This window comes from Amblyomma americanum, unplaced genomic scaffold (genome assembly GCF_052857255.1).
Source record: "Amblyomma americanum isolate KBUSLIRL-KWMA unplaced genomic scaffold, ASM5285725v1 scaffold_428, whole genome shotgun sequence".
Classification (NCBI taxonomy): Eukaryota; Metazoa; Arthropoda; class Arachnida; order Ixodida; family Ixodidae; genus Amblyomma; species Amblyomma americanum.
Genome location: NW_027526899.1, coordinates 1,459,777 through 1,531,865, shown reverse-complemented (window position 1 = coordinate 1,531,865; position 72,089 = coordinate 1,459,777). Strand labels below are relative to the sequence as shown.

General features: G+C 44.3%; 2 protein-coding genes across 2 annotated transcripts in view; both read right to left on the bottom strand.

Moving 5' to 3' along the window:
* Positions 1 to 25,759: 25,759 nt before the first annotated feature.
* LOC144112610 (uncharacterized) lies at positions 25,760 to 64,014 on the bottom strand. Its single transcript, XM_077645408.1, has 3 exons — positions 63,786 to 64,014; positions 37,613 to 37,948; positions 25,760 to 25,765 (listed from the first exon to the last, which is right to left on the bottom strand). The coding sequence occupies exons 1-3, from the start codon at positions 63,966 to 63,968 to the stop codon at positions 25,760 to 25,762; spliced, it is 525 nt and encodes a 174-aa protein (XP_077501534.1). The 5' UTR covers positions 63,969 to 64,014.
* Positions 64,015 to 71,469: 7,455 nt separating this feature from the next.
* Positions 71,470 to 72,089, bottom strand: part of LOC144112609 (uncharacterized) — a 14,674-nt gene continuing 14,054 nt past the window's right edge. The window contains exon 2 of the mRNA XM_077645407.1: positions 71,470 to 71,925. Within this exon, the coding sequence (XP_077501533.1) occupies positions 71,470 to 71,925 (456 nt within the window). The remainder of the gene's footprint in view (positions 71,926 to 72,089) is intronic.

Genomic DNA, 72,089 nt, shown 5'->3' with positions numbered 1-72,089 from the left:
TCTTTAATTGCCAATGGAAAACTTTAATAAATTAATTCCATATGACATGCGTCTTAGGATTCAGGCTTTTCTTATGTTCGAATGCGGCACTAAAGCTGCCAGAGATATATGGGATATATTAATTGACAGTTTGCGCGTCCAATATCTGTGTTTGTTAAACATACATCAGAACATAACATGCGAATCGAGTGTTCCCGCTTGGTGGACATGTACTAGATTATATATTAGGCATCTAGTGTCCACGCTTTGCGGACATGCTCTAGATATAAAAACATTCATATTATTGACGTCCTATCAACGTGCAGCACGTCCAAATGATGATCCTTATGATGTACATCTAATAGACGCTCCTTTCATCACATGACGTTTAGATCTTTCCGGCACGTCGAATGGATATTTGTGGTTTACTGGGTGGTGAGAACACACAGCTTTAATCGTAGCAAGCGCCAACAAGCCCAGCAACAAAGCACTGCATTATACATAACTTATATGAGAAACATACACTCACGTTAGTATACAAACTGTTACTATGAGCTCATGCTTATATATACTCCCTCATTAAGGGCATCCCACAATTGTTAGTGGGGAACAGTTAATAAACATAGTTTTCTCATTAAATTTCACCACTATTTTTGCAATTTACTGCAGAAAAACACAAACAAATTTAAGTGAAAAATTTTCTTAATTCAGAAATAACATTGGAACATAAACAACAGCAAAAAGTTGTCAATCGAACAACAAAAAGCTCTCTGTAGGAGCCAGTAGGTCCCACTTCAGAACCAGAAGCCCAGCAGGTACCAGATGAGGCTCCTTACAGGGACCATTTCAACCAGCAGCGCAAACCAGAAGGCTTCCTTCTGGGACCAGTAGACAGCACAAAGCCCGGAGGCTTCCTTCTGAAACCAGTAGACCCCAGCACAAAACCAGAAGGCATTCCTTCTGGGACCAGTAGATCAAAGCAAAAAACCAGTTGGTGCCCTACAGAGACCGTTTCAGCCAGCGGCAAACCGTAGAAAAAAAAAGCAGGTGCTCATAAAGGTTGCGTTCTGCACAGCTGCATACAGGACGGAGTCCTCGGGACAAAAGCGCTGGCATACGGTCTTTGCAGAAAAGGTGGCTCGAGCCACACACCTTCTTTATGATCGGCTGCTGATAAAAATGTGTTCTATATAACAAGCAAAAAACGGCTTGAAATTTGCAAGAAATAGAAAACAAAAAGTTGTATCCGTAGTCCACAAGTTTAAAACATTGCAAACCTTGCAGGGAGCAACATATATGCAAATGAAACTTAGAATCTATTCCAGTACTGGCGTAATTCTCTAAAAACGTCTGGAACGTGGTAGAATATGTTCTCTCACTGCTTCAATATCGCCGCTTTCTCCTTTCTTTCACTCTGTCCCTCCGCCCCAACCCGAGTTTTTCCCCTTCAGTCTCCTTTTTTCCCTCTCTCTGATTTCTGATCGTTCTACTTTTTCCTTATGCCCTGAAGCTCTTGCTGTCATTTCTCAGGAACCCTTGGCTTCAGCATTCATTCCCTCCCCTTCCTCTCACAATTCATCTAATCTCGCCCCCATTCTCTCTCTTTTCCTCTGATTCCTTCTTTTTTTGTTCTCCCGCATTTCACTCTGCCATGCTGCTTCATTGTTTCATCATATTCTTTTCGTTTTTCAGGTCAACGAAGCCAGTCGTGTCACGGTGCACTTGTTGCAGCTGGACACAAAGCCTCCACGTTCGCCACATCTACATCTCTCCACGCTCAATACCCCCGTATTCCTTTCTGTTGAGCCGGCCTTTTTATTTCAAGCCGCTGTAGCAGCCACCAAGCCTGGACAAGATTCACCCTCCCCATTCTATAACACCCTTCCCACCTTTTCCCCCTCACTGGGCCTTTTTCCTCGGAGGCAAGGCGATACTCCATGCCATTGACGAATGCTTTACCCACACGACGACAACTCCTCTAGTTGAAACGTTGGCAAGCACTCTGAGGCTTTCCCCTCCTTTGATGGAAGCCAACAGTCACCGGAAACAAGGAGCGTATGTTTTTTTTTTACATTGTGGTGTTCAGTAATTGGAGATAATAGGGTAATTATTTAAAGATAATTGTTTCGAAGCAGAAGGCCTTCTTCACTTTGTGAGTGCCAAGACACGTCTGTACACCCTCTCTGTACCATGTAAGCATAAATGCTGCCGCATTACGTTCCACCTTCGCGTTGTTGTCGATCTACTCAGCGACCTCACAGTTGCAGGTTAGCAGTGGACGTGGTTCCTCTAGGACTGCAGTCGACCACGTGGGCCTGCCTGCCGTGCCCGAGGGGTTAACCATCACGCAGGGACCTTCGGCTGCCCAGGAATCCAGGGAGAACCTGCGTGTGAGAGACGTACCTGATGAAGACGATTAGAGCGAAGCCGGCGAGACGAGGAGAACGGCGTCCGGCGGCCTGCAGTGTTGCCCCTAAGAGCGGCATTTACTTGACATCTGTTCCGCGCCGTGTTCCCTGCTCCATATAAAACCTGTCCACTTAACACTATATGAAAATGTTTCTTTCATGCTGTTTGGTATCAGCAGTGAAGTGGTGTAACATGTAAATTTAGTGCTCCCGTCACATATGTACAAAGAGCTACAATAACTCCCTCGCGGTTTTATTAACCTGTGTCTCTTAACCGTACTAGCCTTCCCCATGAGCCGGAATGCGATCGACCGAACAAACAGCTATGTCTTCGTGACCTCAATCACAGTCTGTTTACCGGTTACCTATAGTTGATTACCACGTAGTTATCTATATCTGCCAATGTACGAGAAAATGCGAAACACAAATTTTGTTCCTTCCCCCTTTAAAGGTGCAGTTGTGGAGTTTTGGAGGCCCGCTCAAGCCGATTTAATATAGCCTTTTCCTTGCCTCCTATTGGAAATGAATATTATTTATGTACAACATTTTCGAGTTAAAAACAATGAAGAATATCTACTTTAGCTGATTTTTCTTTCATTTCTACTGCACACGTGTATACGCTCTCATTATAGCCTGATATGTGCGGAGATAGGTGCTATTATGTCTAAATCACTGCAATCTTTTTCTTCGTGCAGTTAAGTGCAATGCGCCCATGCTTTTGAATAAAGCTATCCTTGTTGCATACGCTGCACTGAAGTTCAACAAGGCGGCTTGATTGTACTTCTGAGTTCACTCATACTTTTGCATTGACTAGAACGAAGTGTGCCCACTTTGTCGATGAGCTAGCCGTCCATGCTTCGCAATCATGCAGCTCGCGCATCCATCGGCTGACATGTATAACCGGTGGCTGTAGGATCCTTAACAATGCAACGTTCGCTGCATTGTGTGCAGGGAGCCGCCGCCAAGTCTGAGCTGATCCAGTTGTGCTTTATTTTCCCTCTTCCACAAGCTGAAAGAAAACACTACAGTCACCTCGCAGACGAAAACTCCTTTCAGTGATCGACAGCGTGCGTTTGCGTGACGCACTCTGCAGCTGGAAGACGTCAAGCTGAACGAAACAATTCCCAGCACGGTTTGAAGGGCGTGTTTGTAGTACTCATCTGCCAAAAGCACCTATTGGGGTTGGGAGAGTAAAGTCGTGGGTGCTCTAAACGCGCATTCAAAAGTGGCGCTGCGTGGCACGGAGAGTCAAAGTGCACGGCAGCAGCAAGACAGCGCGGCACAAACTTCAGTTTCGGTTTCGGTTATTTTTTTTTTTTAGCTAGCACGGATTGTTCATGCACTGCCAAAGGCTGACATCCGGGACATGCTGCCCAACTTCAGGTGGCTTCAGTTTCGGGCGCCCGATGCGGCATCCCAGTGGTTCTGCCGCCTCTAAAAAGGCACCTAGGCAAGGATAACGTGCGCAGCGCTCCAAGTGGAAATTACCTTTTTTTTACCTCAATTTTGATACACAGGCGGCATAGGCGTTTGACACCCTCTCATCTAGTTCACTTAACCCGCGCACCACACTCGACACGACCACCGACGACCACACGACGACCACACGACGACCACACGAGACCCTCTAAAAAACGCAACGGCTGCCACGCCGCTGCTAACACAAGAAGGCAAAAACAACATTCGATCATGCCGCTGCCGCCGCTGCTGAAGCGGCGCTGTAAGCGGTTTTGAGATTAATTAATTTTCTACAGGAAATATATCGAAAGAATAAAGTTGAAATACATGAGAAGGAATTAAGGGTACATCAACTGTCCAGGTACAAAAAAAACTAAGGCAAGGTTGTTCTCTATCACCGCTGCTGTTCATGCTTTATATGATAAGTATGGAGAGAAGGCTACAAGGAAGCAATCTAGGTTATGATCTGTGCCGGGTTCGAACCCGACCGCGGCGGCTGCGTTTTTATGGAGGAAAAACGCTAAGGCGCCCGTGTGCTGTGCGATGTCAGTGCACGTTAAAGATCCCCAGGTGGTCAAAATTATTCCGGAGCCCTCCACTACGGCACCTCTTCTTCCTTTCTTCTTTCACTCCCTCCTTTATCCCTTCCCTTACGGCGCGGTACAGGTGTCCAACGCAATATGAGACAGATACTGCACCATTTCCTTCCCCCCAAAACCAATTATTATTATTAGGTTATGATCTGTCATACACATTAGGCGGAAAGGTTGTTGAGCAACGACTACCGTGTTTCATGTATGCGGACGATATTGTACTGTTAGCAAATAACCAGGAAGATTTGCAAACTTTGGTGAACTTCTGTGGAGACGAAGGAGACAGTCTATAGGTTTCAGTTTTAGCGCAACTAGGTCAGGTGTGATGGTTTTCAACGGCACAACTGATCAGGAGCTTACAATACAGGGCCATGAAATACCCAGAGTGGCCGAATACAAATATCTCGGGGTATGGGCAAACAAAGGGCATATGTACACGGAAAAACACGAACAGTCTCTCATAGCAAAAGGGCGAAGAGATGCCGGGATAATGAAACATAGGGCCTTGTGGGGGTACAACAGGTATGAAGTCCTCAGAGGTATTTGGAAAAGAATAATGGTGCCGGGGCTTACTTTCGGGAATGCGATTCTATGCTTAAGAGCTGAAGTTCAGTTGCGATTAGAAGTAAATAAGAGAACTGTTGGAAGATTAGCACTAGGTGCCCACGGGAAAACCACAAACGAGGCAGTACAGGGGGATATGGACTTGGCAACGTTCAAAGCACGGGAAGTGTGATGTCTGAGCCCCGCGCGTTGCGGGCGAGCGCCAGAGAACGAACAGCCAACACAGAGTCCGGTGAACGACTGACTTTATTCCTGTTCGCGCGCTCCGCGAACTGTGCAGTTAAGCACAGCAATGGGGCGGTGCCGCCATCTGTTGGACTCTTGGCCAAATACGACACCCCTCCCCACCCACACAAAGAAGGTAACGTGAACAGGCCTCACGGCGAATAGCGTACATTGGGCCGTCTTGCTCTTGAGCTTCTTCGCAACGGTGGTGTTTGCGGCTCACACTTGGGAAGCTCTGGATCAACCGGCACACCCAGTGCTGAATTATCCCTTGGTGGAGCCTCGTGCTGTACAGATCCGTCCTCGCTGCCGGCATTCAGGTGTGATTGCATGGCAGAGGTCTGTTGGTCATCTGCACTCACATCACGTGTACCGACTTGATGTTTTGCTGCAGCCGGCGGAGACACTTCGGTTGCGGAGAAATCGTGTCGCAGATGTTCTTGATGTCGCCTCCAGGACCGACCATCAGGCAATGTGACATCGGCGATGTGGTCGCCCGATGTAGCAGTCACCATTGCAGGAAACCAGGGTGGACCATCTCGAAAGTTTCGTGCATATACAGAATCCCCTGGCTGCACAAGCGGCGTCCGATGGGCATGCTGCTCGTGCGCAACTTTCTGCTTTAGCTGCCTTGTAAGAACTGTGGACCTCATGTCAGGCCGCAGTAGGGTCAAAGCTGTCTTCAGCTTGCGCCCCATCATCAACTCAGCCGGGGAGCACCCAGTAGTCTCGTGCGGCGTTGACCTGTAGTTCAGCAGGACGCGGGCTAGCTGACAGTCGAAGCTTCCACCCACTGCTTTCTTCAGCTTTGCCTTGATAGTTTGCACTGCACGCTCCGCAGCACCATTTGATGCCGGGTGATACGGTGGCGTCAGCACATGCTTTATGCCATTGCGCTGAAGGAATTCCCTGAACGAGGCACTCACGAATGCTGGCCCATTATCCGACACAATCACGTCTGGCAAACCATGGGCAGCAAACATAGTCCGTAGGCATGGAATCGTGGCATCTGCTGATGGTGTGGTCACAGGAACAACTTCTATCCATTTTGAAAAAGCATCCGTCACGATCAGCAAGTAGCGATTCTTGAGAGGTCCAGCAAAGTCGATGTGAATTCGTGACCACGGCTTCTCGGGATACGGCCATGGCGTCATAGCTACTGGCCGCGCAGTTCTCTGGTTCTCCTGACACACACGGCATCCACGCACCGTATTCGTAATGTCTTCATCCAGGGTCGACCACCACACATGGCTTCGAGCAACGGCCTTCATTTTTGAAATTCCAGGGTGGCCTTCATGGAGTAGACGCAGCACTTGAGGTTGCAGTGTACTAGGAATAACCACTCGCGAACCCAGCAGGATGCAATTTTCTTGGACGCTCATTTGCGTTGTGCGATTGGCATATGGCTTTAGCACAGGATCCCGCAGCTCTGTTCCAGCCCACAGTGCCTCGCGAACCTTTGCTAACACAGGGTCTTTGGAAGTGGCTTCCGCCACAACAGACGCCACCAAAACCCTGGGGTAAACAGCCTCAAGCATGAATACTTCAGCTGGCCGCTCAACAGTGTGTTCCGAAGTAGGCAGCGGCAGCCGACTCAAGCAGTCAGCGCTGGCGATGCTGGCTCCGGGTCTGTACTTAAGCTTGTAGTTATAAGCGGCCAGCATCAGTGACCAGCGCAGCACTCGAGGAGAGCACGTCTCTGGCACGGGTTTGTCAGCGGAGAGCAGGCCTAGCAAAGGCTTGTGGTCGGTGACCGCCTCAAACTCTCTGCCCCAGACATATTGCCGAAACTTGGTCACTCCAAACACCAGGGCAAGTGCCTCTTTATCCAAGTGACTATAGTTGCGCTCAGCTGATGTGAGACTTCTTGATGCAAAAGCGATCGGACGCTCAGCGCCCGTGTCCTCACGGTGAGCCAGCACAGCCCCCACTCCATACGGTGATGCATCGCAAATCAGCACCAATGTTTTCCTAGGGTCGTAGTGTGCCAAAACCGCAGCAGACACCAGCAACTCCTTGCTTTCCCTAAACGCGCTCTGGCGCTCGCCCGCAACGCGCGGGGCTCAGACATCACAATGGCGACGAGGAACACGTGTTGAACTGTTTGAAGCGTTCCTGTACTTCGGAAATGCCAGGCGTCGGCAAGCTAGAGCCGTTCGACACGCAGACGAACTGGGACGAGTACCGAGAGAGAGCTGTTCAGTACTTTATTGCCAACGATGTGCCGGATGACAAGAAACGAGCTGTCTTGCTCACGTGTTGTGGCCCGGCCACATACACCTTGCTGCGGAATCTGCTGGCGCCCGTGAAGCCGTGCGAGGCAAGTTTGACTACCATTTTTGATGTCCTCGGGAGGCATTTCTCGCCACAGCCGTCGGAAGTTGTTGCCTCATTCAAGTTCAACTCCAGAACACGACAGGCGGGTGAAGCGGCTGCTGACTACTTCGCAGCCCTGAACAAGCTGGCCGATGAATGCGGGTTTGGCACCTTTCGTGAGAGAATGCTGCGCGACCGTATAGTGGCGGGAATTAACGATGAATCGATGCAGAGACGACTGTTGGAGCTGCCGGACTTGACGCTTGACATGGCGAAGAAAACGGTTATCGCGATGGAAGCGGCAAACAAGGATTCGCAAGTGCTTTCAACGGCGCCCGCGCCCTTTGTCGCGCCGACCAACGCTGTGTCACGTGACTCTACGAAGCCGAGGCGAGAAGAAACGGCCATTTTGTGCTTTCGCTGTGGTGGCGGGCATCTGGCGACGCAGTGCCGACATCTAAACAGTGTCTGCCACAACTGTGGGATTAAGGGCCATCTCTCTCGTGTGTGCAAGGGGAGAAAAAATGCGACAAACACCAGGAGAGCGAAAGATGTAGCAAATACCAGGAAAGCGGCGCCGCCGTCTGTGAACAAATCTGTGCATGTCGTGAACGATGCCAGGTGTGATGAAGCCAATGAGCGACCGGATGCGCTTCAGGTATACGAATTGTGGAGTCTGCAAGGCACTGCAGGAGTTACTCAGCCATACCGCGTGGAAGTCGCGGTGAACGGTACTTCGCTGCTAATGGAAGTTGACACGGGAGCAAGTGTATCCGTCGTATCTGGGGACACATTTCACCGAAAGTTTCCGTCGGCACGTCTGAAGCATTCAACTGTTGTGTTGAAGAGCTACTCAGGTGAACTGTCTCCTGTACTAGGAAGTTTGCCTGTGACTGTTCAGCTGGGGAACCGGAAGTGCGAGGAGGTGTTGTACGTTGTTTCTGGTGATTGCCCGTCCCTCATGGGGCGCGGTTGGATGAAGGGTCTTGGTTTGGAATTATGCAATGCGAGAGAGCTCAATGCTGTGTCGTCGCTTGAGGATGTAATGGCTGCGTACTCCACTGTTTTTGATGGCAAACTTGGAGCTCTCAAGGGCGTTGCTGCCAAGAAGACCATTCAAGACAATGCCAAGCCAAGGTTTTTCAAGCCTCGATCTGTACCGTTCGCGATGATCGATCGTGTTAACGAGGAGCTGCTCCGTATGGAACGCGCTGGAGTGCTGCAACCGGTAAGATCATCAGAATGGGCTGCACCCATTGTGCCTATTCTCAAGCGCAACGGACAGATTCGAATCTGTGGTGACTTCAAGGTCACGGTGAATCCTGTGACTGTGCCGGAGAACTATCCGATACCGCGTGTTGAGGATCTATTCGCCAGACTGAGTGGGGGTGAGAAGTTCTCCAAGCTCGACCTCAAGGATGCCTACTTGCAAGTGGAGCTGGACGAGGCGTCCTCGAAACTGCTGACCGTCAACACGCCAAGGGGGCTGTACCAATACACACGCCTGCCTTTCGGCGTAACCTCAGCACCGTCGATTTTCCAGAGGGAGATGGACAACTTGATGCGCGGTCTACCACACGTGGTCGTGTACTTCGATGACATCCTGGTGACTGGGCGCAATGATAAGGATCACCTTCAGAACTTGTGCCGAGTACTGCATCGCTTGAAGGAAGCCGGTCTGAAGCTGAAGCTTGACAAGTGCACCTTCATGGGTCCAAAAGTGGAATACCTGGGCCACGTTGTCACGTCGGCTGGTTTCCATCCTAACCCTGAAAAGACTGAGGCTGTGCTGAAGGCCCCCAAGCCTAGCGATGTGAAGTCACTGCAAAGTTATTTGGGACTGGTAAATTTCTACCGGCGATTCCTGCCAAATCTGTCTGCTGTTCTTCATCCACTGAATCAATTACTTGGAGCCAAGACACCGTGGATGTGGGGTGCTGACCAGGAACGCGCGAACAGGAATAAAGTCAGTCGTTCACCGGACTCTGTGTTGGCTGTTCGTTCTCTGGCGCTCGCCCGCAACGCGCGGGGCGCGGACATCACAGGAAGCTCAGAGTAAAGTACTATACGAAGAACGCCTGGGGAAATTGGACGATAACAGTTGGGCAGGTAATGTATTTAAATACCTGTACAGAAAGAGCGATGACACACAGTGGCGGAAACGAACTAGAAAGCTGACCAGTAAGTTTGCCAGGGACGAGGAAGGAGAAAGAAAGAGCATTAAACGGCAGGTTAAAAACGTCGAAGGTAAAAATTTGACAGATTCAATGGAAAAGAAGCATAGTGTAGAACTATATCGATGCTAGAAAAGGCAGATCAGGAAGGAAACGTTTTATGATAACTCAAGGGGCAGTGCCCTCCTCTTTGAAGTATAGGTCAGGGAGTCTTAGAACGTTCAGCTACAAAAAGAAATTTAACGAAGAAGATGACACATGTGCTGTGTGTGGTAAATCTGTAGAAACAACAGAACACCTCATTCTAAATTGTGATGGTATCCATCCAGTTGTCGATGCATGCACAGTCACTCTTCCAAGGCGGATTTAAAGTGGTGGCGAAGGCTGGGCCGAAAAGTGGTTTAGCGCGACTGCAGCACAACCAGAGGATGGGGGGCAAAACACTCATATAAAGAAATAATAGAGCTACAAAATTGGAATGTAATCTGCCAATAAAAAAGAAAAAATATATTAGTACCTTGTTTTATGAAAGAAGTAAGTCATTTTATTAAAACGTGGCAAATTTTGTATTTTTGCAACACTCTTGACCTGCCCCCTATTCATGAGTGTGCGGTGCATTACAGCGCGTCTTTGCAGGCCTTGTTTCGATACCCGGCTAACCCGGCCACAGTGGCGGGAGCTTACGAAGCGATTTCTTATCGCCAGCTGTCTGCGATGGCGCGCCTGGTAAAGCGTATAAATTTAGCTCGCCGGTCTCAAAATGCTCCTTTTCCGAAGTTTTCATCGTCCTTGCACGTCGCTTTTTTGTCACCGTTCGGTAAGATTTGCACCCCGCTGCACCGCTGCGGCAGTTTTCTCGGTTTTGTCGTTTCCTTCGGCGTGCGGCCAGTGCGAAGTCTTTTTCCGTCTTTGCACGCTTCGCGCTCTTCTTTTGAAGCGCTTAGCGCTTCATTTCAAGATGAGCTTGCGGCATGTGAAGAAACGATGCTCCGTGGTACACCAAGGGTACACTGCGACAGCGTGGATAGTACCATTGGTGTCACGCTACACCGATTCCCGCTGGACTTTCACAGGTGTGTCGTCTGCTCTAGGTATGCGCGATAGCTTCGATATGGTTTCGCCGGGCTGTTCGCGCGTGTTTCATAGCTGTAACCCGTTCGTGCGTACTTGGCTTCATGTTTTCGGGGATATTTATGTACTACACTGCAGGGCACACACTTTCAGTGCTGAGGTGTGCGAAAGAGGCCCACATTTTTCTAATTTATAGTGAGTTTCATGCAGCTGACTATCACCAACGTGAACTTCACACCGGGCTCTCAGGAGCAACCACGTGCACGCTACTGACCGGGAGGCCCATTTAGAACAAAGTTTGCTACCTGACGGCTCTGAGTACGACATTGTTTAGTTTTGCAAAACCATGAAGCCAATTTGAGGATCCCCTCGCAGCTGGGAGTATCGAAACTCAGCCTCGTGTATGTGCGCGGCTTTGAGGAGGCTTTAACTGGATTCGCTCGGCAGGAGTTATTGCCTGCCTTGGTATTGCTGTCCTACATATACATGACTGTCAGGGTAATTTTAAACGCACTTCACTCTCGTCACTCGTTGAGCTTAGAAAAGCAGCTAGCCGCGTGGCATGAGGATGAGCGTTACCGCACTCTGGGGCGCAGAGAGCTTGGCGCGAGCATTTACTACCATAGTTCAGATGTAATGCAAGTATAATTTACTGCAGTTAGCAGTGACAGGAATAATGACGCATTGGCGTTTCGAGTATGCGTATTCCTTTTGGTGCAGTTGTATCTAACGTGCATGTTGCATCACGTCCAGGTGCCGAGCGTGGGCGCAGTTCTGCCGCAACGTCAGCCTGGAGAAGGCGCCGTTGCAGCTATGAGAACTCAGGATTTGCTCGAGGCACTTCGAACCATCTGTGTATCTGCCGTCAGGAAGGCTGCGACACGATGGTTTGCCTACTCGAGCAAGCATTGCCGGTAATTTTTGTTATCAAACTTTTAAGGCATTCGCCGCTCTTGAAATGTCAGGTTTTGTGAAAAAATGAAATTTTTCCTTTTTGTCGTAACCGTAAACAGTCTAGCGTCTTTTGCAAAACGCAAAACGAATTATGTATCTGTCTTGTGGCTTTAAAAATTACAGTAAATTTTTACCTGCACCCTGCTAAGCGAAAACGAAAATGGAAGTATCGCTTTCACGTGAGCACATATAATTATATACATATCGTGTATATATATATATATATATATATATATATATATATATATATATATATATATATATATATATATATATATATATATATATATATATATATAATATTCGTTTTACATCTCTTGTATGCACTGTACACTGTATGTGAGGTTCTTGACCAATGTCCAACATAGCATAGAATTAGGTTTGTGCTTGTGGTAAGCTAATGGCACAAGCTTAGTAGGCGAAGGGTGCTCAAGCGAATTTCTAGGCACGGGTGCGGAAAAAGTACACTGACGATGTGAATACTCTTGCCTGATATTTCCGGTAAAAAAAAGGATAATGGAAGTGGGATATTCGGTAGTCTGGTATGGCAAAGGACTCCAAAGGATCTTAACGTGAGTCTGTCAGTCTTCCGGTTCAGGCTGTTTGATGCCGCTAGCCACTTCAGCAACGGAAACCAGGCGACTCTACATGTTTTGCAGCAAGTGGGAGTTGAATCTTTCATATTCACCGTGAAACCTTGTCTCATGAACGGTCCCTGTCGTGTCCAGAGGGCATTCTCGTCCTCCCTTTGATAGCTCAAAAGAGGTGAGGGGGAAAAAAGGGTGAGCCTTCCTAAATGTTTGATGAATTTTAGTACTCCAGAACTTTGCTTTCTTGTATGCAGAGCTTCTTTTTTCATCTTCAGTCTTATCAGGATGCAATCTTATGCCGACTTGGGCAAGGTACGCTTGGTGAAAAGCTTCTCGAGATATTGTGTGCTCATGTGCTATGTATCAAAGCATGCACTGAACGATTATAGAAATGCACTAATAATTGTTTGTGTTGTTGCCTTTTACCTCAATATTCATGCTAGCGAAAGCCAATGTTTGTACAGGTTTTTATTTTTTGCGATAATTGCTTACGAATTCATTCTTGTTGCATCTCATTGCGTAGGCCATAGGCTGACCTGCATAAATCTGTAAACAATATGGGGCACATTACTTGATTTGCGAGCTATCGTTGTTTGTGTGATAGGCGAATTTTGCACTCTTCAAAATAAAACATAGCATATGAAAATTGCAAATGATTTACTGGTGCTCCACAGATGCTGATGACATCAAACTAATGTGCCTAACGATTAAGGGTGGTAAACAGAATTTTATTTCATTGGATAAGCATTTTTCTTTCTAGAGTGATGACAATGTGAACCGCATGCTGTGGAAGCTATAGTTCTTTGGAAATTATTTACTATAAAGGTACTGAATTCTCTTTTCTCTCCGCAATAATGTTGCCATTTCAGACACCTCAAGCGAATGCAGCAGCGACATGGACTGTTCACAATCTCTGAGCGAAACTTCGGCATCAGTGCGTCGGGCTGGAGAACCAGGTGAGCAGGGTTGTATGCATAACTGACATAAATCTTTTGAAAATGGTGACGACTGAAAGCTCATTGGACTGCTTCCTATGATAGCTGCTGTCTCCGGTGAACCTGTTTCCAAGGGGTACGTCCAGAGTCGGTCGTCCCAGTCGCTGCTACTCTTCCAAGAAGGTGATTGTTATTTCGTATCTGCTCGAACAGCCTGAGGAGGTATGGCTCAGAAATATGCTACAATTCCTTGCCTGTGTGCTGTGCAGATGCAGATGGTGCCAGCCCTACTGGTTCTACGCTGAACCAAGCTTGTTCCCACGCCAGTGGCTTCATAATGGTTCAGTGTAAGTGTTAATTCCGCCTGTGGCGCTTAGTTATTATTTGTGCATTGTTGGGTTGCTGGCTTCCCTGTCAGAACTGTGCTGTCACTATATTTTGTTCTTTATATTCTGTGGGCGCAGCTGACCACACATATGCAGGACCAAGCACTGAAGCAAGCGCTTCATCTCTGGAACCTGGCACGGCAGGGGTGGCCGCAACACTGTCAGCGAGTGCTGATCTGTCACCAGGAGCTCCGTTCAGCAGTTCGCCTCTTTCTTATGAAGGTTAGCAATTTTACAACGCTTTCGCAATATTGCGCACTTTTTGGTGCTACAGGACTACATGCAGCTATGACTAAACCCGACGTAGCAACTTATTGCTCTTCCGTCGACTCTGTACGTTGCAGGATCTTTCACCAGCCCCATCAATGAAAGGGCGGCCACTGCAGAAACTTCGAGCCAAGCTCAGGCAGCTGCGTAACCGCAACAAGAGGCTGCAAGGACTGCTGCTTCAGCGCCGTCGCATGAAGACCACTGCCGAATTGGTAGATAGTCTGCGTGAGCATTTAACACCAGCTGTTGCTGCTTTTGTTGAAGCTCAGTTAAAGATGCACAATGTCAGCAGGTTTGGCCGTCGATGGTGCAGCCAAAACAAAACCTTTGCTTTAGGTTTATACTTCCACAGCCCAAAAGGTTACAGATATTGCAGGAAACTCCTGAAACTTCCATCTGTTAGGTCACTGCAGCTGTGGCTTGCACGCGTGCCATTGAGGGTTGGATTTTATCCTGAAGTTTTTGATTTGATCGAGAAACGGGCAGCGTCTTTTCCACGGCAAGACAGGGCTTGCACCATAATTTTTGATGAAATGCATGTTTCAAAGGAGCTGTCGTACAATCCAGTGCCGGACAGATTTGAAGGCCTTGAAGAGTACAGTGCAGCACAAGGTCCAAATCTTGCAAACAAGGCGCTTGTGTTCATGGCCAAAGGAATATGTACGCCGTGGAAGCAGCCTCTTGGCTACTTCTTTGCAGATAAGGCAGCGCCTGCAACTGTTCTGTATGACCTCCTCTTCAAATGCCACAAAATGTTGGTTGGAGCTGGATTGCAGCCTGTGGCTGTGGTTTGTGATCAGGGGAACCAAAATGTTTCTCTGTTTTCGAAACTTGTGACCCCTGAAAAGCCGTACTTAAGTGTGAATGGTGAACCGCTTTTCTTTATTTTTGATCCACCGCATTTGCTCAAGTGCTTGCGCAATATGCTCTTCAAGTATGACTTCAGGGTAGGCAGTGGCACAATTAAAAGCTCGTACATACGACAGGCTTATGAGAAGGATCGAGAAATGCAAATTCGGTCCATCCCAAAGTTGAGTGCCCGGCACTTTAATTTAACTTTTGCTTCGAAGATGTCTGTGAAACTCGCAGCACAGGTATTCAGCAATCATTGCGCTGCTGCATTGTGCACATTGGTAACATTCCAACAGTTGCCATCAGAGGCTATCCACACAGCCAGATTTGTTGAGAGGATCGATAGACTCTTTGACAGTCTAAATACTTCACAGAAGCGGGGAAAGTCTCCGTATGCATCTGCAATTTGTGCAGGATCTGTGCATGAAGAGTTTTTGGAAGAGTGTATTGCAGTTTTCGAAAACATCGAAGTTCTAGGCTGTGCGCGGCAGCCTCTTTGCATCTGTGGCTTCTGCCAAACTACGAGGGCTGTGCTGCTGTTATGGAACCACCTGGCCTCTCGCTATGGTTTGACATACCTCCTTACCAGGCACCTGAACCAGGATGCACTTGAAAACACCTTTGCTATTGTTAGGTCGAAATCTGGATCGAACAGCAACTCGTCTTGCCGGCAGTTTCAAGCAGCATTTAGGCATCTTTTAGTTAGCAACCTTTTCAAACTGTCGGAAAGCAGCAACTGTGCTGAAGACATGTCTAGCCTTCTAGCCACTCTCCCAGTTTGTCCATCTAAGTCTGCTCCTTCTCTCTGTACAGCTGCCACATCTTTGCCAGTTGCAGTAAAAGTTTTGCCATATGATTATCAGTCTCCAATACTAGAGAACAACATTGTCTATTTTGCTGGCTGGCTTGCCTACAAGTTTATGAATGATCACAGGTGTGTTACAGGGCCACATACGTGCGAGGTGAAGCTAGAAAATGCCGCCTTTGCCGATCAGAGCCAAGTTCTCTTGTACTTAAGTGTCAAAAATCCTGGAGAAGGTGACTTTGGGAGCCTGTCAGTTCCTACACCCTCGTTTGTAGCTTTCATCAATGCTTGCGAGCAGGTTTTTGTCGCATCTAGTTCCAATATTGTGGGAAAAGAACAAGTAGGGCATGATCTGTGCATGTTGCTTCATGCCAAGGTAGAAAAATCGCTGACTGTGTGTGGTGATGACGTTTATGATGGTTTGTTTGCCCTGTTCGTCAGGGTGAGGCTTGCACGCAGAAAAAATCTTGAACTGCACAGTCAAACTACTAAACGGAAAGCCACGAAGCAAGCACTGAGGCTAAGCAAATGAAAAGGATGCAATTCCCGAGCTGTTGGCTGAATATTTTGTGAAGTTGCAGGCTATTATGCAGCCTGTGCAACAAATCAGCTTAGTCTGGTTTAACGGTTGCAAAGGGTTTTTTTCTGGTTCACAGCCTGGTTTTATTCTTTTATTTTTTACTTGTGTATTTTGATTTGCTAGGATGTGACGTGGTTGCTCACGGGGGCAATGGTTTAACAATGTAGCATCTTTCATCGTTCATTCCACTATGTCACTCTTTTAGGGTACTTTTATGCCATGTACAGCCTGTTCAAGTGTCACCTATGTACTTGTGCAATATTGTCAGATAAAACGCCATACCGATAAAGCGAATGCCTCTGAAAGGAGACTTTCTAGGCAATGGATTAACCTAGTTTCCGTGGCGCTGGGATTAATTTTTCCACCTGCTCGCCCCCCCTGCAGTTCCGTGCTGGCAGGTATAATGAAATCAACCATTGTCATCATAACTACGACTCGGCACCACTGGCTACCAGGCCACCTTTTAGCAGGCTAGTTGCATCTCAGAGTTTTTAGTAGGATCTTTGTCAGCGCAACGAACATAACAGCGCTGGACTTTTACCTGGCTATATTGTAGCATACAGTACACTGATTACATGCTTTACTGGCCCGCGAATGTCCTTGCACTTCACTGTACGCTGTACTTCATGTGTACTTTTGTTGACGTAAAATTACTTCAAATTGATCCGGCTAACGACTAGAAGTACTCTGGAGATGGTACGCCGGCTCAATGTATGGTATTTGCTCCTACGCTGAGCACATTTGAGGGTGCTAAAGCTGGCTTTAACATTGCCTTGCAGATGTAAACGCGCCTGCTATATTCTTTCAGCCGAAGAAATTAAATGTGAAGAATAATCCCAGTGTGCTCTATGGTCTGTGTTGATGCGCCTACTTATGTCATGTTATGTTTGCTTCAATTGAAGCTGTCATAGCATTGTTTTCTATACTTTTCAATTTCCTAACTGACAACGTTCGTGGCACTTCAGGGCTTTTTCCTATCTGCACTGTGACTATTGAGATGATTAGCCAACTTAAACAATACTGCTTGTGCTGCCTGTGACATGTATTTTTTGTTTGTGTGCCAAGGGTGTGCTTTGTGACTATTTGTTTGGTTGCTGCAATAAACAATGAATATGAAACTATGAAAACCATACTTGCCGTACACTCTATTGCGAACTGTGCACTTGAGCCAGTGCTTTGTGCATCATACCTTGCTGTACTCAAAAGCTCTCAAAAGTACTAGCACCAGTATTTGCACTACGAATCATGCATGCTTCGCCAGTGTCTGGAAGTGTTGCTGCCTTTCTATGCTGCCCCTCCTTTACCAGTCACTTTCATTGCGTTCCCAATTGCACATTAACAAGGCCATAACTAGCAGGAACTCGAGCACATTTGACTGGCAAAGGTTGGGGTGCGCTGAAAGGCAGCAACCTTCGAGAGGTACGGGCTCGAAAACGCGGATTCTACAGAAAGACCGCTTTATAATTCGCGTCAAAAGCATACGTATGCGTGACGTCATTCTACGTCACGTTTGCGTAGTTTTCCCCCCAAAATCCAGGGGGCGCTGGAGTGCCCACGAGCCGCCATTTTTTGGACCAATGGGCGTCTATGGAGCCTTCGCTACCAGTGTACATCTACCTTGACTCTTCCTGAGGCCTTAGGGTTTAGAGATAAAAATAGTCATGTAAATAAATCTGCGGTGGAAATTAGCAAAAAGAGATTGGAGGATTGGTGGCACAAAAGCAGAGCCGTGACATAAGTTTTAAAGAGAAGGAAAACGTATTTTAAAGAAAATGGCGAATTTTATTAACAACTTACAGCAGAGTTAAACAAAAATAAAGGAAAAAAAAACTGAGCATGGTGGCAACTACCACTGCCCAGTTTCAAAGGGGACGCTCCTACCTTCCATCCATCCATCCATCGCCCTTCGGCATCTTCCCATGGCAGCCACCTTCCGTTTGTCCTTCCTTTTGCTTAAACGTAAAGATATTAAAGCATAGTGGTCTGGTTTCTCTACATCTCCTTTTCTATCCTTGTCTGCTACAAAGTGGTCTAGCAACTCACACCAATATACACCCTCTGGCACTGTATGTATGTAGGTACACTATTGTTTACATAGTAAGTAAACTCGCAGCTTTTTCCGATAGTGGGCTACATCTAGTGGTGATTTCTTTGTATCACATTAAGTTTATATCCTTCATCCCGCAAACAAGGTTGTTTTTTATGCTGTGCAGTCAACGTACGTAGCCGATGACATTTTGCGATGACATTTTGCGGTGTAGCTCATCGTTCACCATATTTGTGTGCACATATTTAGCTACCAGTTGCAGGCCCACAAAAGAGACAAACAAAGCCCCATGAACATGGGATAACGCTAACGGTAAATGGGGACAAAATACCATCAGTGGAGATGATTAGAGTACTGGGTCTTAGGATACAGACAAACGGTAAGAACACCGAAACGATACGAAAACTCGAATCGAGTGTAAGCCAGACGTGTAGGCTACTCAAAAGAATAGCAAATAAACGCGGGAATGAAGGAGACGAACCTCTTAAGACTAGTTCAGTCATTTGTAATCAGCAGAATCACATACGTGGCACCATACCTACGGCTAGCCAAAGCAGAAAAAAACAAGATTGAAATCCTAATTAGGAAAGGCGTCAAAACCGCTCTGGGCCTCCCCCCGGACACATCCACCCAGAAAATTCTGAACATGGGGATTTCAAACACCCTAGACGAGCTCATTGAGGCTACCAGAGTAGCGCAACAACAACGACTTTTACGCAGCCATTCGGGGCTAAAAATACTAGAAAAGCTAGGCTTCGAACCTCGAGCGTGGCTCAAACACACGGAGAATATCCCAACAGACATAAGGAACAAAATCAGAATCCCACCACTCCCAAGGAATATGCATCCGGTACACCATGAGGGTAGGCGAAAGGACAGAGCGAAAGCTCTGCAGAAAAAATTAGCCAATAGACAGGACGTGGTTTACACGGACGCGGCGGAATATGAAGGCAGAACGGGTTTCGTAGCCCTGGCGACCAGGGAGGGCGGAGACCGAGTCTCGTGCAGCAGCACCCAACAGAGTGATGCAACAGCGGCTGAGGAGGTAGCCATTGCGCTGGCTTTAACTCAACGGAATGTTAGGGTGATTACAACAGATTCCAAATCGGCTATCCGCAACTACAACGCAGGCAGGGTATCTGTCGAAGCAGTCAAAATTCTCACAGCCGGCCCGACACCGGCAGAACTAATTAACCTTGTTTGGACTCCGGCCCACGAGGGCCTCCGGGGAAACGAGACAGCGCACGCATTGGCCCGAGGACTCACACACCGGGACCCCAATGCGGTCTCGTCGAGTAGAGAGTCCCTTCAGTCGAGCGAGGAGCTGAACACGTACCAAGATATTCTTAACCATTACAGATTAGGAAGACAGACATTACCTGGAGCATGCAAAGGCCTCAGCAAAAAGGAAGAGGTCATATGGAGAAAGTTACAGGCGGGAGTTTTTCCGAACCCACTCGCACTAAGCAGATGGCATCCGGCGATCCAAGACCCCAGGTGTAAACAGTGTAATGAAATAGCAGACATGATCCACATGGTGTGGACATGCCCTAGCCACAACGAACCAGACAGGAATGTAGAGTCCTGGGAGGCTTTAATGGCCAGCCAGAAAGAAGAAGAACAAAAAGAAGTCATCCGTCTGGCCCTGGACACCGCTGAATCCCAAGGGATCCCAGCCTGCTGAAAGGGGAGGAAGATGACGGCGGTCAAGACTCGTCTTTTTCGCCCTCCGATTCCTTGACGGGTGCAAATAAAGTTATTTCATCATCATCATCATCACAATTTCAAGTATAAAGTGCACATTCATAATAGAAATTATTTCTACAATCCTTTGGGTGTTTAGCTGTGGGTGTGATAAGTCCCAGCATTTGAAAATCAAAATTGGATTTGAGGAAAGGAAATGACTCAGTAATTGTCTCTCTTATCTTGGCGGACACCACATAAGAGAAGGGATAAAGAAGGCAGTGGAAGAAGAAAAGAAGAGAGAGGTGCTGTTGTGGAGGGCTCGGACCACCTGGGCATCTTTAATCCACCAATATCACACAGCACACGGCGCCTTTTGTGTTTCGCCTCTGTTGAAACATGGCCGCCGCGGTAGGGTTCCAACCCTGGGATTTTCTGTACCACCTGCGAGTACACTAACACGTGCTGCTGGTGATTCTCATAATGGGACAAGCAATGCTTTTGTATTAAAAAAAATACTGAAATATACATGTCGCCACAACCAGCGGCTTTTGCAAGCAGTCTGCAGTGCATCAAGACAGTTCTTTTCATGTGATCCCCGAGGCTACGCCGCAATTCACCTATAAACAGTCATTGAGGAGTTTTTCTTGATTTTGATGTCACGAGTATTGAATTCAGGAGCAGGACAAATTTTTATAATCCAATTTTCTTTGCAATAAATGCATTTTTTGCTGCTGAATAGACATCATCATAGCCAGAAAGAGCCACATAACAATTTTTATTGCGAACAATACAGTGTAACTTTGAGCTAACACTGCCCCGATAGAGTAAAAACATTGATGCTAGTTGAGCCTCTATGACCTGCAAACATGTCGAACAAGATTAGAGCTGCCATCAAGGAATGCTGCACTGTTTTTCTCCACAAATTTTTCAGACAGCCCTATAGACGGATGCAACCAGAACTTGGGGAATAATTTTTAAGTGCCCAGTTCTGGTTGCCGCATGTTTATTTGTTAACAACCCTAACTTAAGTAAACATCCGTTGATGTGGAGAATGAAAAGTAACCAAATTCCACCAAACAAACCAACAAAACCTCTGCACAATGTTGTGTTAATAGGCAGGGAATGCAACCACACAGAGTAGTATAGTTGCAGGCATTGCGCTGAGCAAAACACTAGTGATGCCAAAAATTAGTTTCGAGGGGGAAACTAGAACTGCCTGTCAACATAAAAGCTCAGTTTAGGGAGAGGAGCAGCTTAGCTATTCACAGAAATGGGAAACCGAGTACCAATGCTTTTGAGTTTTAATGCACAGAATAGTAATAAAAGGAATTAGTACTGCAAACAGCCAACATGTTGAGACCACTTTTTGACACCAGGTGTAACAAAATATTCATACGAAGGAACCAAGAACACACAAGAAATAAAATATAATTTGAAAATACACTGAAGGACTTCTTGCCTCAGTGGAGTGAATGTTTCTAAAAGCACATCAGCTGAACAGCTTATAATGAATCAGAGCAATTAGAACAACACTGACATCAATGGTGACAAACCCAACAGCCTTCTTGTCATTAACACCCAATGAAAATGTGACAAGGCTAGCTTCAGTAATACATACACCTTACAAAGAAGCTAACTCGAAGCACATTTCCAGCACGACTGCTATTGTGACCAAAAAGGCTGAAATATTCCACCAAATTTGTCATTTGCATGCAGCACCGAAGGTGATCTGAGAAGTGGTACTGGTGCAGTTAAACTCTTTTAACGTTTATGATTAAAGAAAGTAGTTCTTAAAGAATAAAAACAAAAGCAAGCCATGCAATCTTTTGTTCTCTTCTCTCATACATTCTGCTAGTACCACTGGAACACCACACCGAAAAAACATCACAGCAGCATATTATCTTTTGATGTTATGCAAATAGAGCTGCTGCAATAGGAATCCGTAAAGTGATAAAACATTTAAGTAACACAAGTGTGCTTAGGGCAATAAATCTCAATAAACAATAAGGCCAGATTTTCTTCTTCTGATCTTCATCAGAAAGCTGAGAACACGAGGTAAAAATCCTGGACATATTATCACTGAAAACCTCTCTTTAATGAGAAGTGATGTCATCCCTATGTGTCACAATTTCCTCTAGCCCACGTAAGTCTGGAAGCATAGTAGGCTAGCGGTTCCGAAAGAAGATACCGAATAGCCCAGAGGGAGTGTAGTGTCAACATTAAAGAATTCTTGCAAATTAAACTAACTACGGACATACGGTTTCATTTGCTTTATGGAGCTTAACGACCCAAAGCGACGCCAAAGTGAAGAGCTCTGGTAATTTCGACCACCTAGGGTGGTCGACATCGCACAGTACACATGCCTTCAACATTTCGTCTCCACTGAAATACGGCCGTCGCAGCCAGGATCGAACTTGTGCTTTTCGAGACAACAGTCGAGCTCCATTTTAGGATAGAACACTTGTCACAAGACACCTAGCTAGCACGCAATTATCTGGTTGCCAGCAAGATTGCTACCAAAACTTCCTCCAAAGGGCACCATGGGACACTATTATTCCTTTAGTGTCGTGCCTTTTTGTGGTGTTTCAAATTCCACTTAACTGAGAACGCCTTTGAGCACAAATCACACTGGAATTGTTTTTCACCCTTGTGGGAGTGCACGTGTGCCACGAGGGTTGCCTTTCGTGCAAATGCCATGGGGCACAGCTGGCATTGGAATGGCTTCCCACCAGTGTGGATGCGGAAATGATCTACCAGGTGGCTCTTTTGTATAAATGCATTGCCACAGTGGTCACAACGGTATGGACGATCACCCGTATGGGTGCGCAGGTGATTGTCCAAATTGTTCTTTACTGAAAATTTTCTGTCACAGTGGTCACAATGATATGGACGATCACCCGTATGCGTGCGCAGGTGTCTGTCCAAATTGCTCTTCACAGTACATGTGCTGCCACAGTGGTCACAACAGTATGGACGATCACCGGTATGGGTGCGCAGGTGTCTGACCAGGCCGTTCTTATAAGCGAATGTGCTATCACAGTCACTGCAATGATACGGGCGGTCGCCTGCGTGGGTGCGAACGTGCGCAGCCAGGACAGATCTCTTCTTGAAAATGTTGCCGCAGTGGGTGCACTGGTGAATCTGCTTTCCTGTGGGCTTGTCCCGGTGAGTACTCGTGCTTGTACTAATGGATGGCACGCTGTGGATGACTGGGCACTTTTGATCAGGTGAATTTTGTCTGAGAAACACGCCAGCCTTGCAGTCTGTGGTGGCCATTCCTGCATTACAAAACCAGACCACTTTTATTAAAACGTGGGGCCCAATACGCCACAGCTCACATACTGCTAGGGCTATCAGATTGTGACTGTAGACAAGAGTGCTGTGCAATAGCTGCGTTACTTGAGTAGAGTTACATTTCATATGTAGAGCTTAATCCCTTCGGTCAAGAACAACAGTCCACTAGAAGTAAATTTTAGTTTTTAGATTTCTATAAGGAACATATCCAACAGCTCAGAAAAAATTCCCACCGTTCCAGTTACCCAATTATTAGGGGTGTGTGAATGCTTAAATTTCAAATGTGAATATTAAGAAAAAAATACCTTCCAATATCGAATCGAATGTACGTTTTGTATAAAAACAATTTAAAAATATAAACGTGCAAACATAACTCCATGTTCTTTATCAAAATAGTATCTGGTCTTTGCAACCAAAATATACAAAACTATACTGACTCTACCATACTAAAAAAATCATGATGTCCATAGAAATCTAGATTTCTTGATTGGACAGCATTAACAGCATGCAATAGGTGATGTAGACACGCAGAATAAGTAACAATACGAAACCATGAATTCATATGATGCAACGTTTAAATCTAACAGGAAGAATAGTAAAACCTCATTAATTCGGACTTCAAGGGGCCGGAAGATATTCCCTAATTATTCAAAGGTTAAGCTATAAATAGCCCCCTGCCTCATTTCTTCTCAAAGCTGGTTCATAGTTCATACCACAGTCATGGATTGCATAACAAACACATACATCATGAGCAATGGACATAAACACGGTTTCCATTTTCGGTCAGAAAATTATAAAGAATTACATGTAAATATAATAATATTATACTTCATTCAGCAAAAAGTCACCTTCTGTTACCGCAAACCTAAAAATAGAATAGACGTCATGGTGCGAGTTAAACCCATGTAGCAACAGATACTGTTCAGCGAACCTGTGTGAGCTGTGTTATACACATGAAAAATAATGCCAAGCTCCAATGCCCAGCCACAGCAAGCCACACTACACTGTGTACTTTGAATTAGCAACTGCAGTGAAATGCACAATAAATGTGGCTTTCATTTCAGAGCAGTTTAAATATAACGGATTAAAATGCCACCCTGAATGTCTCGCTGAACAGTAATAAAAGCTGTTGCTGCAGCTTTGGCAGACATGCTTCATCATAAGGTCCCAAACGTGACTAAAGCAAAAACAAAAAAACAACAAATAAAATAACCAAAATAATAAGAAATGCACTCGCATGGCACTGTAACAACAAAGACAAGTAAGGCTAGACATTTCTTAAAGTCCATTTAGCACCAGAAGGGAGATTAAGGATGGCCACCAATGGCACATTCATCCAATGGCTACTTATTGCACAGACTGTATTTTTGTTTCCAACACCTTGCTCCATGAAGTCTTGAAAAATTGGGGAAAAATATTCTGCTTGCACTGTGCTCTACCAAATGATAACAAGGTGTCCTGTATACTCATACCCTTCTTTATGCTTATACCATGTTGCCCCATGGTATCTTCAATAATAACCCTCATCGATGCTTAAAGTATCTGTGCTTTTGATGGATGGGACATTCATTATGCACACCATTTCGTCCATGGACGACAGGCACTAAGGTCTATAAACAAGTTATTCACAGGCTATGAACATCAGGCCAAAGCATCTGTGAAGGCGAGGATTTATATTCAAGGCTTCTTCCTGTGGTAGCACGTATTCCTTTGGCTTGTCAATATTAGCCTGCGAAATTAACAGAGAAAAGCAGTGTAAGTGAATAAAAACTGCAATGCCATAAACAGCGATGCTTAAATTTTTCCTTTATAAATGACTGCATGTTGGACAACACACAAAAAGTACCCGGAACCATCCATCAGTTACAGAGAAAAAAGGATATGAAAGAATGTGGAAATACCAGCAGACATCATGCTTATGATACAACTATCTAGCTTATACTATGGCTGGAAATCAACGCCTAGTGCAGCCCTAGACTGCAGCTCACTTATGGAGGTCAGTGGCTGTAGCTCTGGACTTGGGAGATGGGAAGCAGTGGGGCTTGGCTTATGCCAAAACATGGTGATAGCTTCGAATAATTTCGATCACATGAGGTTCTTTAATGCACTCTGACACCGCATACCACATGGGTGTGCTTGCATCTAACTTCCGTCGAAATGAAGTGACCGTTGCCAGGATTTCATTCGACAACATTGCACTCAGCAGCCAAACAAAAAAGCCATTGAGCCAGTACAGCAGTTTGCATGAATATCCATGTTTCACATGTTGCCAGGTTGCTGCTTCTATTTGTTCACTTGTGAGAAAAGCGTTTCTGGCCTTGCAATGAAATAGGTACCGGATGTTGCATACACATTTGTAGATTTGCATGCACTGGAATGTTTGGCTCAGGTGTGTTCATGAAAGTCCACAGTTGTGCATAACATTGAAGTAATTGCAATCAAACTCCTCCCGAGCACGGGAGCTGGCTACAAACAAGGACATTTTTTGTAGCTCTTGGCTGCGTCAAGCTACATGCTGATTGCAGTTATGTCTAAACATGGTTGACAGGACACTGAAAAAACCCCAGTTTCGTTACATCTGCAGAAAATTGCATTGTGTTGCATTTCAGGGGGTCTTATGTCTCCTAATTTCCTGGAGGCTGTTTCACCAAATGGAAGTTGTTTCATTTGCTTGTTTTGGAATCAGTTTCACAGTGTGGAATTCCTTGAAAACACTCTCTAAAGGAAGACCTGGTAGCATTCCAAGCACACTCTGAGTGCCTCCGATGCTCTATAGAAATATCTGTATATTTATGCAATGTTTTGGGTCTAGTAGTAAGCATATCTGCTTCCTCTAGTGCTGCATACAGCTCTGGGCAGACAAAGGAGTTGACAGGCACCGTTTACTTGATCTGTTTTCTACTTGCCATTACAGTGTGTGAAAGGCCCAACAATGGGAAGTTTTGCGGCGCGATAATTTTCAAGAGAAGTGAGTAGCGCTTTCCGCTCTACCTGGTCCTGTGGAAGCAAAGTACTGGTGTTAACGTGACCAGCAATGATGACCAAACAGGAAATTGTCATGTGCATGTAACAGTACTATCCTCTCTCGTGCAAGTATCGCTAATCTCTCCCCTCAGTTTCCACCAATTGGCCCATCCTATGAAATGAAAAGTCTTCCAGACACAAGTACAAGGCTGACGTGGCATGCAAGTTTAATACACTTGGCATACCACGCCATCTCTAATCAGGTACGTACTTGTGCAAAGAAAATAGGTCACAGCGAAGCTCGTCCAAACGATAGTATTAATACCATACCAATAACAGAGAAAAATGACTAGATCGTTTCTTTCGGTGTAAAAAATCTGTGTGAACAGCAGATCCAATATCAAAAGACAACACATAGTTAAGGTGATGACAAGAAGGATATAAAGTGAATCATTTGAAAAGTTTCCGCAAAAAACTGAATATACCCTGTATGTCAGGCAAGCATTGCCAGAGATTTTTTTTTTTGCAGGGGATAAATTTCTGCACAGTAATAATCTGCCACTGAAGGAGTAGAAATTCCCCAAGTATTTAGAAATTTCTGAAACAAAATTCAAACTTTGTGAAGCAGAAATGGGAGACGCTTAAACATACAAAAATGGTAAAGTATAAAGTGCCTCAGTAGTGATCTGGTATCTCTCTGTATCCTCTTTCTGATCCATCTGCTACAGAGTACAATAGCAACTCACCCCAAAACACACCTTAACCCTTCGACACATTATGTAACAGCACATATAGCAAACTCACAGCTTTTTTTGAGAGTGGGCTGCATCTAGTAGCCTTTCTTTGTTTTGAGGTGAACATCACATCCTTCATAACGCAAATACGCTAGATTTTTTTTTTATGCCATACAGTGAATGCAGTGAATATTTTGTGAAACAGTGAGCGGTGTAGCATATCGTCTGCCATTATTGTGCAAAAATATTTTGCCACCATTTTTAGCATAACTTTTTGCCTCAATTTCAAATGTAATGCGCACCTTCGAAATAGAAATTATTTTCATGGACCTTCGGGAGTTTACCTTCTAAGTCAAAGCATATTTATGTCGCTATTTTAGTCAATTACGACACTTTGTATAAAATTTCGCACCTTCCTGCCATAAAATGTTTTACATTTTTTGCGGTGGAAAACTGACAGGCTGTCTTCATAAAAACCTGAATATATTATTTAGGTTGAAAAATATTCCATTTCAATGAAACAAGAAATGGTGCATTCCATACATAACCATTTTCGTTGCAAACGATACAGTGTAACTGTGAGCTAACACTGCCCAACAAAGTGAAAACATCGATGCCAGTTAAACCTTTATCATGTGCATACATATCGAGCTGCACTCTATTAATACCACATTGCATTTGTCCACAAATTTTTCACACAGCAGAAATGCAACCAGATCTTGGGGAATAATTTTTAATTGTGCGGTTCTGGTTGCTGCTCATATAAATGTTAATTACCCTAACTTACGTAAACGACTACTGATATACAGAATGAACACTTGGCATATTTCTTCAAACCAACAAACAAAACATCTGCCCACTGTTGTGACACTAGTGAGGGAATGCAACCACACAAAGTATTACTCTTGAAGGCACAGCTCTGAGCAGTGCAACAAGTGATGCCAGAAATCGTTTTCTGGGGGGGTGGGGGTGCTAAAACTCACACAAATGGCAAACAAAACAGTGCCAGTGCTGTGGAGTTTTAAAGTACAGAACACAAATAAAAGGCATTAGTACTACAACAAACAGTCAGTATGTCAAGACCTGTTTTTGGCAGCAGGTTTAACAAAACACTCATGGGAAGCAACCAACAACACACAGGAAGAAATAAAATGGAATCTGAAAACACACTGAAAGATTTCTCGCCACAGTGCAGTGAATGTTTCTAAAAGCACATCAGCTGAACAGCTTATAATGAATCGCAGCAATTACAACAACACTGACATCAGTGGCGACAGACCCAATAGCCTTCTTGTCATTAACACCTAATGAAAATATGACAAGGCTAGCTTCAGTAACATGTGCAGCTTACAAAGAAGCTAACTCAAAGCACAATTTCAGCACAAGTGCTATTCTGACAAAATGGCTGAATATAGTGAGGACACAATATTCCACAAAATATGCCATTTGCATGCAACACAGGAACAGTGATCTGTCAAGTGACACCAGTTCTTCAAATTTTTTGTTCAAAAAACGTAATTCTTAAAGCCTAAATACAAAAGCAAGCCACGTAATCTCGAGGCTCAACTTTTGTTCTCCCCTCTCATACGTTTTGCTAGCAGTATTCCAATGCCAAATTGAAAACACAACACATCCGCAGGTTTCAATTTTGACACTAAGCAAACAAAGCTGCAGTGATGTACGGCAGCACTCCAAAACCATTTTTAAAAATTTCGGGGCAATCAATTTGACTGATGTGGAGGGCTTGTGATAGCCTTTGCTTTCCATTCTCCAATGTATTCCATTATAATAATATTAATTGGTTTTTTGAAGAAAGGAAATGGCACAGTATCTGTCTCATATATCCTAGAACACCTGAACTGCGCCCTAAGGGAAGGGATAACGGAGGGAGTGAAAGAAGAAAGGAGGAAAGATGTGCCGTAGTGGAGGGCTCGGGAATAATTTCGACCAGCTGGGGATCTTTAACGTGCACTGACATCGCACAGCACACAGGCGCCTTAGCGTTTTGCCACCATAAAAATGCAGCCGCCGCGGTCGAGTTCGAACCTGGGAACTCCGGATCAGTAGCCGAGCACCCCACGCACTGAGGCACCGCGGCGGGGCAATGTATTCCATTCCGACTCTATTTTTTCACTCTCCAACACTCCAATTATGATTACATTCCAATTACGCAAAACCTGTCACAATATTATATTGCATCAATGCCATCTCTTTAAAAACACAAGTACACTTGGGACAATAAAATTACACAGACAGTCAGGCCACCCTTTTTTTTCCCCATCTTCATCATTAGCCCGAGAACATGTACCAGCAATAAATATATTAGACACACTGCCGCTGAATGCCTTTTTTCAATGGGAAGTGATGCCACCCCATATGTCAGATTATTTTTTTTTTCGTTCACGTAAGTATGGAAGTCCAATACACTTGTGGCTCTGGAAGAAGAAATGAAATAGCCCAGCACCAGTGCAGTACAAGGGCATGTCAGCGTCCCATTCCGGCAAGGAGCGCGTCAACATTAAAGAATGGCCGCAAATCAAACTAGCTACCTACATAGGTTATAAAGGAACACTTGTCATAGGTCACCTAGCTAGCATGCTGCCAGCTGGTTGTCGACAAGACCGCTACCAAAATGCGTTCCAAAGGGCACCAGGGAACTCAGCTGTTCCTTTAGTGTCCTGGCTCTTTGTGGTGTTTTAAACTGCACTTAACTGAGAACGCCTTAGAGCACAAGTCACAACGGAATGGTTTTTCATGCCTATGGGACCGCACGTGCACCATAAGGGTTACCTTTTGTTCAAAGGCCATGGGGCACAGTTGGCACTAGAAAGGCTTCTCACCAGTGTGAATCCAGACGTGTCTTACCAAGTTATCTTTTCTAGAAAAGGCACTGCCACGAAAACTGGAACGGTATGGACGATCACTAGTATGGGTGCGCAGGTGTCTGACCAGGCTGTTCCTTGTTGCGAACACGCTATCACAATTACTGCAATGATACGGGCGATCGCCTGTGTGGGTGCGGATATGCGCTACGAGGTCAGATCTCTTCTGGAAAATCTTGCCGCAGTGGGTGCACTGGTGAATCTGCTTGCCTGTGGGCTTGTCCCAGTGAGTACTCATGCTTGTACTAATGGATGGCACACTGTGGTTGGCAGGGTGCTTTTCATCAGCTGGACTTTGTCCAGGAAACACGCCAACGTTGTGGTCTGCCATGACTGATCCTGCATTTCAAAACCAGAGCACTTTCATCAAAACCTCAGGCCCAAGATGCCACAGCTTGCTTACGACTAGGGAACAAAAACCATATTTAGTATGCAGAGTCTAGGCCCTTTAGTCGAGAACTGTCCAGTGGAAGTAAATCTTCAAACTTTTTGGATTCATGTAAGGGACGTGGCAACATAGCAAAGAAATAATTCCCCCCAACTTAGACGCCCACTTATTAGGAGTCTGCGAATATTTAAATTGCAAATATCAATAAAATTTTTTAAGATAAAAAAACAAACATTGCACAGACTTCTTTTAAAAAAAAAAGTGTATATCCTTTGCAACCAAAAGATAAAACACTATACTGACTCAGCACTATACAATATAAAATGGTGTGCACAGAAGTGTATATTGTATGATTAGACAGCATTAACCCAGGTTTTTAATAATTTCATGATTTCTAGCTCTGATCCTTTTTATATGTAAAGGAGGAGAGATCAAGCTAACAGAAACAGTACTTAAAAGTATGCCACAGGTGATGTTATCACGCAACATGAGAAACAAAATGATATCAATGAATTCATATGAAGCAACAATTAAAGGTAACATTATGGGTAGCAAAACCTAATTAATTTGAATTTCCAGGGACTGGAAGAAACTACCAATTTATCCAACGGTTGAGTTATAAAACGCCCCCTACCACATCACTGATAAAAAAAATTGTGGTAAATCCTTGTGAGGAGGCTCACAGTGCAAACAGTGATAAGCCCGTGACAAATGTGCAGTTTCGGCGTACTGGAAGAACCACAAAGACACAATGTTTCCCTAAATTCCTCACAAATCAGTTTTCCTTTTCCATATTAATAATATGTTAAGTTGCAGGCTGCTGCTGCTGATGATGAAAAGATGTGTTCTCATTTTGTGATAGTTTGAAGCAGGTGGTCACGCATCATGTTCACAGCTCGTGTGATGTGACCAACCCACCTGCAGAAATTTGCTAAACATCCAAGCCAATCGGTGCCCGCGTGATAACGGTCGACCCGATGAATGACAGAAACAAATGCCTTTGTACAGTTTACCTGACACCTTAAACTTAATGTTTGGATAATTTGCCCAGATATTTTGGCTCTGCCATGAATGGATTAAAGGAAGTCAGCACAATATTCGATTGCTGCGAATTAAATATTTCAAAATTTTCGAAAATAAAAAACTCTCAGATACTAAATTCTCGAACTGAGTACGAGCCGAATAACAAACATGTTCAATTCGATATAGGAACTTCGAATATTTACACTCCCACCCTTATTTTCGATATCGACATCCTCTCATAAGTCTGTATCTGACGCAACTTCAAGGCCTCAAACCGTTCCGACTCATTCCTGTCACTAGAGTACCATTTTAGAAATAAGGTAGCAAAACAAGCAAATGAAAGCACGCATGAAGTACTCTTGCCAGAGCTATTAATATTATTAAAGAAGATTATTAATGTATAGGGGAGTTTAACGTCCCAAATCAACTGAGGCTATCAGGGAGACTCTAGTGAAGGGCTTCAGAAATATCGACCACCTGGGGTTCTTTAACGTGCACTGACATCGTATAGTACACATATTAATAAACAAGAGGCATACATCAAACACTTTTTCGTTAATTTTATATGACTGGCTTGAGACGGTTCTCGCAGCCATCTGTAGAGGGTTCCATATATATAGGTAGCAGCCATTTTCAGCAAAAAAATTCACAGCAGTAGTAAAAACACATTAATTTAATGTGCGCACATGAACGAACTGTGACTGGAGGGATTAAAAAGTGCACAGTTGTGAAGTGAAATTTCCTTCTTTGAATTCTGCATACAGTTCGCATTTCAGCTAGCAAAAAGTGCATGTTACCGGCAGACCGTAAGAGTGCAAAACCCTCCTATCTCAAAGCTGGTTCATACCTCGTCACATACCAAACTAACATACACTTAGTAATAGACATAAACATAGTTTCCATGTTCAGACACGAAATTAAAAAAAAAAAAACTTAAAGATAAGGAAGATTTTTAAAAATTACAGTTAATGATGAGAAAGCTACAGTTCATTCTGCAAACAGACACGTGCTGTTAACACAGACAGAAAAATGGAATTGACGTTAAGGTTTGAGTTAAACTCATGTAGCAACAGATACTGTTTAGCCAGCTAGTGTCAGCAGTGTCATACACATAAAAAATATCATCAGACTTCTATGTGCACTTCGAATAAGCAACCAATTATGGCTTTTGCTCAAGAGCAGGTAAAACAGAACTGGTTAAAGTTCAACACCGAAAATCTGCTTGAACAGTAATAAAAGCTGTTGCTGTAGCTTTGGTAGAGATACTTCATACGGTCTCAGACATGACTAAAGCAAAAACAAGAAGCAGCAGAGAAAATAAACAAAATAATCAGAAATGTGCATGGTACTGTAACAACAAAGTCAAGTAAGGCATGACATTTCCAAAAACTAAAGGCCCTTTAGCACCAGAAGCGAGATCAAGGATGCTTCACCACACATACATCCATTCAATGGCTCATCATTGCACAGAATGTATTACTTTTACTGCACCTTATTAATTCAGCAAAAATCTTCTGGTAGCAAATATTCCTTGGCTCGTTGATATTACCCTGCAAAATTAACAGAGAAAAGCAGCGGAAGTAAAATAAAAACTGTAATGCACAAAGCAGCTATGTTAATATGCTTCCTTTATATATGACTGCACTTTGGACAACACATAAAAAGAACTCAAGACCATTCATTACATAAAGAAGCAAAAGATATGAAAGAATCTGGACAAGAAAAATATGCAAACAGGCACTGCGCTTAACATACAACTACCTAGCCTATAGTATGGTTTGGTTTATAGGGGTTTAACGTCCCAAAGCAACTCAGGCTATGAGAGACGCCGTAGTGAAGGGCTCCGGAAATTTCGACCACCTGGGGTTCTTTAACGTGCACTGACATCGCATAGTACACGGGCCTCTAGAATTTCGCCTCCACCGAAATTCGACCGCCGCCGCCGGGATCGAACCCGCGTCTTTCGGTCCGGCAGCCGAACGCCATAACCACTTAGCCGCCGCGGCGGCCCACACTATGATTGGAAATCAGTGCCTAGAGCCGCCCTAGGCCGCAGCTCACTTTTGAAGGTCAGTGGCTGCAAATTTTGATTTTGGAGCTGGGAAACAGTGAGGCTTCGTTTCTGCCAAAACATAGTACCTATTAGTTTCAAATAATTTGTCACGTGGGGTTCTTTGATGTGCATTGACACCACACAGATAACTTCTTTGCATTCAACTTCTGTCGAAATGCAGCCGTAGTAGCCAGGATTTTATTCCACAACATTGCACTCGGTAGCCAAACGCCACAGCCACTTAGCCATCGCGACAGTTTGCATGAATATGTACGTTTTATCGCATACCACACCATCTCTAATAAGGTACATACTAGCAGGGAGACAGGACACTATGAACAAACATGTACGGCATGAACAGAGCGAAACAAGTCAAATGTGTTTCTTTGTTGCATCCAGTCCTCTTCGCGCAAGTACGTACCTTATTAGAAATGAACCCGCTCACCCAAACAGAAGTATTAAAGGGGCTGTGAAGGGTGCTCTAATAAAGTTGTAGCATGCATGTGATATTGAAGCATGTCACTTCACGAATAGTGTTTAGCAAGGCATATTTAAATGCGCTTTGTAGAGGCTGAGTTATCTGTAGTTAAAATTCGAATTTCAGCACCTTGGCGCCTTTCCCTCTCCTCTCGTCACTTTTTGCACGCTGGAAGGTAGGCGCTCCTTTGCCGACCCCCTCTGGGAGCGAAGCTTCCCGAACCACAGGAGCAAAGCGGCTCATTGGCCGCCGCCACTGCCTGACGTCTGCAAGAATCTAGCCAATGGCCACCTCTCACCTTGTCTACACAGATGCGGGGGACGCAGGAGGGTGCTAGGATGAAAACGTCGCCGGGAAGGGCTCGCCAACTTTTAAGCGTGATTGTGGGTCGCCTGCTGCGTGTAGAAGAGTATTATTTGGCTCTTGTTTTCATGGCAACACAGAGCAGTGATTAAGCGCGTTAATGTGCTCTCCTCAAAAGACGTTTCGGAGCCCCTTTAATACCACAGCAATACCCGGAAAAAATGACCAGATCTTCTATTTAGCTTAAAGAATAGTGTGAATAGCACATCTCGCCTCAAAAGATAATGCAGTGTTAAGGTGATGACTAGAAGGATGTGAAGTGAATGATTTGATAAATTGTAGGAAACTGGTCACAATGTACTCAGCATGTCAGGCAAGCATTGTCAGATTTTTTTTTTCCAGGGAATAAATTTTTCCACAGTACTTATTTGAAACTGAATGGGAAGCAATGCACAAAGTATTGAGGAATTTTCAAAACATAGTTCAAATTTTGTCAAGCAGAAATGGGAGATGCTTAAACATAGAAAAATGGTGAAGCATAAAGTGCCACAATAATGATCTGGTATCTCTCCGTTTCCTATTTTTTATCCCTGTCTGCTACAAAGTGGAATAGCAACTCGCTCTAAAATACACTTTAACCTTCCGACACGTTAAGGGCACGATTGCGTATAAAGCGAACTCTTAGCTTTTGCAGAGAGTGGGCAGCATCTAACAGTGACTTCTTTGTTTCAGGTGAATGTCGAATCCTTCAAGTTACAAATAAGCTAGATTGTTTATGCCACATAGTGAATGCAGTAAATATTATTTCACAAAACAGTGAGTGTGGTAGGAAGCCATTTGCCATTTTTCTACGTACATATTTTGTGGGCAGTTGTAAAACGATTTGTTTACTCTCAATGTCAAGCGTAATGTGCACTTTTGAAAAAGAAATTACTTCCTTAACGATTCGGATGTTTACTTCACAAATCGCAGCTTATCTACGGTGCTGTTTTCAATTACGACACTTTGTATACAATTTCTCACATTTCCGCAATAAACACCCAGTGCTTTGCGCAGAAAAACTAACAAATTGTCTTTCTTAGGGCATGAACATACTATTTAGGCTGAAAAATATATAATTCTGATGAAAACAAGAAATAGCACACCAAAGGGACACATGAGACAATTTGAAGCCGACCCAAATAGATATATCACCACACTCTACCGACATGAAAAATAGGTGTCACTACTAGCAGCCGTCTTTGCAAGCAAACATGCAGTGCATCAAGAAAATTTTTTTCATGTGGATCGCTGAGGATACACTGCCATTCACTTATGAAAAGAAACGGCGGATCTGTTTTAATCCTGATATCTTGAGTTTGGATCAGGTGGAGGGAACATTTTTCATCCAATTTTCTTGGCAATAAATGCATTTTTTTCCTCGTGGAGAAACATCAGTACAGCAAGAAAAAGCCACTTAACCATTTTTATTGCAAACAATACAGCGCAACTGTGAGCTAAACTTGCCCGATAAAAGAAAGACAATTATGCCAGATGAACCTTTATGACCAGCATACATGTCAAACAAGATTAGAGCTCCACTCTAGAAATGCCGCACTGTGTTTCTCGACAAGTGTTTCAGACAACAGTAATGCAACCACTTAGGGAATAGTTTTTAAGTAGGCAGTTTATAATTGCTGCCCATTCAATTGTTACCAATCCTAACTCATGTAAATGACTCCTGATGCAAAGAATGAAAGCATTTTTCTCCAAGCCAACCAACAAAACAATTGTTCACTGTTGTGTCAGTAGTGAGGGAATGCAACCACACAGAGTAGTAATCTTGCAGGCACAGAGCTGAATAATGCAGCTAGTGATGCCACAAATCATGGGGAGGGCTAAAACCTACACAGATGGGAAACCAAAGAGTACCAATGGTTTTCAGTTTTAAAGTACAGAGCATAAATAAAGGAAAAAAGCACTGCAAACAGCCAAAATGTTGAGACCACTTTTTGACACCAGGTGCAACAAAATATTCATACGAAGGAACAAAGAACACACAAGAAGAAATAAAACGCAATCTGAAGACACACCGATAGACTTCTCGCTGCCACGAAGTGATTGTTTCTACAAGCACATCGGCTGAACAGCCTATGATGAATCAAAGAAATTACAGCAACACTGGCATCAGTGGTGACAAACCCAATAGCCTTCTTGTCATAAATACCTTGAGAAAATGCAACAAGGCTAGCTTCCGTAATATGTATGCCTTACGAAGAAGCTAACTCAAAGCACAATTCCAGCACTACAGCTACTCCGACAAAAAGGCTGAAAATAGGCCACGATATTCCACAAAATATGCCATTTGCACGCCGCACAGAAAGAGCAATCTGACAAGTGATACCAGTGCAGTGAACCTCTTTCAATGTTTTTGGTAAAAAAAAAGTAGTTCTTAAAACCTAAAAACAAAAGCTAGCCATGCAATCTTTTGTTCTCTTCTCTCATACATTCTGCTAGAACTAGAATGCCGCACTGAAAAAATCACACAGCAGCATGTTTTCTTTTGACGTTATGCAAATAGAGCTGCTGCAATAGGAATCTGTAAAGTGATAAAACATTTAATGAAAACAAGTGTGCTTAGGGATAAATCTCAATAAACAATAAGGCCAGATTTTCTTCTGATCTTCATCAGAAAGCTGAGAACACGAGGTATAAATCCTGGACACATTATCGCTGAAAACCTTTCATTAATGGGAAGTGATGTCATCCCTATGTGTCACAATTACCTCTACTCCACATAAGTCTGGAAGCATAGTAGGCTAGTGGTTCCAAAAGAAGATACGGAATAGCCCAGTGCCAGTGTAGTGTCAGCATTAAAAATTAATGCTTGAAATTTAACTAACTACGGACATAGCGTATCATTTGGTTTATGGAGTTTAACATCCCAAAGCGACTCACGCTATGAGCGACGCTGTAGTTAAGGGCTCTGGTAATTTCGACCACCTGGGGTCCTTTAAACATGCACCGACATCGCACAGTACACATGCCTTCAACATTTCGCCTCCACTGAAATGCGGCTGTCGCAGCCGGGCTCGAACCCGCATGTTTCGGGACAATAGTCGAGTACCATGTTAGGATAGAACACTTCTCATAGGTCACTTAGCTAGCATGCTGTTATCTGGTTGCCAACAGGATAGCTACCAAAACGTGTTCCAAAGGGCACCATGGAACAATGCTATTCCTTTAGTGTCTTGTCTCTTTGTGGTGTTTTAACTTCCACTTAACTGAGAACGCCTTTGAGCACGAGTCACACTGGAATGGTTTTTCACCCTTGTGCGACCGCACGTGTGCCACAAGGGTTCCCTTTCGTGCAAATGCCATGGGGCACAGCTGGCACTGGTATGGCTTGTCACCAGTGTGGATGCGGACGTGCTTTACCAGGTGGCTCCTTTCTACAAATGCACTGCCACAGTGGTCACAACGGTACGGACGATCACCCGTATGGGTGCGCACGTGATTGTCCAAACTGCTCTTTACTGAAAATTTTCTGTCACAGTGGTCACAACGGTACGGTCGATCATCCGTATGCGTGCGCTGGTGTTTGTCCAAACTGCTCTTTACTGTAAATTTGCTGTCACAGTGGTCACAACGGTACGGTCGATCACCCGTATGCGTGCGCAGGTGTCTGACCAGGCTGTCCTTATAAGCGAATGTGCTATCACAGTCACTGCAATGATACGGGCGGTCGCCTGTGTGGGTGCGAATGTGCTGCACTAGGTATGATCTCTTCTTGAAAACGTTGCCGCAGTGGGTGCACTGGTAAATCTGCTTGCCTGTGGGCTTGTCCCGGTGAGTATTCACGCTTGTACTAGTGGATGGCACACTGTGGTTGAGAAGGCGCTGTTCATCAGGTGGACTTTGTCCAGGAAACACGCCAAAGTTGTGGTCTGCCATGACTGATCCTGCATTTCAAAACCAGAGCATTTTCATTAAAACCTAGGGCCCAAGATGCCAGAGCTTGTTTATATAACAAAGGAACAAACGCCAAATTTAGTATTAACCAAATAAAATCATATTTATTTTTCAGCAAACATCTGGATGCCGAGTTAAGGCCCTTCGGTCGAGAATAACTGTCCAGTGGAAGTAAATCTTTAAACTTTTTGGATTTCTGCTAGAAACATGGCAACATGGCAAAGAAATAATTCCCACCAACCCAAATGCGCAATTATTAGGAGTCTGCAAATATTGAATATGAATAAAAAGTTTTTATGAAATATTAATAAACAAACATTAGCCAGAGTTGTTTTTCAAAAAAAGTGTAAGGCCTTTGCAAACAAAATATAGAACACTATACTGACTCAGCATGATACAAAATAAAATGGTGTGCACAGAAATGTAGTGTTTGATTAGATAGCATTAACCTAGTTTTTTAATAATTTCTGTGTAATTTACAGCTCTGAACTTTTTATATGTAAAAGAGGAGATGAAAGTTATGGACACAGTGAAAAAAAATAAATTGAATTTTTTTAAATGAAAATTTCCGCTTTTTGACTCACATCTCCCCTTAGCAATCTGCAACAGGTGATTTGATCATGAAAAATATCAACAGAAAGACGCATCAAAAATACCAACACACATCTATGTCCAACCACAATAAAACAGATTATAATGTGCACTTTGAATTAGCAACCAATTATGGCTTTCACTCAATATCAGGTAAAACAGAACAGGTTAAAATTCAACACCAAATATCTGGCTGAGCACTAATAAAAGCTGTTACTGCAGCTTTGGTACAGATTCTATGCTCATAAAGCCTCAAACATGATTGAAGCAAAAAAATAAAACAAGAAACAACAGATTAAATAAACAAAATAATGAGAAATGCACTCACATGACATTGTAACAAGAAAGTCAAGACATTTCCAAAAACTGAAGGCCCTTTAGCACCAGAAGCGAGATCTCAAGGATGGTTGACCAAAGGCACATGCATTCAATGACTACTCACTACTCAGAATGTATTACTTTTGCTGCACCTTATTCTTTCAGCAAATATCTTGAAAGATTATGGGAAAAAAATGTTCTGCATGCACTGTGCTCCATCAAATGATAACAAGGTGACCTGCAGACGTATACCCTTCTTTATGCTTAGACCATGCTGCCCATGGTATCATAAACAATAACCATCACTGATGTCCCAGTATCTGTGCTCTCGATAGATGGGGCAATAGGCACCCCATTTTGTCCATATACACCATGCACAGAGGTGCATGCAACAAGCTATTTTACAGACTATGAACATCAGGCCATTGAGTCTATGAGGAAAGGTATTGAAGATTTCTTCTTGTGGTAGCATGTATCCCTTGGCTCGTTGATATTAGCCTGCAAAATTAAGCAGAGAAAAGCAGTGTAAGTAAAATACAAACTGCAGTACTGCAAAAATGCTTGCTTTAGAAATGACTGCACAACAAACAACACGCAAAAACTACTCTGGATTCACCATTAGTTCTCGATGGAAAAAGATAGGAAAGATAACGGACAATAAAAAAAGTACTACAGGCGTCTTGCTTATGATATGCCTACGTAGCTTTGACGATAACAATTGCTGTATGCTTAAGTGCAATGCCACATATTGCATCTTCTACAATGCTCGTAATTTAGGCCTTAGTGATTGGGGACGTTGGATATGAAGACCGATTTGGTTTTCCTGCAGAGTTTCACCCCTTTGGATCACTGAATATACTATTCTACAGAATGTGAGCAATAAGTTATATGCATTTGCGTATAGGTTGACTGCAGTTGATCTGAAACATTCTTCCAGCATCTTGTCTTCTCAGCATTGGTTATAATGCCTGCAAAATAAAGAACAGCAAATTAGCTCATGCAGAAGCAAAGCTTCAAAGCCATAGCAGCATTCTTTGTGTATTCCAATACTCAAGTTCATAGTGAACTTGGAAGAAGAAGGGATCTTTCTGTACTCAAGGTTCAAAAAAGACAAGGCCTGATGTACTGTGCTTTGCATGCAAACACAAGACAATGATTACCCAGGATGTATTTGAATGGCCAAGAACACTGAAACACTTAGAAATGTTAATGTTCACAAAAGTTGTTCGGAAAGGTGCTTTGCCGACAGCAGGTGCTTCTTGACTTGTCTGCACTGTTTTGTAAAATAGGCAGAGCAAAGCAGCATAAGCCTCACACATTGCCACAAGCAGAGGTGCTTCCAGCATAAACAATCAATTTTTTAGTCATGTCCAAGAGATTCGGTACAAGCATATTCATTTGGTAGAGAGGAACTCTTCACTTTCAAAACCGCTCAGTGACAGACTGAAACCTGTGCCCGGTTTTAATGTTTTTCAGTGTCAACACCTGATTGGCGCTGTATTCTTCCAAGTAGAGACTGCTGACAATAAAGCATTACCAAAACAACACTTATGGTACTCATTGTATCAGACAGTTCTTCCTCGAAGTCAGACCACTCTATCGAATTCTGCCCTGCAGTCCCTATGCTTCCTGATCTAGAGTTTCAGCGCATGCACAGTAACCTAACTCAAGAAGGTATTTACAGGAAAGACGAAGTGTGGGTGGGATGCATGCATTTAGAAAAAAAAAGTCTCCAGCTTTCCCATCTGCAGGCGAGAAGATAACAGTGATATAATAACCAGAGCCCAATTGCAGCCACTAAAATCACTGGATGTCTGAGGTTCATACATCCAACACGAGTGCTTATAGACTGCAGAGTTCGAATAGTGCCACTTCATGGTGCATAACTTGCTTGGTTTACCTAGAAAGAAGTCAAGTGCAATGCCAACTGCAACAATGCCAGTGAAGAGACTCATACTCTCATTCTGCTCATAAATAAGGAGCACTGGCAGCTACAAAGAAGGCCCTTAATTGAATCCCCTGCACGGTGGTTGTTCTGCCTTTCCAGTCATAAGTGGTTCACCTTTCTTTCTGTGTACATTAATCAGTGGTGAGGCCAATACGGTACTTTAGTTGAATGCAGTAAAACTGCTAAGGCACCAGCATGAAAACAACATTACAGTAGCCCTCGCAGTCTTACTCGAAACATGAAACAGCTCCACTGTCTTTAAGGAAAGAGTGCATACACCAGTGGAAAGGTACACATGTAGACAGGACACACTCACTGTCAGGCCAATGAGGCCACTTTGTTGCCTCCTCAACACTTTTCTTGCAAGAAACGCCTTTGAGAGGCACCCATAGATTTAAAGCAAGGGGTTTCTTTGCTAGAGTGTTGGTTCTCATTTCATGCCAGCAGCTAAGCTGGAAAAGAAGTCAGAACTAATTAGAGAAGTGGATGCACATTGTGACCAAATTAAAAGGTACAAAACACTGGTAGCAGACCAACAGAGCACCAGTGTGTGTGAGGTAAGGCCAGAAAAAAAGAGGAAATTTTTATGCAAGCCGTCTGCCACCTATACACTACCGTAGCGCATATGTTCATTCCTGAATTCACTCTGCAATGTCAACAGGACTGGTATTAAATCAATTCATGTAAGCAAAGCATCTGCTTCTGTGCACCACAGTGCGTGCCCCAAAACAATAACTTAAGCCAAAATTTTGGACTGCCTAGAGCAACAAGTTCTACCCGCAAAGCAAGCAAGCAGGTCTGCAGGAGCACCAGAGAAAGCTTGAAAAGGGTACTTTCTTTAGGTGTCATCACATTAATACAAAAAACACAGCCTGGCTTGAAAGAGAATGACACATCGTGAGTGACAATTACATCACCTTTCAGTGTTTGACAAAACCAGTAAAAAAAAAAGGGTAACACTTTATTTGCATGGCAACTTAAATGTGTAATACAAAACACAAGGAAAAAAATTCCAACTACAGAGCATGCAACGACAACACTCTTAATAAGACCGACAACTAAATTTTAGGCATCAAATTTTTTTTCACCACAACAAAAAGCTTACTGTCTAAGCTGTTCGACTACGCAATGGTTTTGCAACAAATGCGATAAAAACTTTTTACCAAGAATTTTTCAAACAGTCGATGAGCGTGTTTCATGCGCAACTATGCTAAAAAACCATGATCAGCAAGCGTGAGAATTGCGCACCCGAAAAAAAATTATGAACTAAAGCTGACATAGTTACAGCCAAAAAAACATTAATTAGGCACTTTTAGTATAGCATAGCGACCATTTCAGTCCCCACAGCCAGAGCTGTTATGGTATAGTGATGTGTACCTCGTTGTTGGAAATTTCAGTGGAACATGGTTACCATGTCAACCAAGAAATATAGAGCACTGTGGCACCATCTAGGAATAAAAGTTGAAAGCACAACATTAGTGATGCAAAAATTGAAAACTGAAAAATGGTTTCTGAGGAAACGAAATGCACAGTTATTGTCTCACTTATGTCATGGGCACCCAGACCACACCACAAGGGAAGGGAAGAATGTGGGAGTGAAAGAAGAAAGAGCTGCCATAGTCCTCTCCAGAATAATTTTGACCACTCGGCGATCTTTAATGTGCACTGACATTGCACAGTACACGGGCACTTCTGCCTTTCACTTCCATGGAAATGTGGCTGCTGCAGCGAGGTTCGATCCCGGGAACGGCGGCTTAACCAGTTTTTTCACATCTTCAATACGCCAACACGTTATTGAGGAGAGTTTGCTCACAACTGAAATGCCAAGCCTTCTTGAGTCAAGTGGTCTATTGTACAATGGTTCTGCTTCACAGAACTTCCTGACAACTATGCACGACTCTCAGTCAGACACTCTATGGGCAAAATTTTCTATGAGAATGACATCTTCACTGATTCGGCAGCAGCCGTCATTAGGTCTCAAGCTCAAAGTGAAGGATTGAAACCTGATTCCTTTGTACTGTGGGAGTCTACAGCTTGAAGGAGAGTTCCCACATCATCATTTTCGAGCAAGAATTCCCTTGGCCGCCTTTCAAAGTAACTTTGCTGTGCTTTTGAGGCACGTTTTTCCTCTAAGCGATTATATATCTGATTCAATGCACGACCAGGTTTACGAAGAAGTTTTTTGATTGCCTGTATGTTCTTCTCAAAAGAAAATGCAGGAAAAGAGTCAAGCGTTCCATACAAACGAACGTCTGCTGCTAGATGCAACAAACAGTGAACGTTGTACGATACCTCCTCCTGTTCATTAAGTCTACCAAAGCATTTCACAAAATGCTGAAGAAGTGTTTCTGCAGAGTCTGCATACTGTTGGCAAAGTGATGGAGTGCTGAGAATTGTTGCAGCTGCATGCAAGGTCAGAAAATTCAAAAGCATGGGACTTGGCAGTGACTCCCTTAGCACTAGTGGGCCAGTGTAATGCAGAAAAAGCCTACACTCTGTAGCCTTCCAGCGGTCTTTCTCATCCAGAGTCCTAGGTTTCCTAGCGAACTCAAGTGGAACACAACCCTCAAGGGCGACACCTTTGGCTATTTCTTTACGATCTGTGGGACCAAGGTGGGCTGTCAGTGGCCTCGCAAACCACAAGTTTATCAACTTACGAACTACCCCAAGGTACAGCAGATGCATGGGATCAAGTGGCACGTTGCTCACACAGTCAATAGGAAGTTCCGTCAACAATGACACACCGTGGTGGTGCTCAAAATCTTCCTGTTTCCGGAATGATTTATCCGTTCTTAGCATTGATTCTGAGGTAGGAAAAAACATCTTCTCATTGAAACTGCCTTCTGCAGTACATTTAGGGCACACTGCGTAGCCAGCATGTAATTTTGTCAAGAATATAAATGCGTGCGCAGGTGCGTCGCAGATAAAGCTTCTCATTTCAACCTTAACCAGTTTGCCAGAGATCATTAGACCTACCCGAGCTAAATTTTTTAGCTTGAGAACAAAAGGGTGAAGGAATTCATGGGCAGAGTTTGGCTTTGCAGGGCCCAGAAAAGCACCAACGATCACTGGCTCTGGTAATTTATGGGTGGCATTAAGTTGAATCTGGCATTGAATTGGCCAGAGCTGCAGACGGGAGCTCTTTGACAAAGGCATGCCATCTATGTTGAAAGAAAGGCCAACAACCTGTGGCGGGTGCTTAGCGGGACACAGAACATATCCTCCAAGCCTTTCTTAAGCCCGAAATGGCAGTAGTGTCCAGGAGGCAATTCAGTAACGCCAGCTATAACTGCAGTTCTACGAGGAGTTTTAAGTCGCGTTCGTGCGTCTGTTGGCAAATCAGAAAAGCAGCTGTGACCTCTCAAAAGACGCAGCAAGTCCGTTAGAGAGCGATGGGATATGTTGTGTTCAAGTGGCGCCCAACCAACCAGCCGAGAACGAAACTCGTCAACCGTTCCAACGCTTTCAATTGTCGGGACGTCGTGTCCCAATTCTTGGGAAGCAGCGACCAGTGTACACTGAGAACTGCCACTCGCCACACTGCTCATTATGTCGGCATCGCTAGAGTCACTTAATTGAGCCTGCAGTGTGCTCCGAAGGCAAGTCGAGGGGAGCGTACGTACGAAGAATCAGCAGCTTGCTCAAAAACGCTGGCGCAAGGGTCGTCTGTCGAACCGCTGGCACCGCTTGCATTGTCGCAAGGGAGTGCAAATTAAGTAGTCGGCATCACTCGCTTCGCGCCGAGTTTCGCCATCAGGTTCACCTGAATGACTCGGAATTGAGCTCGTAAAGCGAACCCGCAAAGAGCTCGGCACTTCCGATGCTTGGAAAAGCGCCTGAACTTCTAACCGGGCTTTGTTCCGAACAGACCGCGCTTTGCTTAGTTTTGGCATCGCAACAAAACCGTGCTACTCAGCAGACACACCAATTATCCTTTGTGGGCATCTAAAATCAACCTACACCGCTACATAAAGACAAGGATAGTCTTAAATAGTGCAGCACAAATCGTCCGATGCTGCAACAAAAAAGCAAGGTCTAAGCCTTTTCAATCAAACGTTAGACAACTCACAGCAAACGGCGGCACGGCATGCCGAACACATGGAAAGAAACCGCTATGCAAACGGGGCCATTACACATACTTTTGATGGATGTCGAGCCATATGTGGAGTGCAGAAACGGTACAACACGCAAAAATATTGTGTGGTAAACCGCCAGAACCCAACAAACCGACAACTTCAGCGCTACCGCTGGCAAAGCTAAAGCAGCTGAAGCTGAGCTACCACGCCGAGTCGAAGACCGCGCTACCACGCAATATGCGGAGCCGCGAGTACTACTGGTACTACTATGTGCCGATAGGTGCCGTTAGGTGAGGCTGGCATGAGTTTTTCCTGTTTCCTGTTGTGGCTTTTTGTGTGCTCATACATAACCTTTCAGGCCAGAAAATATGTTTGTGTTGTCTTTCTCATGCACCCTTTATGCAAAAAAAGAGTGATTGAAGTTTTTTTTTTTTTTCGTGTCTGTGTGGACACGTGACAAACTCGCGCGCCCACGGGTGCCGAATGGCCTGCGCATGTCGCGGCCAGGCCCGTCGTCTGCTACGGTATGCACATCGCTCAACACGCCTTTCGATAACTGCCTTCACTGTAAAGCTGTTTGTCTAGATTGCCTATTTCGAACAACTCAGTTTGCAAGCAAATGCACCGCACGTATGCTTAAGAATTTTGGAATACGCAGGAATTAAGCTTCCGATTCGCCAGAAATGCACAGGTAACAGTATACTTTACAACTTAATAGCAAAGCGGCGGAAGACCCGTTAATAGCGCAGTAGCACTACTAGCCGCATTCCTGCATATTCAGCCTCATGACCGAGTGTATGTTTTGCCGAAACCAATAATTAAGGAGGAAGTTTAGGAAAGGAAAAGTGTGCGCGAGCGCCGCTCTAGAACACGTGCGGCGTAGCACGTGACTTTTTTTGCATGCCTCTCGCGCTTTCCTCTAGGTCACCCGGTCACAACACCGCCACTACCTCGTGGTTACATCACAAACGATGGGAATGTTTCGCATTATCAATGTTCCGCATTATCGCCAAAAAGCTCTTTAATTGCCCATGGAAAACCTTAATAAATTAATTCCATATGACATGCGTCTTAGGATTCGGGCTTTTCTTATGTTCGAATGCGGCACTAAAGCTGCCAGAGATATATGGGATATATTAATTGATAGTTTGTGCATCCAATATCTGTGTTTGTTGGACATACATTAGAACATAACTTGCGCATCGAATGAATGAATGAAAAACTTTATTGGTTCCTTTAGGAAGTAGCGGTAGAGGACGAAGTCTTCATCTTGAAGCTTGGGTCCTCCTTGGCCGTGGGTGGGCCCCTAGTCCAGGGCTCCACTGAGTCAGGCCACCTCGCTTGCGTGTGCTATCAGGGCCCTTTGGACCCCTAGCTCGCAGCTGGTGAGCCGGCTCTCCCACTGCTCCGCACTTGGTGTTTTGTGTTTGTGGAATGCTTGATTTCTTCCGCACTCCCATGTGACATGATATAGTGTTGGTTTTGCTCCGCAACACGGACAGGTGGCGCTATACTGTGTGGGGAACATCTTGTTTAATATGTATAAGATTGGGAAGGAGCCTATTTGCAGTCTTCGCCATCCTGTGGCTTCCTCCTTGGATAATGCTTTATGTGGTGGGGGGTATTGGAATCTTAGCCCCTTATATAGGTTTAATAATTCCGAATAGCTGTCCCCGCAATTAATCTGGGGCCCCTCCGGGGGTAATGACGTTCCTGTCCGGCTGGGCATTCCTCGAGCTAGGTTGTCTGCCCCTTCGTTGCCCCTGATCCCTGCGTGACTCGGTATCCAGATTATGTTGTGTATTGGTCGTCCCTCAGGGAGCAGAGCTCTACTGAGGATCTTGAGTGCCGTGCTGCTAATTCTGCCTCTAGTATAGTTCCGGCACGCCTCTTGTGAATCCGTTAAGATGTTAAGGGATCTCCCTGTCCTATATCCTTCATTCGCGGCCAGGGCGACAGCAATCTCCTCTGCCTCCGTTATGTTAGATACTTCGGCTGTGAGGCTTGTGATGTGTTCTCCGTGGTAATTTACAACTACTGCTACCGCGCATTTTTGTGTGCTTGGGGGTATAGGGAGGCATCAGTGTAGACTGTGTTGTCCCGATGCCCCATGTTCCTCTCATAAAATTCTGCCCTAACCTGTCTCCTGTTAGCATGGATGTTTGGATCCATGTTTCGGGGGATAGGTTGTATGCATAGCTTCTTTCTTAGCGGGTCCGGTATTGCGGCCCTGCTATTTTGTGGCTTTTCTATTTCCCGACCTAGCTTTGTCAGGAGCGCCCTTCCAGTCGTTGTGTTGCTAAGTCTTCGTATTTGTGCCTTGAGCTGGCATTCTCTTAATTCTTCGAAGGTGTTACTGATTACGAGTTGCATGAGCTTGTCGTTGGATGTATTTCTTGGGGGATGAAGAGCTGTTTTGTATGCCTTCCGGAATGTTGTCTCCGCTTGCTCCTTCTCTGCTTTGATAGTCACATGGTACGGTAATGAATATGTTACCCGGATGACCACTAGGCTGTTGACTAGCCTGAGTGTGTCCTCCTCCATCATGCCATACCTCTTGTGCGCTACTCTGCTGATCATCCGGCTTACTTGTCCTGCCGCTTTGCTTAGCAGTCTGAGTTTATGACTGCACTTCCGGCTTTTTTGCAGCCACATGCCGAGGATTCTGATCATCTTTTGTTCCGGGATGTTCCGGCCCTCTAGTTTTATTTCGAGTGGAGCATCCGTAGGGTGCCTACCCACTCTGAGGAGCTCAGATTTTTCCGTGGAGCATTTAAGTCCTCTTTGTTTTGTGTATTCTTCAATGCAGGTGGCAGCCTCTTGTAGCGCCTCCTGCTTCTGCCCCAGTGAGCCTTGGGTGGTCCAGATGGTGAAATTGTCTGCGTACGTTGCATGACTAATCCCCTGGACTTGGCTGAGTTTCTTGGCGAGGTTGACCATCGCTATGTTAAAGAGTATTGGCGACATTACTGAGCCTTGCGGAGTGCCCTTGCATGGCGTTTGAAAGGTGTCACTCCGCAGGTCTCCTAGGCCTACCGTCGCTGTTCTGTCCATGAGGAAGCTTCTAACGTAGTCATGGACCTTCTTCCCGCAGTTGGTGGTGTTAAGTCCTTCCATAATGGCGGCATGGGATACGTTGTCAAAGGCCTCTTTAATATCGATGGCCATGACAACGTTCTCCCCGTTCTTTGGCATTGTTTCGAGTACCTCTTCTTTTAGTTGTAGCAAGATGTCTTGGGTTGATAAATTTGCCCCGAATCCGAACATGGTGTTGGGGTACCATTCTCCGTCTTCTAAATGCGTTTGTATTCGTCGGGTTACTATTCTCTCGTACAGCTTGCCTAGGCATGATGTTAGCGAGATTGGTCTGAGATTTTCAATTTGGAGTTTCTTGCCGGGCTTGGGGATCATGACGACTACGGCGTGTTTCCACTCCGCTGGGACCGTCCCTTCTTCCCATTGTTTGTTTAGGTATAGGGTGAGTTGGCTGATTGCTTCGTCGCTTAAATTTCGGATTAACGAGTTATGAATCTTGTCCGCCCCTGCTGCCGAATTTTTCCTTGTTGCCCTTATGGCCTCGACGACCTCTTCTCTTGTGATGGGTCTGTCCGTGGTTGGGTTTTCTTCGCCCTGGTAGTCGCCTTGGTAGCCGTCTACCTGGTCCTACCCGTAGCAATTCTCTCGTACTGCCTGGAGCAGCTGTTCTTCTGTACCTTCGTACTGGTGAATTAGCCTTTGGATGGATTTGCTGCTTTCCGCCTTGCTTTTGCTCGGATCTATGAGTGTTCTGAGGATCTGCCACGTTCTAGCCGTGCTGAGGGTGCCATTCAGCGAGGTGCTTGCTGCCACCCTTGTCTTGCCAGCTGCGTTGCATATTCCTCTGCTTGCCTGGTGATTTCGGCAATCTTCTTCTTTAGCTTTCTGTTTAGCTTTTGGTGCTTCCACCACTTGGTCAGGCCTCGTCTCTCCTCCCAGAGCCTGAGAAGTCGCTTGTCCACTTCTGGTGCTTGTTCTGTTCGATCCACTTCTTTAGTGTAGAGATCCCCGATTTGTCTAAGCTGTTGGCTCCAATCTTCTGCCGAAGTTATGTCGTCCTTAAGTTGTTTGCAGTAGGTGCGGAAGGCATCCCATGGAGTCAGTTAAGTTTGCCTTGCCGTTCTTCCTTTTGATGCTTTCTGCCTCTGTGCTGACCCTAATGATGTAGTGGTCGCTGCCGAGATTTTCTTGCAGGTTCTCCCATTCGACTTGCTTAGCGCCCCTGACAAAGGTTCGGTCGGGACATGTGTCCCCGCTTACGCTATTACCCTGTCTAGTAGGCTGACTTTCATCTGTGAGTAACTCGCAGCCTATGTTTTCCGCTGCTGTGCAGATGCCGCGCCCCTTTTTATCTTCGATCCTGCTGCCCCATTGTGGGCTTTTCGCATTAAAGTCCCCTGCTATTATTAGGGTATTCTGCCCTGCAAGCTTCTTTGCTTCCGCAAAAAGCTTAATGAAGTCTCCTTTATTTTTAGGTGGGCTGTACAAATTTACTATAAAAGTGCTTTTAGCTTTTCTTTTTCTCTTGGGAATCACTTCAGTTATTATGTGTTCAAGCTGTGTGTCTTCAAACTCGTTATGAGCTATGCTTGTGATTTTGTTCCTAATGAGAGTTGCTGTTCTTCCGTTCTCCTGACATGAGTGTCCTTTTAGGGTTGAGGTGCAATTTGTCTCTTGTAGAAGTATTAGATCTGGTGGGTTTCCTCTAGTGTTAATGAATTGCTGTAGGAGCCCTTGCTTACGCCTGTAGCTCCGGCAATTCCACTGCCATATCTCTAGTTGTTGTTGTCCTGCCATGTTATCGTATTGGTACTGTTGTTTGTTCCCTGGGATTCTGATCCAAACCTGCGCTCATTGTAGAGGCGGTCCCTAGCGTCATTTACTGTCTTCCGTGTGTTTTGACTCTTTACATAGTTGCGGAAGCTCTGATCTTGCAGGGCTATCTTTTGATTTAGTTGCTGTATCTGCTGCTGCATCTGCTGATTTGCTGCTGCATGAATGTCTTTAGATCGTCTATTGTTGAGTTTCCTCCTTCATTAGTTTGTAAACTTTCTACACTCTGTTGTGGGGGTGAGGGTGCCCTGACAGGCGAGCAGCCTGCCTTTCGCATCTCTTGCATTTCCGCTATTAATTCGCTTATTTGTTTCTTAAGCTGTCCGTTTTCCTCTCGGGTCTGCTCTTGTTCCTTCCTGATGTTATTAATTTCGGCAGTAAGCCTTTTTTCATTTTCTGTTCGTGTGTTTGTGTTGTTGTTGTGCGGAGCAAAAAGCGCCTTGGGAGGGCCGGCTCCCCAGCTCACCTTGACTCCGCCGCTCTTCTGTTGCTGCTTCGGCTTCACCCAGGACTGCTGGCCGCCCAGGGGTGGGTAGGACTCGTCCCGCTCCCGGCTCCGGCCCTGGCCCTCGCTGCTGCTGCGCCCCCGGCTGCGACTCCTGGATTCGCTCCGGTAGTCACCTTGCCGCTCCTGGTCCTCGTTCCGGAACCAGCGCGGTCTCCGTGCCCCGCCTCTGCTTCGGCTGCGGCCGCGTCGCTGCTGGCTCTGGGGTCCCCATCGCAGTTCGTTGATTGGCTTCAGTCATTGTGCACAGTCCTTCGTGCCCGCCGCGTGGGAGCCCCCGCATAGCAGGCACTTGGGTGTACATTGATGTCGTTCTTCCGGATCTTTCTGGCCGCATTGTCTGCATGCCTTGATTCCCGGGTTCGGACAGTCGTCCGATCGATGTCCGTGTTGGCAACAAACGTAGCATATTTGCCGCGTCGGCCTATAGGGGTAGCACCACATCTCTCGATCCCCCGTATAGTACAAGACTTGCTTGGGGAGGATGGGGCCATCAAAGGTGATGACGACTGTGCTCGATCGGCCTAGCATCCTTGCCGCCAGGATCTTCACCCCTTGTGAGCGGGTTCGTAAATTCGCCTTGAGTTCTTCGGCCGGAGACCCCGGGTCCACTCCGTGGATGACCCCGCGCAGCGTTCCCTCCGGCGCCGCCACGTGTGCGTTGATTCCGTAGCTATGCTCTCCAAACTTCAGTTGCGTGATGCGCCTGATATGTTGAGCAGCGCTTTCGTTATCGGTACTGATTATTATGATATTCGAGCCGGTGCGCAGTCGGATGATGAGATCTTCTGCCTTGCATCCGTGTCCGGTAGCCGCGACCACCGCCCGCGCCACTTGGTGCGTCTGCAGGTTCTTCACTGCCAGTCCTTTCGGCCGAAGTACTACCTTTAAATCATCCCTGGGAAGCGGAGGCAGCCTTCTCCTCGGCGCTCCTTTCCCTCTCCTTGTTTAGGTGCAGTTGGCGTGCCACCTGTGCTCTTCGCCACGCCTAGGGAATTTTCGTTCCCTAGTGCTTTTCCCGTCAAATCTCCTGCTTGGCATCCACGTTGGCGTTTCTTTTGCCGCTTGGACATGGCTATCTCCCAGTCCGCGTCCAAAACCTTCTTCTGACTTGCCTGTAGCGTTGTTGTCGCTGGGGTGCTGCTTTTTAGGGCTTGAAAGGCTGTCGTTGGTCCGTGGGCGAAGGTCTCCCCGGTAGCGTCTTGATAGTCTTCGTCCATATTTTCTTGGGTTTCCGCCATAAAATTCGTCTGGTCTTTTAGCGGTGCGCGATATACGCTGGGATTTAGTGCATGGGTCATCGCTCCGTCGCTTCTACCGCTGGCCGAGGCCGGGAGGGCCGCAGAGCCCCGCTACTGTGTTAGGCCTAATAGGCCTAGCTTCGGTCGGCCACGTGGGAGATCTTCAAAACCGTATAAATCCAAAAATATTGGACCCAGTGGTTTGAAAGAGGTGTCCTCGTGGCCCGCTTCGCTTTCGACGTCGTCTCCCACCAAAAGTTTGGCAGTCCAGTCGAGTTAACCGGGTCAAAAGTCCCGAAAACTGCAGAGCGCATGTGAAGTGCGTCCGCTCTCCTCGGCTGCTCGCAGCGCCACTGAGTGTTCACGCTTGGTGGACATGTACTAGATTATATATTAGGCATCTAGTGTCCACGCTTTGCGGACGTGCTCTAGATATAAAAACAATCATATTATTGACGTCCTATCAACGTGTAGCACGTCCAAATGATGATCCTTATGATGTACATCTAGTAGACGCTCCTTTCATCACATGACGTTTGGATCTTTCCGGCACGTCGAATGGATATTTGTGGTTTACTGGGTGGTGAGAACACACAGCTTTAATCGTAGCAAGCGCCAACAAGCCCAGCAACAAAGCACTGCATTATACAGAACTTATATGAGAAACATAGACTCACGTTAGTATACAAACTGTTACTATGAGCTCATGCTTATATATACTCCCTCATTAAGGGCATCCCACAAGTGTTAGTGGGGAACAGTTAATAAACATAGTTTTCTCATTAAATTTCACCACTATTTTTGCAATTTACTGCAGAAAAACACAAACAAATTTAAGTGAAAAATTTTCTTAATTCAGAAATAACATTGGAACATAAACAACAGCAAAAAGTTGTCAATCGAACAACAATAAGCTCTCTGTAGAAGCCAGTAGGTCCCACTTCAGAACCAGAAGCCCAGCAGGTACCAGAAGAGGCTCCTTACAGGGACCATTTCAACCAGCAGCGCAAACCAGAAGGCTTCCTTCTGGGACCAGTAGACAGCACAAAGCCCGAAGGCTTCCTTCTGAAACCAGTAGACCCCAGCACAAAACCAGAAGGCATTCCTTCTGGGACCAGTAGATCAAAGCAAAAAACAAGTTGGTGCACTACAGGGACCGTTTCAGCCATCGGCAAACCGTAGAAAAAAAAAAGCAGGTGCTCATAAAGCTTGCGTTCTGCACAGTTGCATACAGGACAGTGTCCTCGGGACAAGAGCGCTGGCATACGGGCTTTGCAGAAAAGGTGGCTCGAGCCACACAATTTCTTTATGATCGGCTGCTGAGAAAAATGTGTTCTATATAACAAGCAAAAAATGGCTTGAAATTTGCAAGAAATAGAAAACAAAAAGTTGTATCCGTAGTCCACAAGTTTAAAACATTGCAAACCTTGCAGGGAGCAACATATATGCAAAGGAAACTTAGAATCTATTCCTGTACTGGCGTAATTCTTTAAAAAGGTCTGGAACGTGGTAGAATATGTTCTCTCACTGCTTCAATATCGCCGCTTTCTCCTTTCTTTCACTCTGTCCCTCCGCCCCAACCCGAGTTTTTCCCCTTCAGTCTCCTTTTTTCCCTCTCTCTGATTTCTGATCGTTCTACTTTTTCCTTATGCCCTGAAGCTCTTGCTGTCATTTCTCAGGAACCGTTGGCTTCAGCTATAATTCCCTCCCCCTTCCTCTCACAATTCATCAAATCTCGCCCCCATTCTCTCTCTTTTCCTCTAATTCCTTCTTTTTTTGTTCTCCCGCATTTCACTCTGCCTGCTGCTTCATTGTTTCATCATATTCTTTTCGTTTTTCAGGCCAACGAAGCCAGTCGTGTCACGGTGCACCTTTTGCAGCTGGACACAAAGCCTCCACGTTCGCCACATCTCTCCACGCTCAATAGCCCAGTATTCCTTTCTGATGAGCCGGCCTTTTTAATTCAAGCCGCTGTAGCAGCCACCAAGCCTGGACAAGATTCACCCTCCCCATTCTATAACACCCTTCCCACCTTTTCCCCCTCACTGGGCCTTTTTCCTCGGAGGCAAGGCGATACTCCACGCCATTGACGAATGCTTTACCTACACGACGACAACTCCTCTAGTTGAAACGTTGGCAAGCACTCTGAGGCTTTCCCCTCCCTTGATGGAAGCCAAAAGTCACCGAAAACAAGGAGCGTGTTTTTTTTTACATTGTGGTGTTCAGTAATAGGAGATTCATAGGGTAATTATTTAAAGATAATTGTTTCGAAGCAGAAGGCCTTCTTCACTTTGCGAGTGCAAAGACACCATCTGCACGTGGTTCCTCTAGGACTGCAGTCGACCACGTGGCCCTGCCTGCCGTGCCCGAGGGGTTAACCATCACGCAGGGACCTTCGGCTGCCCAGGGATCCAGGGAGAACCTGCGTGTGAGAGACGTACCTGATGAAGACGATTAGAGCGAAGCCGGCGAGAAGAGGAGAACGGCGTCCGGCGGCCTGCCGTGTTACCCATAAGAGCGGCATTTACTTGACATCTGTTCCGCGCCGTGTTCCCTGCTCCATATAAAACCTGTCCACTTAACACTATATAAAAATGTTTCTTTCATGCAGTTTGGTATCAGCAGTGAAGTGGTGTAACATGTAAATTTAGTGCTCCCGTCACATATGTACAAAGAGCTACAATAACTCCCTCGCGGTTTTATTAACCTGTGTCTCTTAACCGTACTAGCCTTCCCCATGAGCCGGAATGCGAGCGACCGAACAAACAGCTATGTCTTCGTGACCTCAATCACAGTCTGTTTACCGGGTACCTATAGTTGATTGCCACGTAGTTATCTATATTTGCCAATGTATGAGAAAATGCGAAACACAAATTTTGTTCCTTCCCCCTTTAAAGGTGCAGTTGTGGAGTTTTGGAGGCCCGCTCAAGCCGATTTAATATAGCCTTTTCCTTGACTCCTATTGGAAATGAATATTATTTATGTACAACATTTTCGAGTTAAAAACAATGAAGAATATCTACTTTAGCTGATTTTTCTTTCATGTCTACTGCACACGTGTATACGCTCTCATTATAGCCTGATATGTGCGGAGATAGGTGCTATTATGTCTAAATTACTGCAATCTTTTTCTTCGTGCAGTTAAGTGCAATGCGCCCATGCTTTTGAATAACGCTATCCTTGTTGCATACGCTGCACTGAAGTTCAACAAGGCGGCTTGATTGTACTTCTGAGTTCACTCATACTTTTACATTGACTAGAACGAAGTGTGCCCACTTTGTCGGTGAGCTAGCCGTCCATGCTTCGCAATCACGCAGCTCGCGCATCCATCGGCTGACATGTATAACCGGTGGCTGTAGGATCCTTAACAATGCAACGTTCGCTGCATTGTGTGCAGGGAGCCGCCGCCAAGTCTGAGCTGATCCATTTGTGCTTTATTTTCCCTCTTCCACAAGCTGAAAGAAAACACTACAGTCACCTCGCAGACGAAAACTCCTTTCAGTGGTCGACAGCGTGCGTTTGCGTGACGCACTCTGCAGCTGGAAGACGTCAAGCTGAACGAAACAATTCCCAGCACGGTTTGAAGGGCGTGTTTGTAGTACTCATCTGCCAGAAGCACCTATTGGGGTTGGGAGAGTAAAGTCGTGGGTGCTATAAACGCGTATTCAAAAGTGGCGCTGCGTGGCACGGAGAGTCTAAGTCCACGGCAGCAGCAAGACGGCGCGGCACAAACTTCAGTTTCGGTTTCGGTTATTTTTCTTTTAGCTAGCACGGCTTGTTCATGCTTTGCCAAAGGCTGACATCCGGGACATGCTGCCCAACTTCAGGTGGCTTCACTTTCGGGCGCCCGATGCGGCATCCCAGTGGTTCTGCCGCCTCTAAAAAGGCACCTAGGCAAAGATAACGTGCGCAGCGCTCCAAGCGGAAATTACCTTTATTTTTTACCTAGATTTTGATACACAGGCGGCATAGGCGTTTGACACCCTCTCTTCTAGTTCACTTTACCCGCGCACCACCCTCGACACGACCACCGACGACCACACGACGACCACACGAGACCCTCTAAAGAACGCAACGGCTGCCACGCCGCTGCTAACACAAGAAGGCAAAAACAACATTCGATCATGCCGCTGCCGCCGCTGCTGAAGCGGCGCTGTAAGCATTTTTGAGATTAATTAATATTCTACAGGAAATATATCGAAAGAATAAAGTTGAAATACATGAGAAGGAATTAAGGGTACATCAACTGTCCAGGTACAAAAAAAAATTAAGGCAAGGTTGTTCTCTATCACCGCTGCTGTTCATGCTTTATATGATAAGTATGGAGAGAAGGCTACAAGGAAGCAATCTAGGTTATGATCTTTGCCGGGTTCGAAGCCGACTGCGGCGGCTGCGTTTTTATGGAGGAAAAACGCTAAGGCGCCCGTGTGCTGTGCGATGTCAGTGCACGTTAAAGATCCCCAGGTGATCGGACGAGAACCGGCGTATTCAGCATGGTGTGGCCGATGCCAGGTGGTCAAAATTATTCCGGAGCCCTCCACTACGGCACCTCTTCTTCCTTTCTTCTTTCACTCCCTCCTTTATCCCTTCCCTTACGGCGCGGTACAGGTGTCCAACGCTATATGAGACAGATACTGCGCCATTTCCTTCCCCCCAAAACCAGTTATTATTATTAGGTCATGATCTGTCATACACATTAGGCGGAAAGGTTGTTGAGCAACGACTACCGGGTTTAATGTATGCGGACGATATTGTACTGTTAGCGAATAACCAGAAAGATTTGCAAACTTTGGTGAACTTCTGTGGAGACGAAGGAGACAGTCTAGGTTTCAGTTTTAGCGCAACTAGGTCAGGTGTGATGGTTTTCAACGGCACAACTGATCAGGAGCTTACAATACAGGGCCATGAAATACCCAGAGTGGCCGAATACAAATATCTCGGGGTATGGGAAAAAAGGGCATATGTACACGGAAAAACACGAACAGTCTCTCATAGCAAAAGGGCGAAGAGATGCCGGGATGATGAAACATGGGGCCTTGTGGGGGTACAACAGGTATGAAGTCCTCAGAGGTATTTGGAAAAGAATAATGGTGCCGGGGCTTACTTTCGGGAATGCGGTTCTATGCTTAAGAGCTGAAGTTCAGTTGCGATTAGAAGTAAATCGGAGAACTGTTGGAAGATTAGCACTAGGTGCCCACGGGAAAACCACAAACGAGGCAGTACAGGGGGATATGGACTTGGCAATGTTCGAAGCACGGGAAGCTCAGAGTAAAGTACTATACGAAGAACGCCTGGGGAAATTGGACGATAACAGTTGGGCAGGTAATGTATTTAAATACCTGTACAGAAAGAGCGATGACACACAGTGGCGGAAACGAACTAGAAAGCTGACCAGTAAGTTTGCCAGGGATGAGGAAGGAGAAAGAAAGAGCATTAAACGGCAGGTTAAAAACGTCGAAGGTAAAAATTTGCCACGTTCAATGGAAAAGAAGCATAGTGTAGAACTATATCGATGCTGGAAAAGGCAGATCAGGAAGGAAACGTTTTATGATAACTCAAGGGGCAGTGCCCTCCTCTTTGAAGTATAGGTCAGGGAGTCTTAGAACGTTCAGCTACAAAAAGAAATTTAACGAAGAAGATGACACATGTGCTGTGTGTGGTAAATCTGTAGAAACAGACCACTTTTATTAAAACGTGGGGCCCAATACGCCGCAGCTCACATACTGCTAGGGCTGTGAGATTGTGACTGTAGACAACAGTGCTATGCAATAGCTGCGTTACTTGAGTAAAGTTAAATTTCATATGTAGAGCTTAATCCCTTCAGTCAAGAACAACCGTCCACTAGAATTAAATTTTAGTTTTTAGATTTCTATAAGGAACATATCCAACAGCTCAGAAAAAATTCCCACCGTCGCAGATACCTTGATGTGTGAATATTTAAATTTTCAAATGCGAATAATAAGAAAAAATACCTTGCAATATCGAATAGAGTGTACGTTTTCTAAAAAAACAATTTAAAAATATAAACGTGCAAACATTGTTCCAAGTTCTTTTTCAATATAGTATCCCGCCTTTCGAACGAAAATATACAAAACTATACTGACTCTACCATACTAAAAAAAACATGTCCTTAGAAATGTATATTGCTTGATTGAACAGCATTAACTGCATGCAATAGGTGATGTAGACATGCAGAATGAGTAACCATATGAAACCATGAATTCATACAATGCAACATTTAAAGGTAAGAGGATGGATAGTAAAACCTCATGAATTCGGACATCAAGGGACCGGAAGAAATTCCCAAATTATCCGAAGGTTGAGTTATGAATAGCCCCTTGCCTCCATTCTTCTCGAAGCTGGTTCATAGTTCATACCACAGTCATGGATTGTGTAACAAACACATACATCATGAGCAACAGATAAAAACAAGGTTTCCATTTTTGGACAGAAAATTCTAAATAATTACATGTAAATATAATATTGTTACACTTCATTCAGCAAAAAGTCACCTTCTGTTACCGCAAACATAAAAATAGAATAGACGTCATGGTGCGGGTTAAACCCACGTAGCAACAGATACTGTTCAGCCAGCCGGTGTGAGCTGTGTTATACACATGAAAAATAAAGACAAGCTCCAATGCCCAGCCATGACACACCACACTGCACTGTGTACATTGAATTAGCAACTGCAGTGAAATGCACATTAAATGTGGCTTTCATTTCAGAGCAGTCGACATATAACGGATTAAATTGCCACCCTGAATGTCTGGCTGAACAGTAATAAAAGCTGTTGCTGCAGATTTGGTAGAGATGCTTCATCATAATGTCCCAAATGTGACTAAAGCAAAAACAAGAAACAGCAGAGAAAATAAACAAAATAATGAGAAATGCACTCGCATGGTACTGTAACAAGAAAGACAAGTAAGGCTAGACATTTCTTAAAGTTCCTATAGCACCAGAATGGAGATTAAGGATGGCCCACCAATAGCCCATTCATCCAATGGCTACTTATTGCACGGAATGTATTTTTGTTTACAACAACTTGCTCCATGAAAATCTTGAAAAATTGGGGGAAAAAAATATTCTCCTTCCACTGTGCTCTATCAAATGATAACAAGGTGTCCTGTATAATCATACCCTTCTTTATGCTTATACCATGTTGCCCCATGGTATCTTCAAGAATAACCCTCATCGATGCTGCAAGTATCTATGCTTTTGATGGATGGGCCAATCATTATGCACACCATTTCGTCCATGGACACCGGGCACTAAGGTCTATAAACAAGTTAATTCACAGGCTATGAACATCAGGACAAAGCATCCATGAAGGCAAGGATTTATATTGAAGGCTTCTTCCTGTGGTTGCATGTATTCCTTTGGCTTGTCAGTATTAGCCTGCAAAATTAACAGAGAAAAGCAGTGTAAGTGAATAAAAACTGCACTGCCATTAACAGCGATGCTTAAATTTTTTCTTTATAAATGACTGCATGTTGGACAACACACAAAAAGTACCCAGAACCATCCATCAGTTACAGAGAAAAAAGGGTATGAAAGAATGTGGACAAGAAAGAAATATCAACAGACATTATGCTTATGATACAACTATTTAGCTTATACTATGGCTGGAAATTAATGCCTTGTGCAGCCCTAGGTTGCAGCTCACTTATGGAGGTCAGTGGCTGTAGCTCTGGACATGTGAGATGGGAAGCAGGGGGCTTGGCTTATGCCAAAACATGGTGACAATTTCGAAAAATTTCGATCAAATGAGGGTCTTTAATGCGCTCTGACACCGTATACCACATGGGTGTGCTTGCATCTAACTTCCATCGAAATGTAGTGACCGTTGCCAGGATTTCATTCGACAACATTGCACTCAGCAGCCAAACAAAAAAGCCATTGAACCAGTACAGCAGTTTGCATCAATATCCATGTTTCACATGTTGCCAGGTTGCTGCTTCTATTTGTTCACTTGTGAGAAAAGCGTTTCTGGCCTTGCAATGAAATAGGTACCGGATGTTGCATACACATTTGAAGATTTGCATGCACTGGAATGTTTGGCTCAGGTGTGTTCATGAAAGTCCACAGTTGTGCATAACATTGAAGTAATTGCAATCAAACTCCTCTCGAGCACGGGAGCTGGCTACAAATAAGGACATTTTTTGAAGCTCCTGGCTGCGCGGAGCTACATGTTGATTGCAGTTATGGCTAAACATGGTTGACAAAACACTGAAATAACCTGTTTCGTTACATCTGCAGAAAACTGCGTTGTGTTGCATTTCAGAGGGTCTTATGTCTCCCAATTTCCTAGTGGCTGTTTCACCATATGGAAGTTATGTTTCATTTGCTTGTTTTGGAATCTGTTTCACATTGTGGAATTCCTTGAAAACACTCTCTAAAGCAAGGCCTGGTAGAATTCCAAGCAAACTCTGAGTGCCTCAAATGCTCTATAGAGATATCTGTATATTTATGCAATGGATTGGGTCTAGTAGTAAGCTCCTCTAGTGCTGCATACAGCTCTGGGCAGACAAAGGAGTTGACAGGTACCGTTTACTTGATCTGTGTTTTCTACTTGCCATTACAGTGTGTGAAAGGCCCAACAATGGGAAGTTTTGTGGGGCGATAATTTTCTACAAAAGTGAGTAGCGCTTTCTGCTCTACCTGGTCCTGTGGAAACAATGCGCTGGTGTTAACGTGACCAGCAATGACGACCAAACAGGAAATTGTCATGTGCGTGTAACAGTACTATCCTCTCTCGTGCAAGTATCGCTAATCTCTCCCCTCAGTTTCCACCAATTGGCCCATTCTATGAAATGAAAAGTCTTCCAGACACAAGTACAAGGCTGACGTGACATGCAAGTTTAATACACTTGGCATACCACGCCATCTCTAATCAGGTACGTACTTGTGCAAAGAGAATAGGTCACAGCGAAACTCGTCCAAACAATAGTAATAATACCATACCAATAACAGAGAAAAATGACTAGATCTTTTCTTTCAGTGTAATGAATCTCAGTGTGAACAGCAGATCCCACCTCAAAAGATAACACATAGTTAAGGTGATGACAAGAAGGATAGAAAGTGAACCATTTGAAAAGTTTCCGCAAAAAACTGAATATACCCTGTATGTCAGGCAAGCATTGCCAGATATTTTTTTTTCAGGGGATAAATTTCTGCAGAGTAATAATCTGGCACTGAAAGAGAAGAAATTCCCCAAGTATTTAGGAATTTCCGAAACAAAATTGAAACTTTGTGAAGCAGCGATGGGAGATGCTTAAACATACAAAAATGGTAAAGTATAAAGCACCTCAGTTGTGATCTGGTCTCTCTCTGTATCCTCTTTCTTATCCATCTGCTACAGAGTACAATAGCAATCACCCCAAAACACACCTTAACCCTTCGACACATTATGTAACAGCACATAAAGCAAACTGGCAGCTTTTTCCGAGAGTGGTCTGCATCTAGTAGCCTTTCTTTGTTTTGAGGTGAACTTCACATCCTTCATAATGCAAATGCGCTAGATTTTTTTTATGCCATACAGTGAATGCAGTGAATATTTTGTGAAACAGTGAGCGGTGTAGCATATCGTCCGCCATTCTTCTGCAAAAATATTTTGCCACCATTTTAGCATAACTCTTTGCCTCAATGTCAAATGTAATGCTCACCTTCGAAATAGAAATTATTTTCATGGACCTTCGGGAGTTTACCTTCTAAGCCAAAGCATATTTATGTCGCTATTTTAGTCAATTAGGACACTACAAAAATTCGCACCTTCCTGCCATAATATGTTCTAGAATTTTGCGCTGGAAAACTGACAGGCTGTCTTCATAAAAACCTGAATATATTATTTAGGCTGAAAAACGTTCCATTTTGATGAAACAAGAAATGGTGCATTCCATACATAACCATTTTCGTTGCAAACAATACAGTGTAACTGTGAGCTAACACTGCCCAACAAATTGAAAACATCGATGCCAGTTAAACATTTATCGTGTGCATACAAATCGAGCTGCACTCTAGTAATACCACATTGCATTTGTCAAATTTTTCGCACAGCAGTAATGCAACCAGATCATGGGGAATAATTTTTAAGTGTGCAGTTTTGGTTGCTGCTCATATAAATGTTAATTACCCTAACTTACGTAAACGACTACTGATATACAAAATGAACACTTGGCATATTTCTCCGAACCAAACCAACAAAACATCTGTCCTCTATTGTGACACTAGTGAGGGAATGCAACCACACACAGTAGTACTCTTGAAGGTACAATGCTGAGCAGTGCAACAAGTGATGCCAGAAATATTTTCTGGGGGTGGGGGTGCTAAAACTCACACAAATGGCAAACAAAAGAGTGCCAGTACTGTGGGGTTTAGAGTACAGAACACAAATAAAGGGCATTAGAACTACAACAAACAGTCAGTATGTCAATACCACTTTTCGGCAGCAGGTGTAACAAAATAGTCATGGGAAGCAACCAACAACGCACAGGAATAAATAAAATGGAATCTGAAAACACACTGAAAGATTTCTCACCACAGTGCAGTGAATGTTTCTAAAAGCACATCAGCTGAACAGCTTATAATGAATTGCAGCAATTACAACACTGACATCAGTGGTGACAGACCGAATAGACTTCTTATCATTAACACCCAATGTAAATATGACAAGGCTAGCTTCAGTAACATGTGCAGCTTACAAAGAAGCTTACTCAAACCACAATTTCAGAACAAGTGCTATTAAAACATAATTCTTAAAGCCTAAAAACAAAAGCAAGCCACGTAATCTTGAGGCTCAAGTTTTTTCCTTCCCCCTCATACGTTTTCCTAGCACTATTAAAATGCCAAATTGAAAACACAACACATCCGAAGTTTTCAATTTTGACGCTAAGCAAACAAAGCTGCAGTGATAAACGGCAGTACTCCAAAACCATTTTTAAAAATTTAGGGGTCATCATTTGGACTGATGTGGAGGGCATGTGATAGCCTTTGCGTTTCATTCACCAATGTATTACATTAATAATAATAATAATTTGTTTTCGAAAGAAAGGAAATGGCGCAGTATCTGTCTGCAGTATCTGTCCCGTATATCTTTGAAAACCTTAACTGTGCCGTAAGGAAAGGGATAAAGGAGGGAGTGAAAGAAGAAAGGAAGAAAGATGTGCCGTAGTGGAGGGCTCCGGAATAATTTCGACCACCTGGGGATCTTTAACGTGCACTGAGATCGCACAGCACACGGGCACCTTAGCGTTTTGCCTCCATAAAAACGCAGCTGCCGCGGTCGGGTTCGAAGCCCGGAACTCCGGTTCAGTAGCCGAGCGCCCCAAACACTGAGCCACTGCGGCACGGCAATGTATTCAATTCCGATTCTATTTTTTCACTCACCAACACTCCAATCATGATTACATTCCAATTATGCAAAATCTGTCACAATATTATATTGCAGAAATGCCATCTCTAAAAATACAAGTACACTTGGGACAACAAAATTCAACAGAGAGTCAGGCCACATTTTTTTCCCCATCTTCATCATAAACCTGAGAACTAGTACCAGCAATAATTATATTAGACACACTGCCGCTGAATGCTTTTCTTCAATGGGAAGTGATGCCACCCCATATGTCAGATTATTTTTTTTTCGTTCACGCAAGTCTGGAAGTCCAATATACTTGCGGCTCTAGAAGAAGAAATGGAATAGCTCAGTACCAGTGCAGTACAAGAGCATGTGTCAGTGTCTCCTTCAGGCAAGGAGCGCGTCAACATTAAAGAATGGCTGCAAATCAAACTAGCTACCGACCTAGCTTAAAAAGGAACACTTGTCATAGGTCACCTAGTTAGCATGCTGCCAGCTGGTTGTCAACAGGACAGCTACCAAAATGCGTTCCAAAGGGCACCAGAGAACTCAGCTGTTCCTTTAGTGTCCTGGCTCTTTGTGGTGTTTTAAACTGCACTTAACTGAGAACGCCTTAGAGCACAAGTCACAATGGAATGGTTTTTCATGCCTATGGGACCGCACGTGCACCATAAGGGTTACCTTTTGTTCAAAGGCCATGGGGCACAGCTGGCACTAGAAAGGCTTCTCACCAGTGTGAATGCAGACGTGTCTTACCAAAGTATCTTTTCTAGAAAAGGCACTGTCACGAAAACTGCAACGGTATGGACGATCACTTGTATGGGTGCGCAGGTGTCTGACCAGGCTGTCCCTTGTTGCGAACGCGCTATCCCAGTTACTGCAATGATACGGGCGTTCGCCTGTGTGGGTGCGAATATGCGCTACGAGGTCAGATCTCTCCTGGAAAATCTTGCCGCAGTGGGTGCACTGGTGAATTTGCTTGCCTGTGGGCTTGTCCTGGTGAGTACTCATGCTTGTACTAATGGATGGCACACTGTGGTTGACAGGGTGCTTTTCATCAGGTGGACTTTGTCCAGGAAACATGCAAACGTTGTGGTCTCCCATGACTGATCCTGCATTTCAAAACCACAGCACTTTCATCAAAACCTTGCGCCCAAGATGCCACAGCTTGCTTAAAACTAGTGAAGAAAAGCCATATTTAGAATGCAGAGTCTAGGCCCCTCAGTCGAGAAGAACTGTCCAGTGGAAGTAAATCTTCAAACTTTTTGGGTTTATGTCAGGGACATGGCAACATAGCAAAAAAATAATTCCCACCAACTTCGATGCCCAATTATTAGGAGTCTGCAAATATTTAAATTGCAAATATGAACAAAAAATTTTAAGATATAAATAAGCAAACATTGCACAGACTTCTTTTTTAAAAAAAAAGTGTATAGCCTTTGCAACCAGAAGATAAAACACTATACTGACTCAGCACTACACAATATAAAATGGTGTGCACAGAACTGTATATTGTGTGATTAGAAAGCATTAACCAAGGTTTTTAAATATTTCATGATTTCCAGCTCTGATCCTTTTTATGTGTAAAGGAGGAGAGATCAAGCTAACAGAAACAGTACTTAAAAGGATACCATAGGTGATGTGATCACGCAACATGAGAAACAAAATGAAATCAATGAATTCATATGAAGCAACAATTAAAGGTAACAAGATGGGTAGCAAAACATAATTCGAATTTCCAGGGATTGGAAGATACTACCAATTTATCCAAAGCTGGAGTTATAAAATGCCCTCTCCCACATCACTGATAAAAAAATTGCGGTAAATCCTTGAGAGGAGGCTCACAGTGCAAACAGTGATAAGCCCGTGACAAATGTGCAGTTTCGGCATACTGGAAGAACAACACAGACAAAATTGTTTCCCTAAAGTCCTCACAAATCAGTTTTCCTTTTCCTATTAATAATATGTTAAGTTGCAGAGGTATTTCTCACATATTGTGAGGCATATTTTGGGAATATTTTCTGGATGCAATAATTGCTAGGGCCTGATACGTCCAATCTATTGGTTCAGTTGGATCCAGTGAGGTTCAAGTGGTCGGTTGGCTACAACACAACTGGAACCAATTCGAACATCCAAATGGAACCAGTTGGAATGTCCAATTTGTTCCAAACAAAATTCACAAACTTTTTTTTTTTGACTGTGGATAGTGTAGCAGGGGGTGGTAGAAAGTTAGATGGCCTGATGAGATTCAGAAGTTTGCGGGCATACAGTCGGCACAGCTGGCAAAGGACAGGGATAATTGGAGAGGAATGGGAGAGGCCTTTGGCCTGCAATGGTCGTAGTCAGGCTGCTGCTGCTGCTGCTGATGATGAAAAGATGTGTTCTCATTCTGTGATAGTTTGAAGCAGGTGGTCACGCATCATGTTCACAGCTCGTGTGATGTGACCAACCCACCTGCAGAAATTTGCTAAACATCCAAGCCAATCGGTGCCCGCGTGATAACGGTCGACCCGATGAATGACAGAAACAAATGCCTTTGTACAGTTTACCAGACACTTTAAACTTAATGTTTGTATAATTTGCTCAGATATTTTGGTTCTGCCATGAAACGAAAGTCAGCACAATATTCGATTGCTGCTGACTAAATATTTCAAAATTTTTGAAAATTAGAAACTCTCAGATACTAAATTCTCGAACTGAGTACGAGCCGAATAACAAACATGTTCAATTCGAAATAGAAATTTCGAATATTTACACTCCCACCCTTATTTTCAATATCGACATCCTCTCATAAGTCTGTATCTGACGCAACTTCAAGGCCTCAAACCGTTCCGACTCATTCCTGTCACTAGAGTACCATTTTAGAACTAAGGTATCAAAACAAGCAAATGAAAGCACACATGAAGTACTCTTGCCAGAGCTATTATTAATATTATTAAAGAAGATTATTAATGTATAGGGGAGTTTAACATCCCAAAGCAACTCAGGCTATCAGGGAGACTCTAGTGAAGGGCTTCAGAAATATCGACCACCTGGGGTTCTTTAACGTGCACTGACATCGCATAGTACACATATTAATAAACAAGAGGCATACATCAAACACTTTTCCGTTAATTTTATGACTGGCTTGAGACGGTTCTCAAAGCGTGCTGCAAAGGGTACCATATATATAGGTAGCAGCCATTTTCAGCAAAAAAATTCACAGCAGTAGTAAAAACAGACACAAATTTAATGTGCGCACATGAATGAACTGTGACTGGAGGGATTAAAAGGTGCACAGTTGTGAAGTGAAATTTCCTTCTTTTAATTCTGCATACAGTTCGCATTTCACCTGGCAAAAAGCGCATGTTACCGGCAGACCGTAAGAGTGCAAAACCCTCCTATCTCAAAGCTGGTTCATACCTCGTCGCATACCAAACTAACATACACTTAGTAATAGACGTAAACATAGTTTCCATGCTCAGACACAAAATTTTTAAAAATTACACTTAAGGATAAGGACAATTTATAAAATTACAGGTAAAGATGAGGACGCTACAGTTCATTCCGCAGACACGTGCTATTAACACAAACCGAAAAATGGAATTGACGTCAAGGTTTGAGTTAAACTCGTGTAGCAACACATACTGGTTACCCAGGTGGTGTTAGTAGTGCTATACACATAAGAATATCATCAGACTTCTATGTGCACTTTGAATTAGCAACCAATTATGGCTTTTGCTCAAGAGCAGGTAAAACAGAATAGGTTAAAGTTCCACACCGAAAATCTGCTTGAACAGTAATAAAAGCTGTTGCTGTAGCTTTGGTAGAGATACTTCATCATAAAGCCTCAGACATGACTCAAGCAAAAACAAAAAACAGCAGAGAAAATAAACAAAATTATCAGAAATGTGCATGGTACTGTAACAACAAAGTCAAGTAAGGCAAGACATTTCCAAAAACTAAAAGCCCTTTAGCACCAGAAGTGAGATCAAGGATGGTTCACCACACATGCATCCATTCAATGGCTACTCACTGCACAGAACGTATTACTTTTACTGCACCTTCTTAATTCAGCAAAAATCTTGAAATATTACGGAAAAAAATATTCTGCTTGCTCTATCAAATGACAACAAGGTGACCTGCATACTTATATCCTTATTTATGCTTAGCCCATCTTGCCCATGGTATCTTAAACAATAGCCATCATTGATCTCCCAGTATCTGTGCTCTCAAAAAATGGGGCATCATGCACTCCGCTTTGTCCGTATAGACAACGTTCTGAGGCCTGTAAGCAAGCTCTTTTACAGACTATGAACATCAGGCCATTGAGGCTATGAGGGTTGGGAAGATTTGTAATTGCAGGCTTCTTCATCTGGTAGCATGTATTCCTTGGCTCATTGATATTAGCCTGCAAAGTTGAGAGAAAAGCAGGATAAGTAAAATAAAAACTGCAATGCCCTAAGCAGCGATTTTAATATGCTTCCTTTATAAATGACTGCATGTTTGACAACACATAAAAAGAACTTGGGACCATCCATCACTTAGAGTCAAAAGATATGAAAGAATCTGGACAAGAAAAATATGCAAACAGGCACTGTGCTCAGCAACTACTCAGCTTATACTATGGTCACAAATCTGCCTAGAGCAGCCCTAGGCTGCAGCTAACATTTGGAGGTGTGTGGTTGTAACTCAGACTTGGGAGATGGGGAGCAGTGGGGCTTAGTTTCTGCCAAAACAAGGTACCTATTAGTTTCCAATAATTTGTTACGTTGGTTTTCTTTGATGTGCACCGACACCACACAGCACATAATTTCTTTGTATTCAACTTCTTTCACAATGTAGCCACAGTAGCCAGGATTTAATTGCACTTGGCAGCCAAACGCCAAGGCCACTTTGCCATCGCGGCAGTTTGCATATGTGTTTTATCGCATACCACACCACCTCTAATAAGGAACATACTAGCAGGAAGACAGGACACTATGAACAAACATGTACGACATGAACAGAGCGAAACATGCCAAATGTGTTTCTTTGTTGCATCCAGTTCTCTTCGTGCAAGTACGTATTTTAATAGAAATGTGCCCGCTCACCCAAACAGAAGTATTAAAGGGGCTGTGAAGGATGCTCTAATAAAGTTGTGGCATGCATGGGATATTGAAGCACGTCACTCCACGAATAGTGTTTAGCAAGGCATATTTAAATGTGCTTTGTAGAGGCTGAGTTATCTGTAGTTAAATTCGAATTTCAGCGCCTTTCCCCCTCCTCTCGTCACTTTTTGCACGCTGGAAGGTAGGCGCTCCTTCGCCGACCCCCCTCTGAGAGCGAAGCTTCCCGACACACAGGAGCAAACCGGCTTATTGGCCGCCGCCACTGCCTGACGTCTGCAAGAATCTAGCCAATGGCCACCTCTCACCTTGTCTGCACAGATGCGGGGGACGCAGGAGGGTGCTAGGATGAAAAAGTCGCCGGGAAGGGCTCGTCAATTTTGATGCGTGATTGTGGGTCGTCTGCTGCGTGTAGAAGAGCAGTATTTGGCTCGTGTTTTCATGGCAACACAGTGCAGTGATTAAGCGCGTTAATGTGCTCTCCTCGGAAGACGTTTCGGAGCCCCTTTAATACCACAGCAATATCCGGAAAAAATGACCAGATCTTCTATTTAGCTTAAAGAATAGTGTGAATAGCACATCTCGCCTCAAAAGATAACACAGTGTTAAGGTGATGACTAGAAGGATGTGAAGTGAATGATTTGAAAAATTGTAGGAAACTGGTCACAATGTACTCAGCATGTCAGGCAAGCATTGTCAGATTTTTTTTTTCCGGGGAATAAATTTTTCCACACTAATCATTTGAAACCGAATGGGAATCAATGCACAAAGTATTGAGGAATTTCCGAAACATATTTGTTCAAATTTTGTCAAGCAGAAATGGGAGATGCTTAAACACTGAAAAATGGTGAAGCATAAAGTGCCACAATAATGATCTGGTATCTCTCCGTTTCCTATTTTTTATCCCTGTCTGCTACAAAGTGGAATAGCAACTCGCTCTAAAATACACTTTAACCTTCCGACACGTTAAGGGCACGATTGCGTATAAAGCGAACTCAGTTTTTTCAGAGAGTGGACAGCATCTAACAGCAATTTCTTTGTTTCAGGTGATTTTCGAATCCTTCAAGTTACAAATAAGCTAGATTGTTTATGCCACATAATGAATTATTTCACAAAACAGTGAGCGGGGTAGCAAGTCATCTGCCATTTTTCTGCGTACATATTTTGTGGCCAGTTGTAAAACGATTTGTTTACTCTCAACGTCAAGCGTAATGTGCACTTGCAAAAAAAATTTATTTACGCGACGCGTTGCATATTCACTTTATGAGTCGCGGCTTATGTGCGTTGCTGTTTTCATTAATTACGACAGTGTGTACACAACTTCCCACATTTCCGCAATAAAACATCCAGTGGTTTGCACTGAAGAACTAACAAATTGTCTTTCTTAAGGCATGAAAATACTATTGAGGCTGAAAATTACTTAATTTTGATGATAACAAGAAATAGCACACCAAAGGGACACATAAGACAATTTGAATCCGACACAAATCGATATATCACCACACTACCAACATAACATATAGGTGTCACCACTAGCAGCCGTCTTTGCAAGCAAACACGCAGCGCATCAAGACAATTTTTTTCATGTGGATCGCTGAGGGTACACTGCCATTCTCTTATAAGCAGTCACTGCGGATCTGTTTTGATCCTGATGTCTTGAGTATGGATCAGGTGGAGAGAACATTTTTCATCACAATTTCTTGGCAATAAATGCATTTTTTTTGCTGCTGGAGACACATCAGTATAGCAAGAAAGAGCCACATAACCCGTTTTATTACAAACAATACAGCGCAACTGTCAGCTAACACTGCCCAATAAAGTAAAGACAATGATGCTAGTTTATGACCAGCATACATGTCAAACAAGATTATAGCTGCACTCTACAAATGCTGCACTGTATTTCTCCACAAGTGTTTCAGACTACAGTAATGAAACCACAGTTTGGGGAGTAATTTTTAAGTACGCAGTTCTGATTGCTGCTCGTCCAAATGTTACCAACCCTAACTCAAGTAAATGACTGCTGATGGAAAGAATGAAAGCATCTTTCTCCAAGCCAACCAACAAAACAACTGTCCACTGTTGTGTCACTAGTGAGGGAATGCAACCACAGAGTAGTAATCTTGCAGGCATAGTGCTGACCAATGCAGCTAGTGACACCAGAAATTATGGGGAGGGCTAAAACTTACACAGATGGGAAACCAAAGAGTACTAATGCTTTTGAGTTTTAATGTACAGAGCACAAATAAGGAAATAAGCACTGCAAACAGCAAGAATGCCGAGACGACATTTGGCAGCAGGTGTAACAAAACACTCATACAAAGGAACCAAGAACACACAAGAAATAAAATGTAAACAGAAAACATGCTGAAAGACTTCTCGATGCTACGAAGTGATTGTTTCTACAAGCACATCAGCTGAACAGCCTATGATGATTCACAGCAATTACAGAAACACTGACATCAGTGGTGACAAACCGTATAGCCTTCTTGTCATAAACACCCAATGAAAATATGACAAGGCTAGCTTCAGTAACACAAACACCTTACGAAGAAGCTAACTCAAAGCACAATTCCAGCACAACTGCTATTCTGACAAAAAGGCTGAGAATAGGCTGCAATATTCCACAAAATATGCCATTTGCACGCAGCACAGAAAGAGCAATCTGACAAGTGACACCAGTGCAGTGAAACTTTTTCGTGCTTTTGGTTAAAAAGATTAGTTCTTAAAGCCTAAAAACTGAAGCAAGCCATGCAATCATTTGTTCTCTTCTCTCATACATTCTGCTAGCACTACCAGAGTGCCACACTGAAAAAACAACACAGCAGATTTTCTTTTGACGTTATGTCAGTAGAGCTGCTTCAATAGGAATCCGTAAAGTGATAAAACATCTAAGCAACACAAGTGTGCTGAGGGGAATAAATTTCAATAAACAATAACGCCAGATTTTCTTCTGATCTTCATTGGAAAGCTGCGAACACGAGGTATAAATCCTGGACACATTATCACTGAAAACCTTTCTTTAATGGGAAGGGATGTCATCCCTATGTGTCACAATTACCTCTACTCCACATAAGTCTGGAAGCACAGTAGGCTAGTGGTTCCAAAAGAGCATACGAAATAGTCCAGTGCCAGTGTAGTGTCAGCATTAAAAATTAAACAATGCTTGCAAATTAAACTAACTACGGACATAGAGTATGATTTGGTTTATGGAGTTTAACATCCAAAAGCGACTCAGGCTACGAGCGACGCCGCAGTGAAGACTCCGGTAGCTTCGACTGCCTGGGGTCCTTTAAACGTGCACCGACATCGCACAATACACATGCGTTCAACATTTCGGCTCCATTGAAATGCGGCCATCACAGCCAGGATCAAACCCTGGTCTTTCGGGACAGCAGTCGAGCACCATGACAGCATAGCACGCTTCTCATAGGTCACCCAGATAGCATGCTGTTATCTGGTTACAACAGGATAGCTACCAAAACGCGTTCCAAAGGGCATCATGGAACACTGCTATTCCTTTAGTGTCTAGTCTCTTTGTGGTGTTTTAAATTGCTCTTAACTGAGAATGCCTTTGAGCACGAGTCACACTGGAATGGTTTTTCACCCTTGTGCGACCGCACGTGTGCCACAAGGGTTGCCTTTTGTGCAAAGGCCATGGGGCACAGCTGGCACTGGTATGGCTTCTCACCAGTGTGGATGCGGACGTGTGTTACCAGGTGGCTCTTTTCTACAAATGCACTGACACAGTGGTCACAACGGTACGGACGATCACCCGTATGGGTGCGCAAGTGACTGTCCAAATTGCTCTTTGCTGCAAATTTGTTGGAACAGTGGTCACAACGGTACGGACGATCACCCGTATGCGTGCGCTGGTGTCTGTCCAAATTGCTCTTTATAGAAAATGTGCTGCCACAATGCTCACAACAGTATGGACGATCACCCGTATGGGTCCGCAGGTGTCTGACGAGGCTGTTCTTATAAGCGAATGTGCTATCACAGTCACTGCAATGATACGGGCGGTCGCCAGTGTGGGTGCGAATATGCTCCACCAGGAGTGATCTCTTCTTGAAAATGTTGCCACATTGGGTGCACTGGTGAATCTGCTTGCCTGTGGGCTTGTCCCGGTGAGTACTCATGC

Bases quoted from the DNA above. Each gene is read 5' to 3' on its own strand.
- LOC144112610 (XM_077645408.1), bottom strand. From the start codon at position 63,968: ATGGGAGACCACAACGTTTGCATGTTTCCTGGACAAAGTCCACCTGAT. The intron at 37,949-63,785 runs GCGCATATTCGC...AATGCAGGATCA, and splicing joins AGGAGAGATCTGACCTCGTA to GTCATGGCAGACCACAACTT.